At 32.5% G+C, this 58,669-nt stretch overlaps 4 protein-coding genes and 1 long non-coding RNA gene across 5 annotated transcripts; 3 read left to right on the forward strand and 2 right to left on the reverse strand.

Moving 5' to 3' along the window:
* The first annotated feature begins 239 nt into the window (after nt 1–239).
* Nucleotides 240–2,559, forward strand: LOC134727423 (uncharacterized). Its single transcript, XM_063591804.1, has 3 exons — nt 240–751; nt 971–2,045; nt 2,443–2,559. Exons 1-3 carry the CDS (start codon nt 240–242, stop codon nt 2,557–2,559), a joined length of 1,704 nt encoding a protein of 567 aa, XP_063447874.1.
* A 9,406-nt stretch (nt 2,560–11,965) lies between these two features.
* On the reverse strand, nt 11,966–17,853 carry LOC134680662 (vitamin K epoxide reductase complex subunit 1-like protein 1). The gene is made up of 3 exons (XM_063539796.1): nt 17,557–17,853; nt 14,831–14,940; nt 11,966–13,787 (listed from the first exon to the last, which is right to left on the reverse strand). The coding sequence occupies exons 1-3, from the start codon at nt 17,748–17,750 to the stop codon at nt 13,561–13,563; spliced, it is 531 nt and encodes a 176-aa protein (XP_063395866.1). The 5' UTR covers nt 17,751–17,853; the 3' UTR covers nt 11,966–13,560.
* Nucleotides 17,854–17,958: 105 nt separating this feature from the next.
* On the forward strand, nt 17,959–34,948 carry LOC134727424 (glutathione S-transferase theta-1-like). Its single transcript, XM_063591805.1, has 6 exons — nt 17,959–18,161; nt 20,096–20,183; nt 21,501–21,654; nt 22,733–23,076; nt 31,784–31,937; nt 34,503–34,948. The coding sequence occupies exons 1-6, from the start codon at nt 18,050–18,052 to the stop codon at nt 34,845–34,847; spliced, it is 1,197 nt and encodes a 398-aa protein (XP_063447875.1). The 5' UTR covers nt 17,959–18,049; the 3' UTR covers nt 34,848–34,948.
* A 4,066-nt stretch (nt 34,949–39,014) lies between these two features.
* On the forward strand, nt 39,015–44,203 carry LOC134681710 (potassium channel toxin alpha-KTx-like). Its single transcript, XM_063541348.1, has 4 exons — nt 39,015–39,043; nt 40,439–40,500; nt 43,229–43,405; nt 44,126–44,203. The coding sequence occupies exons 2-4, from the start codon at nt 40,455–40,457 to the stop codon at nt 44,128–44,130; spliced, it is 228 nt and encodes a 75-aa protein (XP_063397418.1). The 5' UTR covers nt 39,015–39,043; nt 40,439–40,454; the 3' UTR covers nt 44,131–44,203.
* A 5,717-nt stretch (nt 44,204–49,920) lies between these two features.
* On the reverse strand, nt 49,921–53,644 carry LOC134681711 (uncharacterized). Its single transcript, XR_010100670.1, has 4 exons — nt 53,621–53,644; nt 52,904–52,967; nt 50,497–50,673; nt 49,921–49,963 (listed from the first exon to the last, which is right to left on the reverse strand). It is a non-coding gene; the product is annotated as an uncharacterized LOC134681711 (long non-coding RNA).
* Between the last annotated feature and the right edge of the window lie 5,025 nt (nt 53,645–58,669).

Genomic DNA, 58,669 nt, shown 5'->3' on the forward strand with positions numbered 1-58,669 from the left:
TTCTAGTGATACCCCTCCTAGCAAAAGACAGCGACAGGGACCGTCTCCTGGCCCACCGCACACAGATGATTCACCAAATTCTGGCAGATAGGGGAATGGTGCAAGAGGACAACCTCAAAAGAAATCGAAAAATTATAAATATTTGTTTCTTAAATGTTTGTGGACTTAAGAAAAGACTATTGTCTCCCGATTTCATTGACATTTTGCTTGAACATGATATCTGTATTTTTGTTGAAACGATGTTAACTGATTTAGATAATTTAAACTTACCAGACGATTATATTTATGTCACAAAAAATAGAAAAAAATTTAAAAAAGCATCAGGTGGAATAGTTGTTATTTATAGAAAGAGTTTAGAAAAAGAGTTGAATTTCTATAATACTGAGAGTCAATTTGTTTTATGGTTTAAACTTTCGAAATCAATTTTGTCACTTAATTCAGATGTAATTTTTGGTTGTGTTTATGTACCACCTGAAAACTCTAAGTATTCTACTATAGAAGCTTTTGAAGAATTGGAAAATGAATTGAATATCCTTACAAACACTGAAAATTTTTATATTGCCCTAGTTGGCGATTTTAACTCAAAAACTGGGTCTTTACCCGATTATATTATACCTGATGAGTCAGTTGTTAGTATGTTTGATTTAGATTGTGATGCTGATATATTAGATTATTTGTATGATTATGAGAATCTGACTCGAAACAAAATCACCTTACAAAGAGTGTCTCAGTGTACATGTCGACCTAATAGGTATGGTCATAGACTGTTAGAGTTGTGCAGAAAAAATAATTTATATATTGCAAATTCAAGAGTTGGATCAGATAAAGATATTGGGGAGAAAACATGTAACGATTCAAGTGTTGTTGATTATTTAATTATTTCATCAATGCTCTTCCCTTTGATTGTTTATTTTGAAATTGCTGACTTCATACCGTTATATTCTGATTGTCATTCTTTTATAAATTTTAGACTTCAGGCCACATTTAGTAAATCAGATTCAATTGTTATCAACAATAGAAATGATAAAACTTTTGTCAGGTGGAAAAGTGAACAGAAATCTGAATACGTTGATCGAATTCACAATGATCCCAAAGGTATTTTGACCACTGTTATGAATAAACTGGACAAATTGTCCGTAAATAATGATGCAACTCAAAATGATATAAACAATATAGTTTTAGATATCAGCAAAAATTTTAAAGATGCGGCAGCAGAAACGTTTGGGAAAGTAAATAAACATAAACATTTTTACAAACATGAAAATTCAAAACCTTGGTTTAATAGAAAATGCTCGATGAGTAGAAACAAATTTCATAAAGCTCGAAAGAGATATAGTTTTTTGAAAAATGCTGAAAACAGAAGTAAAATGAGACAAGCTAGTAAAGAACATAAAGTAACATTAAATAAATCTTTTGCAAACTATCAACAGAGAGCTGCTGATGAGTTGCGTAACATCTCTAAAAAGGATACAAAAGCTCTATGGAAAATCCTTAATAATCTAAATGATAGTAAAAAAAAAGATAACAATGACGATATATCTCTAAAAGCATTGTATGATCATTTTAAAATATTAAATGAAACTGTTGAGACAGAAAATGATTTCGAACAAGATTTGGAATTTGATACTCTACCAGACGATGTTGAGTTATTTTTAAACTGTCCAGTAACAGAAGATGAAATTAAAAAAGTTGTTTCAAACTTAAAAAATGGCAAAGCTTCAGGTAGTGATGAAATTTTAAATGAGTATATAAAGAATACAATTGACGATTTAATGCCAATTTATGTTAAGCTATTCAATTTGATTTTAGATACTGGAATTGTTCCAGACAGTTGGTCTAATGGAATCATGATTACTATATTTAAAAATAAAGGATCAAGATCTGATCCCGAAATGTACAGAGGAATCACTTTGAATTCATGCTTTAGTAAAACTTTTTCTGCCATGTTGAATTACAGGTTAAATAATTATGCAGATCACGTAGACCTGATTTCAAAGGCACAAGCAGGTTTTCGTAGAGGATTCTCTACTGTTGACAATATATTTGTATTGTATTCTTTAATTACTATATATTTTTCATTTGGTAAGAAGCTATTTTGCACTTTTATAGACTTTAAAAGCGCTTTTGACACTGTATGGAGGTCAGGATTGTGGCAAAAAATGCAAAAATCAAACATTAAAGGTAAATTATTTAATGTGATCTATAATATGTATCAAAATATAAAAACATGTGTCAAGAAAGGAAATGAATTTTCCGAATTTTTTATATCTCATACAGGAGTAAAACAAGGTGAAAATCTATCACCTTTTTTATTTTCTTTGTTTCTAAATGATTTAGAAAGTTATTTTGTGGAAAATAATATAGAAAGTCTAACTAATATTTCAAAGCTGTGCTTGGAATCATTAGAAATGTATGTTAAATTGTTTATTATACTGTACGCAGATGATACTGCGCTATTGTCTGAAAGTGCAGAAGGATTACAAAAAACCCTTGTATGTTTTGAAGAATATTGTAAAAAATGGAAGCTTAAGATTAACACAAGCAAAACCAAAGCAGTGATTTTTAGTAAAAGGAAAGTAAAAAGAAATCAGAATTTTATGATATATGGTGAAAAAATTGAAATAGTTGATTCCTACTGCTACCTTGGTGTACTTTTCAATTACAACGGTAGCTTTTGTACAGCACGAAAAAGACTTCTTGTTCAAGCACAGAAGTCTTTGTATGCTCTATACCGAAAAATAAAAAATATATGTATTCCCGTCGATTTGCAGCTAAAACTTTTTGACTCATTGGTTAGTCCTGTTTTATTATATGCTTCAGAGGTATGGGGATTTGAAAATAAAGAAAGCATTGAGAAAATACACCTTCAATTTTGCAAAAACATTTTGAAATTAAGAAGCAGTACACCAAATTATATGGTGTATGGGGAACTCGGAAGATTCCCTTTGGAAACCATTATTAAACGTAAAATGGTGTTGTTTTGGAATAACTTGGTATCGGAAAATAACAAGTTATCTTCCATTATGTATAAATTAATGCTCAAATTACATTTTCAAAACCCCACAAAATTTAAATGGATTACGTACGTTAAATCCATATTTGATGAAAATGGAATTAGTTTTATTTGGCAAAATCAACTTCCATTGGATAAACTGGGATTAAAGAACATTATTTCACAAAAACTGAATGATCAATTCATCCAACATTGGTTTTCACAAATGAATAACTCTTCAAGAGGTGCATTTTATTCATTTTATAAAGAGGAATTTCGTTTGGAAACCTATTTGATAAAGTTGAAGCTGTGTGACAGGATTTATATGGCAAAACTCAGATGTTCAAATTTAAAAATTCCTGTAGAAACGGGAAGATGGTCCGGAATTCCAAAAAATGCACGAATTTGTCATCTTTGTGGAAATGGAATAGGGGATGAATTTCATTATCTTTTTAAATGTCAAAAACAGGAAATAAAACTGCTTAGAAATAAATATATTCCACAATATTATACTGCAAATCCAACGGAGTACAAATTGAAACAGCTTTTAACATTTTGTCATGTAGAACTTTACAAAAACTTAGCAATATTTTTAAAAATTCTTACACGATACTTGTGATTTATGTTGGTTTTTAGTTGAAAGTTATGGTAGTTTGTAAATTGACATTTGCTATATTCTCTCATGTATGTAGCATTATTATGTTTAGTGTGAATGTATTGAGTATAAACATGTGTATACGTGTATATATGATGTCCTCTTGTACACCTATGTGTCTGAGGTTTATTAATAAAGTATTGTCTATTGTCTATTGACATATCTTGCACTCAATGGCCGGCAATGTTGTCTAAATTTTTTTGTCAGTGACAAAAAAAAAAAAAAAAAAAGAGTCACTGAGGCCAGGGCTGGACTACGTGCATATGTTATCCCGTAAAAAATGTTGTGCAAAAACTTAAGGATTTTGCATAAATATAGTTATTACATATTGTTGATATAAAGATAGAGTGCTTGTTTTCTCAAACACTTCGAATTCAACACGGTCGTCCGCGTAAAGCATTCTCGATCATACAAAAATACCCCCCAAAATCGGGACCATTTGCCAAAATTATAAATTAATATTTAAGAGGCTGTGATATGAATCATTGAGCTAAGGTTGGAAAGTGATTTTTTTTTATTTTCATAAAAATGATGATTAATGCTCAGATGAAACAAGAATAACACATAAATAAAGTTTTTTTTCAATTTTTATCAAATTTGATGGTTTCCATAGCAACTAAATACAATACACTTTATACGGACTAAAAATGCAATAATTTTAACAAACTATACAACTTTTTCAGCTTTGAAAAGAACAAAAAGCTGAAGCATATGTTATCTTATAAGTTATCATTGCTTAATCATTTATTTTATAAATAAAATACCCCAAAAAATTAAGTGAACAATTATTTTTTCTGTTGCTATGGTTACATAAATCTTACAACTTTTTGATAATAATAATAAATGCGAAAAACACCATTTTTCCTATGCCAATTAAAAAAATCGCAACAGTTAATTTGAAGTTCTTTCTTATTCCCTGTTCATTTATAGTATAATAATTTATTTTAATAAAAAAAAATGGGTGGCAAATGATTCAATTTTTTTTAGCATTGGTGAAAATTTAGAAAAAAAAAAAAAAATCTTATTTTCCAGAAAAGACTTAAAAATGCCGGTGTTTTATTATACCACGAGAATTAACATATATATAAACAACACTTAATATGTTTCACACATAATCAGATTCAAAATATCAATATTTTGAAGAAAAATGCTGCATAGCAACCAAATAAAGGCCATAGCAACCTATTTTATTATTCCTTTTTATTCAAGTTTTGAGAACAGAATATCTTTTTTATGATTAAAGATGGGTATATGATTGTTTACCAATGTCAATTATTGCTGGCTGTACCTTATTTATTAGACATTTTTTTAAAAGTGCTAAAAAGGTTAAAAAAAATCTTTGAGCGATAAAATTTAATACAAAGTAAGAAGAATTTTGAATTTTGCAACACAAAGCTAAGCCAGATCATTTATATTTCTATCATTCTAACCAAGACAACTTTGATATAGGTTAATAAATCAAATTGTATTGACAACCTTATATGACAAATTAGAAAAGTGAAGATTTTTCAGCTAACAACAGTTGTAATAATTTACTGAAAGACAAACACATTCTCAGAATCCCATTTCTCCATTCCAGAACATAACCATTGTGAGAAACATATGTATGTTTCATGCAAGATGCAAGCCATGCTTACCCTTCCTGAGCACCATAGATGCCTAACTTTAACTTTGAACTTAAAAAGTCAATGAACCATGTCTGAAGGTGTCTGGTCATATAGTTTTATGGATACTACAGTATATATGTAGAATCACTGGATAGTTTAGGGATTATATATAATCACTAAAATTTTCAGGGATTATGTATAATCACTAGAAAAAACGTCAGGGATTCTACATAATAACTGAAATGAAGAAATAGCTTTATTTATAAAGAAAATGAATAAAATTGAAATTATTTATTCTATAAAATCACATAAAAACATCATTTTAAAGTAACAAATTGTAAAATGTTAAGCACAATATATCAAAATGATAACCCATTTTTTTTTCAAAATGTGAGGCACACCTCATGTAAACTTGAAACACAATATATCAAAATAATATGCTTTACATCTGTTTTTACCACAATATCCTCCTTTTAGAAAACCTTTTCCTGCACATATCGAATCAAATTTTAACGACATGCCTAAGTGAAATAAAGTGTTCAGTATAACATCTGAAGGTACCTCCCCCCAACAAAAGATGAGAATTTGCAACCTTGAACTGGTTAGAGCAAGAAAGATACCATGTTTTGTAGTCAGGCGAACTTCTTTTTCAGACTTTTAAAAACAATCGTCATTATGTTTTTAGGGTTTCCCTTTTCTGTTTTACCATGTGGAATCAGTGATATTGTTTGCCTTAAATTAGAGGAGAATAAAGGCTTTTTCCCCTGGAGAAGAATCCCAATTTGAAAAAAAATGGCTAAAAATTATTCTCACAAAGACAACTTTTTTTCCCAAACAGTGCAGTTTCAATAGTTACTGAGTTTTCTTGGCTTCAGGTGGTATGGGTGTCTTTCTCCATCTTGGATTGTAAAAAACAGAGAAACAAAGGTCCAGATTTTTCATTAAGTTAGCAAAATTTGATGCAGGAATGCAGATATATTATTTGAATTTTCATTGAGAAGAACCAATTTATCAGAATATAACTTTTTTATATTTTTTTAGCAAATGTTAATTATTTTTGGTTGTTTTTATTTTTTTTTAAATTGGCATTTTTGGTGCATTTTCTGAAGGACTCTACATGGAATTTTCCTATTTTGTATGTTAGCCAGAAAAACGTACGGTGACCCTATCTTTTCTTTCGATATTCTCAAAAAAGTATCTGAAAGCTATCTTTTCCTGAAGTATTTTACAATTCTATCATTTTGTTTAGTTTCTAGTGTTTTTTCCCCTGTATAATCCATACAAAAGGTGTAATTTTGTCCCGTCCTGTAGCTTGAGAAAATGCGTGGTGACCTATAATTTTTATTATTTTTTTCAGCATGTATAAATAGATACTACGTTTTGGGAAAGTATGAACAAATTCTATCATTTTTATTTTAGACTCCCATACCACCTTAAATGACTATATGTGCACATTTGAGGGTCTATTTATGTATCATCACTGACAAAATGAGGTCTTATTTTAAAGCAGGGACTCGTGAAAATGGGTCTGTAAATTGAAGTTTCAGTCAAATTCATGGTTTATTTTAAATTTCCCAATTTGATGAACATGACGCATATTTTCCCAATAAAAAAGGGAAGAGGTAGTTTTGAAAAAAGCCTACAATTTCACTGGGAATTGCTATGAGAATGTTACACCAAATGCAAGCTTCCTTTGAAATTTGTTTCTATGTATCAATCCTAAGTTCTGCCTGTATTTCCTACATTTAGATGCCTAAGTTCTCACAGTTTGCATGTCTTGTTCATTTTAACAACAACAAAAAAAACACAAATGTTCCATATTCTTCTTCACCATTTGCTTTACATGTATCACAGATAACATGCTTTGTGGATTTAAAAATAGAGCATAAATAAGCCTGTTATTTTTCTTGTTTGAATTGGTGTTGTTCATTGTTGAAGGCCATACAGTGACTTAAAAATGTTAAATTATGTGTCTTGTTGGTCTCTTGTTGACAGTTGTCTCATTGGCAATAACACCACATATTCTTTTTACCTGAATATTCATTTGACACTGGCTTTTAATAAACAAACAATACATGTAAAGCTATTGCTATAAAGGGAATGTTGATATTACATTGTATTAATTTTGAAGTCTTAAACTTTATCTCGAAACTCTGTGTTGGTGATATCACTGTGTTTAAAATCAAAATTAGTTCATCTGGCAAGGAATTAATGAAAGAAAAAAATATAATTTGTCTATATTAATTTTTTTATCAAACAAAGGATCATTAAATTATTCATAATCCCTGAAATCATATTAGGGAATTTGTAGAATAATTATTAAAATGTTCAGTGATTATGTAAAATCACTGGTCATTTTCAGGGATTATATATAATTACTAATGATTTTAGTGATTCTACATATTCCCTGAAAAATCAGGGATTCTACATAATCCCTGATTATACAAATTCACTGTAACATATATACATGTCAATGGTCATTCAACTACATACCAAACATGATTGACTTGACAAAATAGGTTTTCTTACAATATAATCTTATCATAAACTTAAACCATGGAAATAATTCAGTCAGTAAGCCATTACTGAGAGTTTTTTAACATAAAATTAACATAGAATATTTATGATGTACCTTATCAAAAGACATGAATTCATAACAATGAATACATTTACACTATAAGCAAGATTTGAATTGCAGCAGATCAAGTTTACGAGCTTATTCCATCTACGCCAGTGACTTACAACCTTACGACTTTTCACAGTGCGCCAGAGGGTTGCATCCTGTTCTGCAAATCATGTTTTGCTTATTGAATGAATAATCCCCCAAAAGTTAAAGACACCAAAATAATAATGATGGAAAGACAGAGAGGGATCTAACAATAAATGTCATCTTTTTTATCTTATAATAATACAGAAATATTTAAAAACAGGCTATTTTCTATATACCAATTGGAACTCAAAAGAGTTTAAGAAAGACAATTAAACAGAAATACCATAATTGAGCATAGACTACAAATTGAATAATATAACAAAGTTAGTGGTAAAGTTAGTTCCTGGCCAACACTTGTAACTCTTCCAATGTCTCTGCAGCTATTCCAGCTTCCATATCTTCTTCATCATAAGAATTGCATGCTGTTTTTCTCTTCTCTAAAACAAGTCTACTAAAATATGAAGCAATCTGAGTAGCTGATAAAAATTCATCTTTGGAAAAAAAATCTTTTTCCAAGGCTGCTTTTAGCACTTCTCATTTCTAGGGAAACTTCTTCTGGGTCACACTTGTGTCCAGTTCTTTCTCCCTTTGAAAATTTTTCCTTCAAGAAAGGAATTTGTGTTGTCATGAATTTTTTTACAGTTCGTCTTTGTTTTAGACCCCATCCTTCACACAATTTGCAGGAATTTTCACGTTCTGTAGTTTCGTGGCAACAGCTAGGTAAAACAACCAATTTCTGTTCAATTTTACTAGCATATTGTATCTTAGCCTTATCAATTAAAGATGAAACCATTGGTTTTATTCTATGAGAACCAACATCCAAATGTCTGGCCAAATTACCATACTAGCTAAACGTTGATAGACAATTTGGTTCTGAACAGGTAAACAGGTTGCTCCCAATATCATCAACCTCTTCCTCAATATCAACATCTGATTGATCTACTGCAATATTTGATGCTTCATTTCTGCATTCTTGAACTATAACACCTTGCCTGGCTGTTCTGGATGGAATTGAAGTAAGGTGGCCAACAAAAGCTTCTACGACTGTAATATTACTGCAACTCAACAACTGCAGCTTTAGTGATGCATTGGTAAGAAACTTTCCTTCTCCTATGCCATACTGTCTGAACACCCTTATACCTGTTTGTTGGTAGGCAAAGTTGTTCAGGGTTGTAATGTTATTAATTTGAGATTTGATCTCTTTCTTGTTACAGCTCCCTGGAGGTAGTGCAACAACCACAGCTACATTTTTTAAACTGCATACTTGAAGTACTTTCTTAAAATTAACTGTGCATTTGTATTCAGATATCGCAGATCAAATTTATTCGTTCATTGTGTAATCATACGTTTTTTGATTGAGTTAAGTCTGCCAATTGATATTTTATCTTATGTTTTTCTATGTTGTGATGTTATGCTATTGTTTCAGAAAAAGGGAGAAGGTTTGGATCCATTAAAACGTTTAATCCCGCTGCAAATGTTTGCACCTGTCCTAAGTCAGGAATCTGATGTACAGTAGTTGTCGTTTGTTTATGTAATATATACGTGTTTCTCGTTTCTCGTTTTGTTTATATAGATTAGACCGTTGGTTTTCCCGTTTGAATGGTTTTACACTAGTAATTTCGGGGCCCTTTATAGCTTGTTGTTCGGTGTGAGCCAAGGCTCCGTGTTGAAGGCCGTACTTTAACCTATAATGGTTTACTTTTTAAATTGTTATTTGGATGGAGAGTTGTCTCATTGGCACTCACACCACATCTTCCTATATCTATGTAACATTTTTGATGCAACATAAAGCATTAGGACTAATTCGACTTATGGCCTAACGTCAAGCTACATTAGGCCTTTGAATACATATATTTTGGAATTATATAATTCATGGTTTTCTCAGATTGTTTATGAAGTCCTTATATTAATTAAATCAATTAGTTTAAACATATTTATTTATAGTGGATTGGGAAACAAGTTTTGCAACTTATATTAATCCCTCTCCACTTTACGGATGCGAGTGCTGCCTTGTAGCGGCATATTAGCCTACTCTTTTTCGAAATCTACAAGGGTGTCTTTAACGTGCAAGAGATGTGGCTCTCTCTTAACACGGGTCAGCCATTTATCGTCCCCGTCCGACGGACTATCATCGTTTCCTCAAGACCATAATCGCAAATGGTGTCAAGGGAGAGCCGAAAATTGAGTTCCTGAAATTTTCATCCCAAACGGGAATCGAACCAGGAACCTTTGTGTTAGTAGTCCGATGCACTAACCACTACACCACGGCTCTCAATTGGAAGTGTACTGATCTATATAGTACATGCACATGATTTATTTACGAGTCAAGTTTAAACTAGTAGCTTTCAGTAACTGCAGGTTCTCTTGGATCGGTACTTTATGTCCCTATTTTTTTTTTTGTGTTATGTGTCGATCTTATCTATAAATTAAGCCTTTTCAACTGTTTTTTTAATTTGTTCTTATGTAGTGTTGTTTCACTATTGTTCCGGGGAAACAGACCAAGTAGTGTTGAGTATGTTCGAAAACATATTTACAGCCGATTTCATTGAGTGTGTAGCTAAAGGTAATATATTTGGCTACCATGCTTGTTAGCTAAACTATGAAGTCATTATTATGTTAGGTATACTACCCTCCTTCCGAAGTAGCCTATTCCAACAGACAGATAGATTAGTTATCTGCTGGACTAGTCTACTCTTAAAGAAGTGTAGTTTACCTGACACAACAATTACTTCACGGTTCAGCTAACAAGCAAGCTAACCAACGATATTACATGTACCATTGGCTTCACACTCAATGAAATCGGCTGTAATGCCGACACATATTTTATGTGCCGGTCACAAGTCATGAGACATTAATTCAGTGGTTCTTGCTGGTTGCTGTCTATCGTATTTATTTTCTCGTTTAATGTGTTAAACATTTGGTTATGGTTGGCACTCTTTATTAGGTGTTTGGTTTTGCTAATTATCAATAGTAGATAATTTAATTTGATCTTCTACAGTTGCTTACATCTATACGTCATTTGGTCTCAAGTGGATAGTTGTCTCATTGTCATTCATACCGCATCCTAGTTTAAAATTCACTCTTAATGAAGGACGAAATGTTGCCTGTACCATATTTTTAAATTAAAAACTTCTTTCGATTTATGTATGAACATGGGTGTTTTAGTTCTCAAAAATTGTGGTTTTTACAACTTTTGAATGTAAATATAATTGTACACCTCACATTTTTTAGATAGATATATATATAATATATAGGAAGATGTTGTATGAGAGCCAATGAGAAAACTCTCCATCCATATCAGAATTTATAAAGTAAACCATTCTAGGTCGACGTCAATGTACGGTCTACATTTAACGAACTATCTTCTAAATAAAACTCAGATGATGATGCAAAACAAGAAATTATCACATGGACAAACATGCGTAGTTACTACATGTAGTATACATCGAATCCTTAGCTTGAAATTGAATGTCTTTATTGTTTTGAGTATTATCAAAGACGTGCACTCCTTAAATGAACGAGTACATGGTTGTAACACAAGTTCAATACTCTTCAAATTTTGTCTGTAAATAAAACACTGAAAGTAAATCCTTGTGTTTGTAATCAACACTGAACTTTCATTTGAAATCTTGCGTTCTTCGTTTATTTATTGAAAATTATGTTAAACCTCACATGTGCATTCATCGTACATTTGCATTTATTTTTTTATTTATAAGATAGACAGATTTTTCTCTATTCAACTTACCTTTCTACTTAATTTGTAAACAGCTTTTGCGGAATGTGCTTTGCTCAATGTTGAAGGCCGAACGATGACCTATGATTGTTAATTTCTGTGCCATTTGGTCTCTTGTGCAACAAGAGAGAACACTCTTTAAGCATGAGATTAATTGTCTCAGCTGTTCTTTTCCCTATTCTCTCGTGTCTATGTACAATTTAGTAAAATCTCAATGACGAATGTAGGGAAACCAACAGAGTCAGCATAAAAAACTTTCAAGAAAATATAAAATATCAAAATATGCATTTATTACAATATCGAATACAATTTGAGAAACAACTAGTGCAGACACATACATTCTAAGGGCACAATCATTTAACCCCGAGTAGGGGGTCTATGTTTTATTCCCAGTAATAAATTATTTTGCTCGAAGCGCTATTTTTTTGAAGCTATCAACCAAATAATTGTTTTCTTCAAAATTTAACACTATAATGTATTGGGGATTGGGGAAATAAGGATTACGAATATGTTTTTCATCTACTTGCCCACAATATTTTTTTCGTCAAATATGAGATCAGAATATTGTTTAGGAACGAAACATAATCCCCTCTTGAAGTTAAATGGTCTTTCCCTAATTCACTGACTCACAATTGGCTTTCAATTTGCTTACAATATAAAAAATATACTGTTAATATACATACTAAAGTGTTACTTTACTTATAACATTTTTTGTACAAGAGATTGACATCAAATTTCGATTGTCACAATTATGCTAATTACCTGAATGTACTGAATGATTAATAAGGTCCTCTATAATTGATTCATAGTTCTTCGAATTTGCTCCCATTTACCGTGCCATTAACAGATATTTTCGGGATTATCGACCCATTTTCAGTGAGAGAGATCATCAATTTCATATATCGTATTCCGCAATATCACGTCTCCGCTAGCTAAGCGTTACGATCCTACGATCCACTCCCGTTCACGGGATTGGGTCGTAACCCTTGGCTAGCGAAGATGTGACATCAAGGAATACGAACAAAGACTAAGAATAAGAAGTGTGTGTTCGATTAGTGTGACATATCGTTCTGTAAAAAGACGACCAACACGAGTAAATATCGTAATCACGTGTTATTTGCGTAATCCATATGTTATATTTGTCACTGGACCTGCTGTAGTCATTTTACAACCTATTATAGTCTATTCTGTCCGCTGTTTGGCTGTGTGGAATGTAACAATAAGCTGCCACACCCGATTGGAATGTCCTGGCAAGAATAACGACTTTTTAATATAAAACTCTGGATTAAATGGAATTGGTTGAATACATTGAGTTTATTTATTACCTTATATTCTTGTATACTATTAATATTTATTTTCACAAGTTAAAAGACTAAGTACTGACGTTAAATCTACACTTTTATTGTTCATTTAAATTTGAAATTACATAGGACGGAACAAATTCTTAAAGTGCTATTTTCTTATAAAAACCCGTATTTTAATCCAAAAAGAAAATAACATAAAGTTTTAATAAACATTATGTTAGATCCTGTTAGGACTACATGAAAAAAAACCTTTTGATTAGATGAGAAAAATATATGGCACTATATTAAAAACAACGATGCTACGTTAACTTAATAGTAAACCACTTGTTAACATTATCATTTGTTAAGCCAAGAGATATAAAATGATATAGAGTGACATATATATGCTTTTGTATTTTAGTTAGTATACTAAGCTAAGCCTTCCATATTCGTTTCTACAAATAAGTTCAAAATAACCAGACTTTTTGTATGATAATCTCAAACTGTAAGACACTTTGGCATTTGAAGCAATGAGACAATGAGGCGAGACACCTTGAATCGAGTATTTTGTCCTTTTCTATCACTTTTGCTTTTTACTTTTGGCAATATTGACAATATTTACAATCTTATAATATCTTTGATAACAGCAGTATAAAATTACAGCGTTGACTATATAAGTAGAAACACACACCACACACACATCATCTAGTATATATACTATTATATACGCCAGGTAGGCGGAGCCAAAGTTCGCCACAATACTTGTTCCTAAAGCTAAGCTTGCTAGACTGCCGGATACCGTCATTGCTGAAATAAACAAAATAAAAGTATTTTATGGGCAACATACCCTGAGGCAAAACATGTTCTTAAATCGTACATTTTAATATTAGTATTGTGTTCAACTAATTCGTATCGTACGTTATGAACTAGTTTTGCACATGGTAAGTTATACGTCTATTGTGTTATAACATAAACGCTAATCATTTGTATGCAACAGATGCGCATTTCAACAATAAATGTCTCTTCAGTGTTAATCGAGGCCAACATATCTGAAAATATTAAGCTTATCTTGATACGATATTCCCGGGACTGTGTTTCTAGCTATCATGATTTCCTTGATAGAGGGTTGCTGCTCACAAGGAAGCTATATAACCAAGAGTTCAAAATGGTAAAGACGAAATCATCCCTTTGTAAATTTTACGGACGCCATCATGAGTCGTTTGGCCGTTATGGAAATCCTGTTTCGCAGATGATTTCGGATATGTTCCTTATGTCGTGACTAAAATCCCTTTTTCACGATACGACTATCAGAACTAATCTATTTACCGGGTTTGTAATAATAAACATGAGCAATACGACGGTTGTCACATGTGGAGAAGGATCTGCTTACTCTACCGGAGCACATGAGATCACCCCAAGTTTTTGGTGGTGTTCGTGTTGTTTAGTCCTTAGTTTTCTATGCAGTGTCTTGTGTACTTTTATGTGTCTGTTTGTCCTTTATCTTTTTCAGTCATGGCAGTGTCGGTTTATTTTCGATCTATGAGTATGACTGTCTCTCTGGTATCTTTCGCCCCTCTTTTATCAAAAGGAGGAAGAGCGTTAAAGAAAAATAGACATAAAGTAGAGCAAAATCAGGGCAAGGAATCAGAGCTCTGCATGAGTGAAACATGTTCTTTAATTTTAAATAATTTCCAAAATTTTGTAACAGCAAACTTAAATAACACAAAATCCGTATTGTCATGCTAGTTCCGAAGTACTGGCTACTGGGCTTGTGATACCCTCGACTCCATCAAGTACTTAAAACAAAATATCTTTGCGCAAATCGAAAATCTTATTAATTAAAGACATACCACATATTATTTGAAGGATGTAGAACATCATACCAAAAATACTATTTGGTTGATTTAGTACACTTGTTTTTCCGACGATGTACTCCAATAATCCAAAACCTTTTCCGTACCTGAAGATAATAAACAAAAATTCAATCCTCAACATTTTACCGCACATCTTGATAATATAAATAATGGTGTAAACACTATTTTTAATTAATTTATATCTTTATATTTTATAGTTGAAAAAAATCAACTGACTATGTTCTCGTACTGCGTGGATATACATTTAAAATGTGTTCGAAGTTTATATACAGTCAGTCCATCGTCATCATCATTTTAAGATAACCAAGATGCGTAATATTTCGTGAATGTGTGACAAAGTTTCATCTGTAAAAAAAACTTAAACCACAGACTTAGCCTAAATTTGACGATACGGTGCCATCGACTAAGTTGACAAGGCGAATTCAAAATACCGGTAAAGTTTGATCTAATTTCAGATTGGAATGAAACAATGAGGCATGAACTCAGAAACAAAATATCGATTGTAGTATTCATATTAAACAAGTATCATGATTGCATCACACATCAGTTTTTAAATGACTCCTGATTAAACGAAATGTTAAAGCAGTGTCTGCATAAGGTTTTGTGACAATGATTTCGGAAATTATAATATAAACCTAGGTAATTGACACTTAGTTCTAGATCAGTAGACAAATGTAAATCGGTGGTCTCGTAGTCGTCAGTTCGAACACTGGCCGAGTCAAACCAAATACTGTACAGTTTGTTTTGCTGCTACTCCAGTAAGCAGAAGGCAAACTAAGGAGTAAGAGCAAAGACTGGTCGTCTCTGAGTCAGAATAATGTGTCCGGGTAGGGTGACATGTCTTCTTGTGGACTGTTTCTTTGTTAACTAGCACGTTAAAAATTCAACACAGCATGTCAATCTAATACTAAGCAGTATATATATATATTCATATCGCACTAGCATAGCATTATCCTCAATCTGAATTCAGTTTGCCAGTAGACGTTAAATAGCCAACCAGCCATCTATCCATCCACAGAAGAAATTCAGTTTGCCAGTAGATGTTTAATAGCCAACCACCCATGGCCATCTATCCATCCACAGAAGAATCCTTCTTAGAATACAACTGTCTGTTTACAAAAATATAACAGATACATCTGGTTAGGCCAAAAAAAATTAATACATGTGTTTCAGCTAAACCTACCCTTAGCCTAGTTTTTAGTGCCTACCCTAACACTTTTTATGTCATTTTGGAACAAGCACTGGATAAAGACAAACTGATTCCCTTGTAGTAACCAGCTAAAAAATGTGTGTTAAATAAAACGATATTGCCTACCTACCTATCCTCAACAACAAAAAATCAGCACATTAGTTGAAACACATATTTAAGTGACATTCTTAATAAAAAAAATATATTTTTTTATAGTAACAAACTCCATAAAAATATGATGTTCAAGTGAACATGTGGCTACTTCCTTTTTAAACACCTAACTTCGTTCTCAAGCTTTTCATGATATTCATTTTAATGCTTCCTACCGTAAAATCAATCTTGTACATATTTGAATTTTGTGAAAAAAAATTAATTACCATGTATATTTTCATACACTTACAGTTGTATAGATACTTATTATTATTGTAAGACATTTTTTTTCATAATTATTTTAATAAAGTTACAAATTGTCAGAGAAGACAAAACAATGAAGTCTAAAAGAAATATAAAACGTTTGTTACTAGATAAAAAATTACAACAATTATAATTGTAAATATTTGAAAAAATAAAATTAAAGGTGACTTTTGCCATTGTGTCACGACATTTACCATAACAATGGAACTTTAAAAGTACTGAACAGGCTTTTATTTCTACATTTCAATAGTACATGTATGCGGCAACCCTCAGAACTTTGTTAAAGGAAACGATAAATGATCATATAACAAATTCGATAATTCTTTTGTAACCGGAGAGCACTAATTTCATTACAAAATTGCTTGGATCCACCGGGACTCGAACCCGGGACCTCTGTATTACAAGGCAGCGCGCTAACCGACTGAGCTAAAGAAGTACTTCCTTAGCTCAAACGCTTACGGCTGACTAAGTATCTACTAAGTTTCTAAGGGAAGCAACCCCGTCACACTTCCCCCACCTCAAGCGTCATTATACTCTATAATGATGATATTTTCATCTTTTTTATATTTATATTTTAACCTGGCTAGGTAATTCTTCTAACCGTGGGTTATTCTTGTTGGGCGCCAATGTAACCGGAGAGCACTAATTTCATTACAAAATTGCTTGGATCCACCGGGACTCGAACCCGGGACCTCTGTATTACAAGGCAGCGCGCTAACCGACTGAGCTAAAGAAGTACTTCCTTAGCTCAAACGCTTACGGCTGACTAAGTATCTACTAAGTTTCTAAGGGAAGCAACCCCGTCACACTTTTATCATTTCACTGAAGTGTATTAGACCACTGTTTCCCTGCAATAAATAACCTTTGAAAATGATATACTCGCGATGAACGGTTTATTGGTGAATTTAGAGTTATTCCCCTTCAATATAGCCAAGAATTTAAAAAAGACGTTCTTTTACCAGGAAACGACTTTAAAATTATACCAAACTAGGAAATACATAGTTTGAGACCAGTATTGTAAAATAGAAGGAATTTTTTTGTATATACTTTGTAATCTATTCAATATTTGTAAAACTTATAAACGCTGACGTGTACTTACTTTGATGTAAACACTTTAGAACAGCTCATTTTAGGATTTATGTCACACCATGCTTTAAAACTTGAGTCTCCCTCTGCGTGAATTTCAACATAAAGTGCGTACACGGACAATAGCATTCCAACTGTGCAGAATATAAGCAAGACATTGCCAAATAAACGTGCAGATTTACGTAGCTGAGTTGCTTCGTTTGCCATTGTTTATATTGACGCTTATGTCAATGAAAACATTATTTTTTATAATCAAACAACATTTACATATAATAGCTATATTAATAAATATGAATTAATTCACTTTAATCTGAACCTTTAAAAAATCTAAAAGATAGTTTTTATGTTGAATATAAATGCTTTTTATCTGGCTTATTTGCAATGATAAAATCGATCTACACAAAGGTCAATAAATATCACGTGTGACGTCCTACATTTTGACTTTTTTTGTCGACCTTACAAATAGTCTAAACATTTCCTCCGTTGTGTCAGAGCTTGTGTTAATCATGGTTATTAGATATTTCTACGATTTGATGTCCCAGCCATCGAGAGCAGTTTACATTTTTCTGAAAATTAACAAAATTCCATTCGAACCAAAAGCAGTTGCTCTAAGAAAAGGTATGTATGACATGTATGGCATATTTGTATTATTTAAAGTTTCATGTTAGTACCGTATGTATTCTATAATTTATGTCGAACGGGTAACTTTATCAAGGACTCAAACGCCTTTTGCTGGACGGCTCAGTCACGCGAGATCAGTTGGTACCGCCAGTCATAGATGCAACGTTAACACCCATGGGTATTACATATATATGGTACCGTAAACATGTTTATAATAATTTATGTCGAACGGGTAACTTATGATCAAGGACTCCTCGATCATTTCATTTGCATTTTTTTTTAATTATCACACGCCTTTTACTGGACGGCTCAGTCACGCGAGATCAGTTGAAAGGTATGGAAAAATCATATTATTAAAAAGAAATAAAGTGAAGGGATACCTATGGTGAACTTTGACGTGGTTGTCATTATATAGATGTGTGTCTTTTTTATACTGATGCATGAATTTTATTAAATTTTTAATATTTATTTTGCATTTTTCTATGATCTTGCCAACAGAGACGTATTGTTTTAAATGTCTTGATGTGTATACGTAGAGCTGCATGTTGCCAGTTGTACTTGTGACTTAGAAACTTAAGGGCATACGATACAGTTACAGGGGAGGTAATGACGTTGCTAACGTAAAATGTTATTTTCGCGACGTCAAACGGTGACATATCGGGAAAAGATGCATTTTTCGACTGATTTTTATCATTCAAACTGATTTAATTTGAAAACGAGTTCATGGACCCCTATTTTTCAAAACAGCAATTTGTTTCATTTTGCAGGGAGATTATGTGACCCAAATTTTATAAAACTGTAAATAGAGGATTTTTTTTTATTTTGATAAACATGCAGCAAAAAATGACGTATTTTTCTCAATTCATGAACATTTGATAAATATGAGTTATTTCTGAATGAAAAATGCATAATTTATTTAGAATACTTATAAAATACAGAAATTACCGATTATTTAACAAAAAACAATTTGTGTTTATCTTTTATAACAAAAAAGTTATGTCTTTCTTTCGAAAAAGAAATTACGTCCACAAATCTGAATTTTGAGCAAATATACAAAATTTCGACCTCATTTTACTCAAAAAGTAGCACATGAAGGTATATTTTTTATTACATATTTGATTTAAACAGGTAAAAAATAGCCTACATGCAAATTTTCACGAACTTGTAAATACAGGATCAAAACTGTATCGTATGCCCTTAATACAGTAACCATTGGCGGATCCAGGGGTATCCGGGGGGTTGGAACCCCCTTTTTTGGACGATCAATGCATTTGAATGGGAGCATGTACATATAGTTGGAATCCCCCCTTTTACTCTGGGTTGGGAACCCCCCTTTTTAAAATGGCTGGATCCGCCCCTGGTAACAGTACTAGTAGTATAATGTTGGTCACAAATTGTATACAAGCGTTTTAAAGGAAAGACTATGTATATATGTGAATATTATAATGATTAAATTAGGTATACATTTGTAAGTGGTTTAGATGATGAAATAGACAGATTTTTTCTTATAGTTTTTGGATTCATGCAATGCGCCTTTTTATTGGGTAGCAACATAGAAAAAGTATCAGCAATTCATTATCATACCAAAGTCAAACATGATAACGTAGCCTATTCTATAGTGATGTTTCATTATTTGAACTAACTGATAAAGAATTTCAATATATAGGTTTTACAAGGAAAGAAACTTTATATATAATATTTGAATAGCACTAAAGATTAAGTCCGACGCTGTTTGATTGAATTAATCGATGCACTTTTTTCTATAAGTACAATGACTTGTAATTGTTTACATCAACACCCTTTGATTTTTTTGATAGCACAATTCTATGTGTTGATACTAGTGAGTATCTTAAATGATAGATTCATAATGTACATTTTAATTTACTCTGGATTTTAACGCCAACATAAATCCGCCAATTTTTTTTTTATAGGAGAGCATTATTCGGACGAATACAAGAAAGTTAACCCTTTCAGCTTAGTGCCTGTTCTCGATGATAATGGATTTATTTTAACAGAAAGGTAAACATTGTGATCAATAGACCAAATCAAGGGTCAGATACTATCTAGAGGTTCTCATACGGTTTTCAAAAATCTTCTGGTTAGTTTTTTTTGTGTTTTTTTTATGCCCCACCTACGATAGTTTTTTTTTATGCCCCACCTACGATAGTAGAGGGGCATTATGTTTTCTGGTCTGTGGGTCCGTTCGCTCGTTCGTCCGTCCGTTCGTTCGTCATTTCGTTCGTCCTTTCGTTCGTCTCTCCGTTCGTCCGTCTGTTCGTCCGTCCGTTTGTCCCGCTTCAGGTTAAAGTTTTTGGTCAAGGTAGTTTTTGATGAAGTTGAATTCCAATCACATGTTCCTTATTGTATGAGCTTTCTTATTTTAATGCCAAATCAGTGATTTTCCCATTTTCACGGTCCATGGATCATAGAAAATGATAGTAATTAAATGCCCTCAATATTAATAGTTTTATAGTAGGGCGAACAGACTCTATGGGCGAACGAACTCGACCGAACGGACCTAAGGCGAACGGTCCCGATACCTCCGTGTACTATGAACACATTCTTTCGATCTATATATATATTTTTCCCAATATTTAGTAGATTTTTCTTTCTGGAAATGGTTGACATACACTGATACGAACCACACAAAGTAAATGTTTTACTAATTATAGTTTTATTTTACCGTATTTGTTAGACTATAAATATCTATTTCAATCACTAACATCAGAAGCTATCAAGAAAACAAGAAAATACCGGAAATTTGAACCATCTTTAACAGAAAGTACTGAAACATACATAGTAGACTTGCGTGCATTGACAAACTTTCTTATCCTTTGATGAGGAATAAAAAATGACCAATCAATCTATTATTTCAGAAATTGACCATTTTAGTAGAACTAATGTATGAAAAGTTGGCCCTACCTCTTTGACTGATATTAAACATATCTGTCCAAGTATATACAAAATTGATTCATATTAACATTTATTCGTTTCAATTGACATTAAGTTGCGTCCAGGATTTGATTGACCACTTTCAGCTCTATTGGCATCTGCATGGCGGCCAGTTTGTATTGGGAGCGTGAGTGTCCTTCGTTATAAAAACTGACAACCCTTGTTACTTTAGATTGAAGTTCTAACTAATATTAATTTTATAAAAAAAAAACAGGACGGGCATAATGGTTTTATTAGGTTAAGATTCTTGAAACTTTTTAATATATATTTGATATATGGTTTCGGAGAAGTTGCTGATACAAAAATGAAACTTAAACAAACATTTGGGGAGGTTATTATTCTACCTTTTCATACTGAGGAATAATGAAAACTTGAATTTTTCAGTGTTGCCATTTTGAAATATTTGGTAGCAAAGTATAACTTACCAGAGCACTGGTATCCTAGAACGAACTTACAAGCCCAAGCAAGAGTAGACGAATATATGAACTGGCAACATTGGAATACCAGGCTGAAGTCAGCATATCTCTTCAGGAATCTGGTAATTTTCTTAATTTTTGGATACATATTTATCTAATTTGATGAGTTCGAAAACTTTAAAATATCCTTCACCAGAAAACAGACAGAAGGATGCGAAATCAAAAGATTAGTAATTTTTTTTATATTGAGGTCACTATATGGTTTTCAATAATCCATCTGTGTCTATACCATATGTCATCTCCCGAGTAAGTACATGTTTTATTAAAGACACTACTACTATTGCAGTCGTCTTCTTCATCTGCCCTACGATGACTGTATGAATTATTAATCTCGTTAGTAGTGGTCGATTACGGGAAGTATGCGGTTGAGACACTATGATCAGAGAATTTCCACCAATTTCCGTAACAAGACTACCAAGTGTAGCCACTGACGAGGTTTCATACTTGGAAAAAAAGTAGAAAATTAAACTTCAAGACAAATTCAGAAATAAATATTTCAAGCTACATGTAGTAGTATAATTATCTGTATTTTGGACAATAAAAACAACAAAAAACATTCCTAAAACACTCAAGAATGCTGACAATTACCGATAGCAAGCGCCAAACACCTAGATTGGTTTATATGTAGAAATCTTGCTCGCCTACACTCTAAAATCGACCTCTCTATTGTCGTGTAGATTTTATACAATCCACAGATATTAAAGGAAAACCTCAAAATTACAAAAATGCAATGCGTTTGCAAGAAGAGTATACTTTTATGTTATAGGGGGAGGGTTGATATCTCACAAAACATGTTTAACGCCTCAGCATTTTTGCACCTGTCTCAAGTCAGGAGCCTCTTGCCTTGGTTGGTCTTGGTTTTTTTTAAATTTTAAATCATTTATATGTTTGGTGTGATGTCCTATTTCATTTAACTAGTACATATTTTGTTAAGAGTCTAGCTGAAGGCTGTGTTGCTGACCCATTGGTGGTCTGCTCGTTGGTCGGGTTGTTGTTAATTTAATTCATTCCCCATTTCCATTCTCAATATGATGTAACACATATGTGTTACTTCCAGTAGTGCTGATATGATCAAATCGCCGTTTCAGAATATAAGTAAACAAAAGAACATATAAATGATGACTGAACTTATCTTTCCAGTTGATTGAACCAAAAGCTTTGAGTAGACCAGTTGATTGGGATAAAGTAGAACAATTTAGAACAGAAGTAAGGAAAACTGTAAAATTCTTAGAAAATGTTTGGCTGAAAGATCAACCTTTCCTTTGCGGACAAGAAATTTCTGTAGCTGATATCCTTGGAATCTGTGAATTAATACAGCTGTATGCTGTCAATGAAGAGTATTTGTATGAAGAGAATTCTGTAGTCAAAGCATGGATGGATCGAGTTAAAGAGAGGCTACAGCCTCACTTTGACGAAGCTCACAAACTGACATACAGGACACGTGAAATGTACCCAATGATCAAAGAGCAACTAGCCAAACTGTAACTTGTACTGATCATTGTACGGCATGGCCTTTCATTCAGACTTTTTGTATAATAGTATATATGGTGCATACAGATTTTATTTAATAAAACACTCGTATTATTGAATTGTTCTTTACAGGTTTTTTTTAGCATGTATTTTGTAAGAATAGTATCTAAAGATTTTGATAACTTAAGCTGTATTTTATGCAGAGAAATACTGTGACAGCCTCCTTCAATGATTACTTGTGAAAAACGGCGTTCAACAAAGTCATAGAAAACTATCATCGTCTGTCAAATGCAATAATACTATAAAACGCAGATGCAATAAAATCTGAAGCAATAATTCGAAAATATATTGTGTCACTCATTTTTCATTGTTTTGATTTCTGATAAAAGACTATGTTTTATGCAGCTATATTTACAATTATTAATATTGTTTACACTCAATAACTTTTTCATCTTTCTTAAACATTAAAAGGTGTCTGTCTAAGTTTCATATCATTCAATTAAGGTTTGGAAGATTAAAAAGGTTAGAGGTTCCTGACTTGAGACATGCACAAACATGCGGTTATGTTATACATGTTTTGTGTGGTCTCAATCGTTGTTCCCCTAAAAATCTAGCCAATGTGGAATAAACAAACACAACAATGCGCACAGTAAACCTCAGTTTGAAAGTAATAAAAACGACAATGATCAACATAGATTAAAAAAGAACTACTAACAGTTATTGTGCTATGGTAAATTTTTATATCTTTGTCTTTCATGTTTGCTTATAAGTTTTGTCTACAAGCATTTTGGATTATCACTATAATTTCTAACATTTGTCCCTATATTGTTTGTTTTGTTCGCACATCAGTCTCAATATGATGGAATTTCATTCGACTGTCATAAAAGTGAGAGGTTAAGCTAAATATAAAGCCAGGTTTAATCCACCATTTTCTACCTAAGTCAGGAATATGACAGTTAGTATCCATCTTTTAATGTGTTTGAGCTTTCGATTTTGCCATTTGATGAAGGACTTTTCGTTTTAGATTGTCCACGGAGTTCGGTATTTTTGTTATTTTACCTTTTCGTGATTATCAGATATACCAGTTGTAGACCCCATGTGTGTCTTAGGTGTGTTTTTCAATCATTGAACATCTACACCGTTTACATTCTGTTTTGTCAATGACGACAGAAGATATGGTTAGTCTGTTGTTGTCCTTTTAGGTCATATATCTCCTAATTTGTTTTCTTATTTTTGCATCTTTGGCATTCAGACTTTAGGTTTAAGTGTTCATATGATGGTAAATATTGAGTAGCGCTTCGGACGCACTAAATGTATTAAGAATGACGAAATCATTTCATTTATTCGTTAAGTAACACATTTTATCATTCCTCCCTTATATATTGAAAGTTATGACAAACTCTAAACTATAAAAGGGTCCAGGAATAAAGTTTACTTTCGACATAAATATTATTTAGATCTCATAAACATGTTTAACCCCGCCGCATTTTTGCGCCTGTCCGAAGTCAGGAGCCTCTGGCATTTGTTAGTCTTGTATTATTTTAATTTTAGTTTCTTGTGTACAATTTTGAAATTAGTATGGCGTTCATTATCACTGAACTAGTATATATATTTGTTTAGGGGCAAGCTGAAGGACGCCTCCGGGTGCGGGAATTTATCGCTACATTGAATACCTGTTGGCGACCTTCTGCTGTTTTTTTTTTTCTATGGTCGGGTTGTTGTCTCTTTGACACATTCCCCATTTTCATTCTCAATTTTATTAATGCCTTGTATCAATTTAATTTTGAAATATTCAGGTGGATGATTTTTATGCCCCACCTACGTTAGTAGAGGGGCATTATGTTTTCTGGTCTGTGGCTCCGTTTGTTCGTTCGTTCGTTCGTCTGCAGGTTAAAGTTTTTGGTCAAGGTAGTTTTTGATGAAGCTGAAATCCAATCAACTAGAAACTTAGAACACTTGTTGCTTATGATATGATCTTTCTAATTTTAAAGCCAAATTAGACTTTCGACCCCAATTTCACGGTCAACTGAACATAGAAAATGAAAATGGGAGTTTCAGGTTAAAGTTTTTGGTCAAGGTAGTTTTTGATGAAGCTGAAGTCCAATCAACTTGAAACTTAGTACACTTGCTGCTTATGATATGATCTTTCTAAGATTTTTACCCCATTTCACGGTCCATTGAACATGGAAAATGATAGCGCGAGTGGGGCATCCGTGTACTTAGGTCACATTCTTGTTTTTTATGTGTTTTGTTTAGTAATAATCACAATTTAAATGTAAATATAGATCCTAGTATGTATATATACAAGGTCATAGCCAGTAGCTAGGCTTCTCTTATAAACAATTGTGCCGCTAACATTATTAACACCTGTTATTCATTACTGTTTTGTTTATAGAATAGTTTATATACAAATTCGGAGTTCATTGACAGAATAAAATATCTGTTACATCATGCTAATAGAAAAGGGACGATACTTCCAAAAATACTTATTAAAAATGTTGCAGTCAGAATCACACTTACGATATTCTGAACAGATAAAGATTGATTAAATGGTATTTCACGCCATTATTTACCATTGATATGGTTATATTTATAAATTAGCTGTTTACAAAATTTTGAATTTTTGAAATGCTAAGGCTTTTCTACCTCAGCCATAGATTACCTAAGCTGTATTTGGCAAAACTTTTAGGAATTTTGGTACGTACTGCTCTTCAACTTCGTACTTTATTTGGCCCTTTTTAACTTCGATTCGAGCGTCACTAATTAGTCTTTTGTAGACGAAACGCGCGTCTGGCGTTTATACAAAATTAGTCCTGGTATTTATGACGAGTTTATTTACACCATTGTGCTATTTTTTGTGGTCAGTATTTGACTGTCGGAGGTAGCAAGCGTGCACAAAGAAAACCACAGACCTTTCGTAGGGAAACTTACAAGCCTTGTCAATCAAGATTGGAGTCGGAGTGCAGAGTTAAAACTCACATCCTCAGTGTTTACTGGCTTATAATACAGAAAATAGACTACTTTGACCACTCGGCAACTGCGGCCCCAACATATAAAGACCTCATGTACTGCCATCAAAATTATATTTATCAGCCCTGTAATAAAAATGACCTGCAGGCAGGAATATGGTACTTAAAGCCATATCAGTATCATAAACACACAAACATACCTGAACTATTTCTTAATACTATGTTGACCCAATTTCAATAATACTGATTTATTTGAAAATCTCATTTTCTGTATCCCATACCGAGGAAGCTTAAGTTATTAAAATATGTAGTAATAGCTTGGTGCTTTACTTTATAAATCTAAATAACGAAGTTTCTTAAAACAGAAATCGACAAAAACTTAAGCCAAGGACACTAGAAACTTGCATATAACAAAAGTTAAATGAGGTGGTTTGGGAGGGTTAAATATCAAAATACGCTTGCAAACACATAATATATATATCCAAGCCAAAGTATAAAATACTTGGTTAGGTTTTGAAAAGCTGCATAGATCTTCGTCGTACGGCCTTCAACAAAGATAAAAACCTAAACAATTCGCTATACAATGTAAAATGCATCTATATAGACTCCTATATGATTTTGAATACCCATGGTATCATTCGCTTCTCTTTTGTGTTATTGGCATTAGTGCTTGAAAGCGGAAAATGTATTCGTTGTCAAATGTGTCAACATATATGTATCTTTTCAAATCATTTTTTATAATAAAATCAAATTTATTCCACGTTTATTACAGTAATTTAAAAACAATCTCCATATAAGAAATTAAATAGCGGATATTAAAAAAAACAATTAATATTATTTAGCAGCTGTCATAACTGGAAAGATATATAAGGGAACTCAAATACGATGAAATTCATCCATTGCATTTAGAAGAACACATTTGTAGGAAACAAGTAAGTAAATTATTATTGTTATAGAAGGAGGGATCTTTGCCTTAAAAAAATGTTGATTTCCATTCCATATGACGATAAACATCTCTCATTCAGAGAAACATGTTGGTTTTATAAATGATGAAACATGTTATTTTTGGGCCGTAAACATTTTGTTACAATAACTTTCTCCCCTTTCGTAAAAACTCACCAAAACATCATACAAAAGCGTCGCAGAGTTATGTTTGTGTCTGTCGTTGGTGAAATATCTTCATTGTTGTTCTGCGGTTTGCATGTTGTGTCGACTATTATATTATTTGTTTGTGCGTTTCTCTGTGATGAATGTTCTGATGTGTGTTTATTCTGTATTTCTGTCGCGTAGTGTCGTCATTTTAAGGAATTATTTTTAACATTATCAGCAACCGTTTGGCTTACCATTTTACCAGGTTCAAACCAGGTTCAAACCAACTATTTTTTTCCTGAAAATGTCCTGTACTAAGCCAGGAATATAACCGTTATCAAATAATTCGTCTATGCATTTTTGCGTTTGTTTTTGTTGTACTACAGTGGTTCTGTTCTTCCTTTTTTCCCCTTTAATTTGATGTGTTTCTCTTGATTGTAGTTTGTAACACATTTATTTTCTCTCAGTTGATTTGAGACTTTTAAACACAGTATACTACTGTTGCCTTTATTCATGTCAGTGACAAAACAACACTAGAAGTTAAAACGTCATGTAATGGTCGTTGTCATTAGACAAGATTCTATTTGTCCAGCTCTAATAGTTATCAAGACGCGCGTTTCTTTTTCATAAGACTCACCAGTGATGCTCTTATCAAAATATTTATAAAGCCAAACAAGTACAAAGTTGAAGTGAATTGAGGATCCAAAATCCAAAAAATTATGCCAAATACGGCTAAGGTAACATATGCCTGGGATAAGAAAATCCTTAGTTTTCTCGATAATTTCTAAGTTTTGTAGACAGGAAATTCATTAAAATGAACACATTATTGATATTTATTTCAAAACCGAAGTATTGACTACTGGGCTGGTGATACCCTCGGGGACGAAACTTCCACCAGCAGTGGCGTCGACCCAGTGGTATAAATAGTTATCTAAGATACCAGGATTATATTTTAGCTTATTCGCTTCGATATGAGGATGTTAGGAATACAGAGAAAATCGGATGTTGTTCAACAAAATTTGAAACCCTAATTGATGATCATATTTGTAGACAACCACTAAACACGCTCCATATTTTATACGTCATGAGGTGGGGTTGAAATATTGTTCTGGCACCAACTTTTTATATTTCCAAAAACTGAAAATCCTAAAACAACTTCGAAAGCAAATTGAAAACTTATGTTTTTATTTTACTGTTTACTCAGCAGTTTCCCTTTTTTTCAGACTTTTAAGAATCAAAATGAAGTACGCAGTGATTGCATTAATCGTAGTTCTTGGTGTTTTGAGTAAGTATGATTTTAAAAATACTGAAGCGACCACCATTCAATTCTGTCATTTTTGTCTTACAAAACTCTGTGATACAGACTTGTTTTAGGAGAACTTCAATTTTGTGATTACAAAATTCATTTTTGTGATGACAAAATTCCTTTTGGTAGACAAAATTCATTTTTGTAGACAAAATTCATTTTTGTAGACAAAATTCATTTTTGTAGACAAAATTCATTTTTGTAGACAAAATTCATTTTTGTAATGACAAAAGTCAATTTAGTCAAAAAGGTATGCAAATATAAGCTTATTTGCATACAAAATGGACTTTTGTTACCTGATATGGAAATTAAAACACAAAAGTCAATTGTGTGAGACAAGATTCAACTTGTGAGACAACATTGACTTTTGTCAGACAAAATTCAATTTTGTCAATTTTGTTCAATTTTGTACAATTTTGTACAATTTTGTCTTACAAAAGTCAATTTTGTCTCACAAACGTCATTTTTGAAAAAGAAGAATAATAAAGTATAACAACTATTCTATTTTACCCCTCATTACATAAAACCAATATTTCGTCTTTCAACTTTGAGTAAATTCATAACGAAAAATCAAATTATCGGCCTGGACATGAACACCTTCTTTTTATCTAACGCTATAGTTGCTGTTAAAATGAACTCACCTATAGTAATAGGTGTGTCTTTATAAAAGTCTACATGCAAGTTATTAACATAGTCAAATAACATTGTTTGTACTTTAGATTTGTAATGTTTTAACAGTTATCTCCGAAAGTACTACTGCAGATGATGTGTCGGCGTTTAAAACCGAAAGTTATTGCAATAAAAATGTTGCAAACTGTCCAAGTAACAAAGCTGATAAAAACTGCAATAAATGTTGTCGCCAAGCCGGATGTCAACGTGGTGACTGTGGACAGAAAAAGTGCAAATGCTCCAAATGTAAGTCTATTTTCAGTATCTATGTAACCATTCTGAAAATACCTCAAAATTATTACCAAGCAAGGTACAACAAATTTGTATAAGCCCAACTTTTTCATTTTATTATATTTTTTGCGTATGTAAAGGGTATAAAAATATCAGATTTTTAAAGAATAGATAGTCGTTAAAAGCTTTCCAAAATATTTTATATATGGATAACAATGTGACTGTTACACCATTTTAACGTCACGTTTAAATCCTTTATTTTGGAAAAGGATAAAAAAAACGAATTTTGGTTATTGTGTATAAAGGCGCAAAACTCAAAAAGAAAATAACCCTATATAAAGAAGCATGTTTTCTTAAACTTACATAAAACTTGTGTTTTTGCTTGCGCTTGTTAACTATTTGTAAAAAGAGTGACATCATAAAAACGGATATTGTTGTGTATAAAATCCGTTTTTTTTTTCTCTCTAATGAAACAATGTGCACAAAATACGTCATCATGGTTACGTTTTTATGTTATATGTTGACCTTTGTATTGTAAGTAGCTTATATGTGTTTAATGAAGCACTTTAATAATCCTGAAATGGGTTTGAAATTAGCCTCAAATAATTGCCAACTTAATTATCGAAAATCTGAAGAAAAATATATTTTTGAGAGAGATATTGCATTGTTATGAGAATGTGATAAAAAAAAGTGTGTAACTTCTTAAAAGATTTTCTTTGTATTCCAGGTTGACCGGTTTGAAGCAGTATCAGCCTGAAACTTTGGATGCAGATTTGATTTCAAATAAAAATATTCAGTGTTATCATTGTTTCTTCTGCAAATCTTTGACAAGGTGTTGATATGGTAAAATTGAGATACGGGGTATACGTCAATGTGACAGCAACCTAACGAAATATATTAACAAACAAAAACGGAATGGTATGAAAGTTTCATCTGTTAAGGGCAAACATTATTGAAAGTATCTGACTGTCAAATTCAGCACTATAGACACTTTTGTAGATCTGGTCTGAACATTGTTGCTGTGTCTCTTTATAGTTTTTATTTTTTTTCTAACACATTAAAAAGGTACGAATATCCATTTGATGGCACTGATGCAGATGTTCAATTCAATGTTAATTTATTGCTAGCGTTTGTCCTGTAAAATATTATAGCGGCATAGGATTTGCATAAAATGACATTATCAAAGGGTGATAACTCTCATAAGGAGTCAATGACGATTTTGTCTCAGTCGACACATTTTGAAGATCTCTTCTTGATGATCAGTTTTGGTCTTTAGAATTTCTCTTTTATCTTTTATAAGATGACAAGAAAAACACCACAAAAGAACGAAATTTAAAGGCAATGATTTTTTAACGGTGTCTCCCGATGATTTTGTTTTCGTTGACTTAGATGTTGTCTTGTCATCATTTTTGGTCTTCTTACATTTGTTCTATATCTATCATATTTATGCCTAGATTTCTCAAAATGAGTACACATCTTCATCAAATGGTTATATCTCCCATAGTGCTCCATGGGCAATTACTGTCATCTAGACACCAACTTAATGCAGTTTACTTAACATGCAAATTATTAAAAATAGCCAAAGACGGGTTTTTTGTTATGTAGAGGTTCTCTTTATCTACAATAGTTGTGAAGCTTTGAAGTACAAAAATAATTAAAAAAAAAATGAAAAGGTAACTCTCTTCATATAATGATTCAACTGGCAATAAAGTCAATAGTGATCGGTTTGTAGATCTAGTTGGACTGAACAGTTTTTCTTTTTGTAATGCTTTATACAATATGCTATTATTGAAGGGCAGTAACGGTTGTTGTCTAGCGTTAACAATTTCGGCCATGTTTAACAAACTATCAGCTCTATTGGCATGGCATGGCGGACATTTTGTATTGGAAGCGTTAGTGCCCTTAGAGAACCGCTGACATTCGTTATAAAAACTGTCAATCCTAGTCACTTTAGATTGAAGTCCAAACTATAAATAATGATTTATATAAACAAAAACAGGACGGGCACAATGATTTAGGTTAAGATTCTTGAAACTTTTTTATATATTTGAAAAAGGGTTTCGGAGAAGTTGCTGATACAAAAAAAAGAAACTGACAGGTTAGGTGGTATCTAACACTACAGGGAGATAACTCTGTAAAATCGGCTAAACGTTTTAATTACGTTGCGTTGTTAAGGGAATATTAAGCTTCTCAACATGCTCAATGATCAAAATAAGTGTTTGTCACACTGCTATATGAATAGTGTAATTTTTCTGTTAAGTTTGTTGGTTCAAATTTTTTGATTTTTTTATATTTTTGTCAAAGGATCAAAGTAAATACTTTGCCAAAAATTTATAAAAATTAAACGAGCAAAATAAATTTGAGTGAAGGTGTTGGGTACCATCTTAAACAAACATTTGGGGAGGTTACTATTCTACTTTGTCATACTGTTGAATAATGAAAACTTGAATTTTTCAGTGTTGCCATTTTGAAATATTTGGTTGCAAAGAATAACTTACCAGAGCACTGGTATCCTAGAACGAACTTACAAGCCCAAGCAAGAGTAGACGAGTATATGAACTGGCAACATTGGAATACCAGGCTGAAGTCAGCATATCTCTTCGGGAATCTGGTAATTTTACTAATTGTTGGATACATATATCTAATTTGATGAATAGTAGCATTTTTTAATGGAGGTCACTATAAGGTTTTCAAGCAACAATCCACCTGTGTCTATACCATATGTCAACCCCCGAGTAAATACATTGTACATGTTTTATTAAAGTTTTTCTAATTTTATTTTCTTGTGTACAATTTGGAAATTAGTATGGCGTTCATTATCACTGAACTAGTATATATTTGTTTAGGGGCCAGCTGAAGGACGCCTCCGGGTGCGGGAATTTCTCGCTACATTGAAGACCTTTTGGTGACCTTCTGCTTCTATTTTTCTATGGTCGGGTTGTTGTCTCTTTGACACATTCCCCATTTCCATTCTCAATTTTATTTAGTAAAAGCACTTCTTAAATTGCGGTCGTCATATTCATCTGGCCTACGATTACTGTATGAATTCTTATAACCTCGTTAGAAGTGGTCGATTACGGGAAGTATGCGGTTGAGACACTATGATCAGAGAATTTCCACCAATTTCCGTAACAAGACTACCAAGTGTAGATCAGTGTAGCCACTGACGAGGTTTCATACTTGGAAAAAAAGTCCAAGGCAAATCCGAAAAAAATATTTCAAGCTACATGTAGTAGTATACTTATCTGTGTTTTAGACCCCAAAAAAACAACGTAAAACATTCCTGAAACACCCCAAAATGCTGACATTATTACCGATAGCAAGCGTCAAACACCTAAATTGGTTTATACAGAAATTTTTCTTGCCTACACTCCTAATATCGACATCTGTACTGCCGTGTTCATTTTATACAATCTACAGATATTCAAGGAAAACCTCAAAATTACAAAAATGCAATGAGTTCGCAAGAAGAGTATACCTATAAGTTATAGGGGGAGGGTTGATATCTCTCAAAACATGTTTAACGCCTCAGCATTTTTCCACCTGTCTCAGGAGCCTCTTGCCTTTTTTTGGTCTTATATTTTTTTTTTTAATTTAAGGTTTATGTGCCCTTCTGTAGCCATTTTTGTACGAACTTTTCAAACTTCAATTGTATCAAAACTACAGATAAAATGAATAATTGAGATATTCCATTTTGTACATATTCCAAGGTGAAACTTGATGCAAAGCATTATTTTTTACTGTTCCATTACATTTAATAGAAAAATAGGACTTTTTCTATCAAATGCAATGAAACATTAAACAATAATTGAGGTTTAAAAAATTAGTACAAAAATGGCTACAGAAGGGTACATAAACCTTAATTCATTTATATGTTTTGGAGTTTGGTGTGACGTCCTATTTCATTTAACTAGTACACATTTTGTTAAGGGACTAGCTGAAGGTATTCAATGTGAGATTTCTCGCTGTGTTGCTGACCCATTGGTAGTCTGCTCTTTGTTCGGGTTGTTGTCCATTTGACACATTATCCATTTCCAATGAGTTCGCAAGAAGAGTATACCTATAAGTTATAGGGGGAGGGTTGATATCTCTCAAAACATGTTTAACGCCTCAGCATTTTTCCACCTGTCTCAAGTCAGGAGCCTCTTGCCTTTTTTTGGTCTTATATTTTTTTTTTAATTTAAGGTTTATGTGCCCTTCTGTAGCCATTTTTGTACGAACTTTTCAAACTTCAATTGTATCAAAACTACAGATAAAATGAATAATTGAGATATTCCATTTTGTACATATTCCAAGGTGAAACTTGATGCAAAGCATTATTTTTTACTGTTCCATTACATTTAATAGAAAAATAGGACTTTGTGGCAAATAAATCAAGATTTTGATAAAAAAAAATCAACAGCCTTTATCCTTGTACTCTCATATTTGGCAATTTGATGACTGCTATATATAGGATTATTGCATGCAGTGCTAGCATTAACTTCCTTAAAACAAGTTTATAAATGTCGTTATTGGTTAAAACAAATATAGATATGACCAAAATCAAGTACACCTTTTAGGGTGCGCTCGACTTAAGTGACTCAGCACGAGGTGTTTTGGAATTTACAGGTTGCTTACAACTTTTTGTAAAAAATAAACACTAGCAAATCATAGAAAATCAAGTGAGTAATCTATGTTTCAAATTTTATAACAAAAATCTCTGTATTAAAGGCTGTGGATTTTCTACAAAAATCTTGATTTATTTGCCACAAAGTCCTCTTTTTCTATCAAATGCAATGAAACATTAAACAATAATTGAGGTTTAAAAAATTAGTACAAAAATGGCTACAGAAGGGTACATAAACCTTAATTCATTTATATGTTTTGGAGTTTGGTGTGACGTCCTATTTCATATGACTAGTACACATGTTGTTAAGACACTAGCTGAAGGCCCCCAATGTCAGATTTCTCGCTGTGTTGCTGACCCATTGGTGGTCTACTCGTTGGTCGGGTTGTTGTTCATTTGACACATTCCCCATTTCCACTTTCAATATGATATAAGACATAAGTGTCACTTCCAGTGGTGCTGATATGATCAAATGTCACTTCCAGTGGTGCTGATATGATCAAATCGCTGTTTCAGAATATTAGTAAACAATAGAACATATAAATAATAACTGGAACTTTATCTTTCCAGTTGATTGAACCAAAAGCTTTGAGTAGACCAGTTGATTGGGATAAAGTAGAACAATTTAGAACAGAAGTAAGGAAAACTGTAAAATTCTTAGAAAATGTTTGGCTGAAAGATCAACCTTTCCTTTGCGGACAAGAAATTTCTGTAGCTGATATCCTTGGAATCTGTGAATTAATACAGCTGTATGCTGTCAATGAAGAGTATTTGTATGAAGAGAATTCTGTAGTCAAAGCATGGATGGATCGAGTCAAGGAGAGGCTACAGCCTCACTTTGACGAAGCTCACAAACTGACATACAGGACACGTGAAATGTACCCAATGATCAAAGAGCAACTAGCCAAACTGTAACTTTTGTACTGAGCATGGTACGGTCTTCCATTCGTTCTTTTGTATAATAGTATATTTGGTGCATGAAGATTTTATTAAATAAAAAGACTTGTTTTATTGAATTGTTCTTTACAGTTTTTATGAGCATGTATTTTGTAAGAATAGTATCTATATATTTTGATAACTTAAGCTGTATTTTATGCAAAGAAATACTGTGACAGCCTCCTTCAATGATTACTTGTGACAAACGGCGAACAACAAAGTCCTAGAAAACTATCATCTTCTGTCTAATTCAATAATACTATAGAACTCAGATGCAATAAAATCTAAAGCAATAATTTGAAAATATATTGTGTCACTCATTTTCCATGGTTTTGTTTTCTGATAATAGACTATGTTTCATGCAGCTATATTTACAATTATTAATATTGTTTACACTCAATAACTTTTTCATCTTTCTTAAACATTAAAAGGTGTCTGTCTAAGTTTCATATCATTCAATTAAGGTTTGGAAGATTAAAAAGGTTAGAGGTTCCTGACTTGAGACATGCACAAACATGCGGTTATGTTATACATGTTTTGTGTGGTCTCAATCGTTGTTCCCCTATAAATCTAGCCAATGTGGAATAAACAGACGTACAACAATGCGCACAGTAAACCTCAGTTTGAAAGTAAGAAAAGGTACTAAGAGAAACTAATAAAAACGACAATGATCAACATAGATTAAAAAAGAACTACTAACAGTTATTGTGCTATGGTAAATTTTTATATCTTTGTCTTTCATGTTTGCTAATAAGTTTTGTCTAGAAGCATTTTGGATTTTCACTTTAATTTCTAACATTTGTACCTATATTGTTTGTTTTGTCCACACATCAGTATCAATATAATGGAATTTTATTCGACTGTCATAAAAGTGAGAGGTTAGGCTAAATATAAAGCCAGGTTTAATCCACCATTTTCTACTTAAGTCAGAAATATGACAGTTAATATCTATTCTTTTAATGTGTTTGAGCTTTTAATTTTGCTATTTGAACAGGGACTTTTGATTTTGGATTGTCCACGGAGTCTGGTATTTTTGTTATTTTACTTTTTGCTTATTATCAGATATACCAGCTTTAGACCCCATGTGTGTCTTAAGTGTCTTGTGTGACGTATTAAATTTTCTGACGTCAGACACTCTAATCAATGAATGTGTTTGTAGATAGATGTTTTTGTGTTCTGTTAAATTGTTCCTTTTAAAATTGTTACACGAGGATGACTGCTGTACCCATATTTTGACTATTTTATTTATTGTGTCTATTTAGATAACGCATCATCGTAAATATAACGGAATTTGATGAGACTGTTATCAAAGTGAGAGGGTTAGCGCTATACAACCAGGTTTAACCCACCATTTTCTACATTTAAAAATGCCTGTACCAAGTCAGGAATATGTCATTATTTGTCCATTCGTTTTTGATGCGTTTTGTTATTTGATTTTGCCATGTGATTATGGACTTTTCGAATTGATTTTTCTGTAAGTTCAGTATTTTTGTGATTTTACTTTTCATTCATTGAACATCTACACCGTTTACATTCTGTTTTTTTCTAATGACGAAAGACGATATGGTTATTCTGTTGTTGTCCCTTTGGTCATATATCTCCTATTTTAAATATCAAGTAGCGCTTCGGACGCACTCAATGTATTAAGGGTGACGAAAGCATTTCATTTATTCATTAAGTAACACATTTTATCGTTCCTATCTTATATATTGAAAACTATGACAAACTCATAACTATAAAAGTATACATCAGACTCGGACTTCTCTTGAATTGAATTTTAAATATACGTATTGTTATGCGTTTACTTTTCTACATTGGCTAGAGGTATAGGGGGAGGGTTGAGATCTCATAAACATGTTTAACACCGCCGCATTTTTGCGCCTGTCCCAAGTGAGGAGCCTCTGGTCTTTGTTAGTCTTGTATTATTTAAATTTTAGTTTCTTGTGTACTATTTGGAAATTAGTATGGCGTTCATTATCACTGAACTAGTATATATTTGTTTAGGGGCCATCTGAAGGACGCCTCCGGGTGCGGGAATTTCTCGTTACATTGAAGACCTGTTGGTGACCTTCTGCTGTTGTTTTTTCTATGGTCGGGTTGTTGTCTGTTTGATACATTCCCCATTTCCATTCTCAATTTTATTTGTAAAATAATATCATGAATAAGGGTGCATCTATTTTCCATATAGTCGGCAATATTTCTCATGCTCTTATGATGTTTTTTTTTGTCGTTTCATTTTTGATGTAAGTCAGTATTTATGCATCCCACTATCGGGTTTTGACATTGGACCTGTCTGGTAGAGGTGGTTTCCAGAGTGCAAACACGAAGGAAAAAAGTGTCTATAGTGTTGTTGTCATGGTGTTTACTCTTGATGTTTACATCTTACTTAATTTGTACTTTAACGTTAAAGTATATACTATATACGCTATTTATCATCAACTACAAAAACTTTATCAGCGTCTTTGTCAATAAACTATTAAAACTACAAACACCTTGTATTGGCGTCTTTGTCAAAGTACTATCAACTGCAACACCTTTTTCTTTGACAGCTTTAATAGCCGATTTCTGTCAATTCTGTCAATATGACGAAACTATAAAAAAAAACTTGATTGAAGTGGGAGGTTAAGCTAACTATCAAACCAGGTTCATCCCACTATTTCTTCGGGAAATGCTTGTACTAAGTCGGGAATACGACAGTAGTTTTTCGTTCGACACTCATTTACCTTGGAAATCGTTTATTATTTTTGTTTTTTTAGTAATAAGCACAATCTAAAATGTCAATAGATGCTATGTATATATACAAGGTCATAGCCAGTAGCTAGGCTTCTCTTATTAACAATTGTGCCGCTAACATTATTAACACCTGTTATTCATTACTGTTTTGTTGATAGAATAGTTTATATACAAATTCAAAGTTCATTGTCAGAATAAAATATATCTGTTACATCATGCTAATAGAAAAGGGACGCTATTTCCAAAAAAAAATATTGCAGTGAGAATCAAACTTACTATATTCTAAACAGATAAAGATTGATTAAATAGTATTTCACGCCATTGTTTACACCACTGTGCTATTTCGTTGTTGTCAGTTTTTGATTGTTGGAGGAAGCAATCGTACACAAAAAAAAACCAGACCTTTCATAGGAAACTTAAAAGCCTTGTCAATTAAGATTGAAGTCGAGTGCAAAGTTCAAACTCACATCCTAAGTGTTTACTGGCTTATAACACAGAAGTTAGACTTCTTTGACCACTCGGCCACCGCGGCCCCAACATTTAAAGACCTGATGTACTGCCATCAAAATTATATTGATCAGCACTGTAATAAAACATGAACATGCAGGCATGTTTATGGTACTTAAAGCCATATCAATATGATAAACACACAAACATACCTGAACTACGATTATTTCTTAATACTATGTTGACCCAATGAATGCATAACATTATGTTGTCCCGATTACAATAATACTGAGACATTTGAAAATCTCATTTTCTGTATCCCATACCGTGGAAGCTTAAGACATTAAAATATATAGTAATAGTTTGATGCTTTACTTTATAAATCTAAATAAATAAGTTTCTTAAAACAGAAATCGACAAAAAACTTAAGCCAAGGACACTACAAACTTGCATAAAACAAAAGTTATATGAGATGGTTTGGGAGGGTTAAATATAAAAATTTGCATGCAAAATACTCTTGCAAACACATTTTATAGTTATCAAAGCATAAATATGAAAATACTTGCAATGGTTAGGTTTTGAAAAGCTGCATAGATCTTCCTCGTACGGATTTCAACAAATATTAAAACCTAAACAATTCGCTATAAAAAGCCTCTTTATAGACTCTTATATGAGTTTGAAATTTACCCACTGGTATCATTCGCTTCTCTTGTATTTTATTGACATAAGTGCTTGAAAACGGAAAATGTATTCGTTGTAAAATTGGTCAACATATATGAATCATTTCAAATTATTTTTTGATAATACAATCAAATTTATTCAACGTTTATTACAGTAATCTAAATAAAATCTCCATATAGGAAATTAAATAGCGGATATTAAAAAAGGCAATTAATATTCTTTAGCAGCTGTCATAACTGTAAAGATATATAAGGGTGCTCAAATACGATGACATTAATCCATTGCATTTAGTAGAACACATTTGTAGTAAACAAGTAAGTAGAGTTTTATTGCAATAGAAGGAGGGATCTTTGCCTAAAAAAATTTAATTTCCATTCCGTATAACGATAAATTCTCTCATTCAGAGTTACATGTTTTTTTTATGAATGATCAAACATGTTATTTTGGGACTGTGAAAATTTTGTTACAATAACTTTCTCCTCTTCCGTAAAATCTCACCAAAACATCATACAAAAGAGTCGTATGCTTGTGTCTGTCGTTGGTGAATATATTTGGTTTTGTTCTGCGGTTCGCATGTTGTGTCGACTATTATATTATTTGTTTGTGCGTTTCTCTGTGATGAATGTTCCTATGTGTGTTTATTCTGTATTTCTGTCGCGTAGTGTTGTCAAATTTTAGCGATTATTTTTAACATTATCAGCAACCGTCAGGTTTGGTTAACCATTTTACCAGGTACAAACCAACAATTTTTTTCTGAAAATGTCCTGTACCAAGTCAGGAATATAGCCATTATCAAATAGTTCGTTTTTATGCATTTTAGCGTTTGTTTTTGTTGTACTACAGTGTTTCTGTTCTTCCTTTTTTACTTTAATTTGATGTATTTCCCTAGATTGTAGTTTTTAACACAATTTGTTTTCTCTCAGTCGATTGGAGACTTTTGAAAACAGTATAATACTGTTGCCTTTATCCATGTCATTGAAAGAACAACACTAGAAGTTAATACGTCATGTGACGGTCGTTGTCATTAGACAAGATTCTATTTGGCCAGCTCTAAAAAGCTCTCAAAAGTACCAGGATTATAATTTAGTACGCCAGACGCGCGATTCGTCTTCATAAGACTCACCAGTGATGCTCTTATCAAAATATTTATAAAGCCAAACAAGTACAAAGTTGAAGAGCATTGAGGATCCAAAGTTAAAAACAAATGTGCCAAATACGGCTAAGGTAATCTATGCCTGGGATAAGAAAATCCTTAGTTTTCTCGATGATTTCTAAGTTTTGTTAACAGGAAATTTATAAAAATGACCACATTAATGATATTTATGTCAAAACAGAAGTATTGACTACTGGGCTAGTGATATCCTCGGGGACGAAACTTCCACAAGCAGTGGCGTCGACCAAGTAATATAAATAGTTATCAAAGATACCTGGATTATAATTTAGCTAATTCGCTTCGATATTAGGAAGTCAGGAATACAGAGAACATCAAATGTCGTTCAACAAAATTTGAAACCCTAATTGATGATAATGTTTATAGACAACCACTGAACACACTCCACATTTTATACGTCATGAGGTGGGGTTAAAATATTGTTCCGGCAATTTCCAAAAACTGAATACCCAAAACCCTAAAACAACTTAGACAACAAAACGAATACTTATGTTTTTATTCTACTGTTTACTCAGCAGTGTCTCTTGTGTTTTTTCAGACTTTTTAGAATCAACATGAAGTACGCAGTGATTGCATTAATCGTAGTTCTTGGTGTTTTGAGTAAGTATGGTTAAATACTGAAGCGACCACAAAAATATTAACACATTTATATCCCACTCCACCTTCGTAAATATATAACAACAAAACACATCTTTGTTCCTCGATCAAATTGTTACGTAGATTTTAACTTCTTGTAAATTGTGTTCAATTCATTTATGCGTTCTACCACCATTGATTTCCCTCTATTAGTCTTTGTTATATTGGCACTTTCAAAGAAAATGTTCAGAATTTATGTTTGTTTCAAATAAAGAAATACTTGGCATGAATAAAGTTTTATCCTGTCCAGTACTATATACAATACTGGCCCGTTGAAAAGGTGAATATCCAAAATTGTCAACACGAGAAGGTTATTTCATTGAGGGCGCAGCCCGAAGTGAAACAACTTTTAAGGGTTGACAATTTTGGATATTCATCGATTCTAAGGGGCCACAATTGTTTTATTATACCGAACTAACAGTGGAAGGCCTTTTGAACACTTACTTTATTTTGTACATAACAAATACAAGATTACGTTTGAAAATAGCTCAGGAAAATACATTAGTCATGTTTGTGTTCAAAAACTTGGATGTTCAAAAAAGGTAGAATCTTTTTGTAAAATATTAATGGCCCTGAAAAGGACCGTTTATAAGAAATATCATCGGCTGCTGGTCTTCCATTCATTTCCAAAGCCTTATTTCCTCGTCTCTCGATGGGCTGTCAGTGTAACGTGAACGCTGCCATCTTGTTTATTTACGTTTGTTGAGTCATTTTCATGAAAGGTAACTGAAGTGCAAATCTAGACACTAAAAAGGTTATTCGCCGGTGAATAATAGGGTTATTCACCGCTGGTGTAAATTTTAAGGGTTATTCGTCCTCCCTTGCAATTAAATGAAAATCAACCGAATTATTCCATGCCACGTGATAAGTTGTTATGCAATAGAATTGTTTGTAATATATGTAAGGTATAATAATAGTACATATTGCACATGTTTCATTGCATTTAAGAAGTTAACAAATCAAATTTTCAACCATTTTTTCCTATGTGCAAGCTTTAGTAACCATGCATGTAACCTCAAGTTTCCAAAATATTCTATTTAAACACCAAATCAAAAAATAATGGTACCAAGATATATATATATATATGAAAAAGATGTTTACTGCAAAGAAATTTAGGATAAATTTCCAACAACTGTTAAATTCAAGGACATTATTTTTTCGACGCCTTTTATGTTTCACCTTTATATGTTGAAAAACTTTACGACAAAAGAGATGGTTTCAGCTTTCCAATTGTGAACTTTTCATTTCTAAGTAGCAACATTCCGGCAGCACCTGCATACGGGGTACATATCTCCCAATAGTCCATTTGCCAATTACCGATTTGATTCTGTTATTACACACTTTTTATACAAATTACTTCCATTTGTCAATAATAGACTGGTTCCATACCGGACAAAATTAGCTTTTGCCAATGCAAAGTATGATGAATTGAAAGTGATGTATCGGGGGTTTTACTAATTTTTCATAAAAAATAATTTCTGAAGTCAAAAGTATTTAGATTTACAACACATTCATATAATTAAAAGATTTGAAAACCTTAGAGATTACTCACATTACGCAAAGGTAAATTTGCTCGTTCTGCTAACTCTCCATTATAAATAAAAATTAATGTCCCTCATAAAGGGATCTCTAATTACAGGGTAAATAACGGGAATTGGCAAATAGTCTATTGATACGGTATTCCCGTGCTTGCATTTCCTATCATGATTTTCTTGATAGAGGGTTGCTGCTCAAAAGGAAGCTATTAAACCAAGAGTTCCAAATGGTGAAGTTTAAATCATCCTTTCGTAAATGTTACGGACGCCATCACGAGTTGGTTGACCGTTATGGCATAACCTTTTCACAAATGATTTCGGATATGTTCCTTACGTCGTAAATACATTCCCCTTCCCTTTCATGAATGTGAACTACCGAATTAGACTACTAGTATTTACCGGATTTGTTATAACATAAGCAAAGACGATGGGTGCCACATGTGGAGCAGGATCTGCGTACCGTTCCAGAGCACCTGATATCAAACCCTAGTTTTTGGTAGGGTTCGCGATGCTTATTCTTTAGTTTTCTATGTTGTGTCATATGTTCTATTGTTTGTATGTTTGTCTTTTTCATTTTTGGCTAGGCGTTGTCAGTTTATTTTCGATTTAAGAGTTTGACTGTCCCTCTGGTACCTTTCGTCTCTCCTTTTTATCGGGAATACTATAAGTACAATTTTTCTTGATGTGTTTATTTTCGCAAATTTCGCGACATTCTTTTATCTAAGAATCAATTAATGCATAGATTTGTTGACCAATTCAACATTTCATTCGTAGTAATATTGCCATTTTGTATCGAGAATTAGCCGGGAATTAACTGTAAAAATTTGACGGTGCTGTCCATATAGAAATGATAACAAATCCATGGCTTGCATGATTTTTTTCTATTAGAATAAGACGAATAAAAAAGTATAACAACTATTCTCTTTAACCTCTCATTACATAAGACCAACCTTTGTTCTTTCAACATTGAGTAAATTCATAACGAAAAGTAAGATTATCGGCCTGGACATGAAAACCTTCGTTTTATATAACGCTATAGTTGCTGCTAAAATAAACTCTGCTATAATAGTAGGTGTGTCTTTGTAAAATCTACATGCAAGTTATTAACATAGTCACATAACATTGTTGGTACTTTATATTTGTAATGTTTTTAACAGTTGTCTCCGAAAGTACTACTGCAGATGATGTGTCGGCGTTTAAAACCGAAAATTATTGCAATAAAAATGTAGCAAACTGTCCAAGTAACAAAGCTGATAAAAACTGCAATACATGTTGTCGTCAAGCAGGATGTCAACGTGGTGACTGTGGACAGAAAAAGTGCAAATGCACCAAATGTAAGTCTATTTTCAGTTTCTATGTAACCATTCTGAAAAATAAAACAAAATCATAACTAGGCAAGGTACAAAAATTTATATAAGCCCAACTTTTTCATTTTATTATATTTTTTGCGTATCTAAAGGGTCTAAAAATATTTTATAAGAACATATAGTCGTTAAAAGCTTTCCAAAATAATTTATATCTGGATAACAATGTGACTGTTACACCATTTTAACGTCACGTTTAAATCCTTTATTTTGGAAAAGGATAAAAAAAAAAAAAAAAAAAAAAAAAAAAAAAAAAAAACGGATTTTGGTTATTGTGTATAAAGGCGCAAAACACAAAAAGAAAATAACCCTTTATAAAGAAGTATGTTTTTTTTTAAACTTACATAAAACTTGTGTTTTGCTTTCGAGTGTAAACTATTTGTAAAAACGGATATTGTTGTGTTTAAAATCCGTTTTTTTTTCTCTAATGAAACAATGTGCACAAAGTACGTCATCATGGTTACGTTTTTTTGTTATATGTTGACCTTGGTATTGTGAGTAGCTTATATATGTTTAATGAAGCACTTTATTAATCCTGAAATGGTTTTGAAATTAGTCTCAAATAACTGCCAACTTAATTATCGAAAATCTGAAGAAAAAAATGTGTTTGAGAGAGATCTTGCATTGTTATGAGAATGTGATAAAATAAAAAAGTGTGTTACTTCTTAAATGATTTTCTTTGTATTCCAGGTTGACCTGTTTAAAGCAGTATCAGCCTGAAACTTTGGATGCAGATTTGATTTCCAATTAAAACATTCATTGTTATCACTGTTTCTTCTGCAAATCTTTGACAAGGTGTTGATATGGTAAAATTGAGATACAGGGTATACGTCAATGTGACAGCAACCTAACAATATATAATATAAAAAGCCAGAATGGTATGAAAGTTTCATCTGTTAAGGGCAAAAATTATTGAAAGTACCTGACTTAAAATTTCAGCACTATTAACCCTTTTGTAGATCTGGTCTGAACATTGTTGCTGTGTCTCTTTATCGTTTTTATTTTCTTCCAACACATTAAAAGGGTACGAATAGCCATTTGACAGCACTGGTGCAGATAAGGAGTCAATTGAAAATTCTTTCAATGTTAATTTATTGCTAGCGTTTGTCCTGTAAATTATTATATCGGCTATAGGATTTGCATAATATGACATTACTTGGTAAAATCATTATCAAAGGGTAATAACTCTCATAAAGAGTCGATGGCGATTTTGTCTCAGTTGACACTTTTGAAGATCGCTTCTTGATGATCAGTTTTGGTCTTTAGAGTTTCTCTTTTATCTATTATAAGATAACAAGAAGAAAAAAACACAAAAGAACGACATTTAAAGGCAATGACTCTTTAACGGTGTTTTCCAATGATTTTGTTTGCGTTGACTTAGATGTTGTCTTGCCATCACTTTCGGTCTTCTTACATTTGTTCTATATCTATCATATTAATGGCTGGATTGCTCAAAATGAGTACACATCTTCATCAAATGGTAATATCTGCCAAAGGTGTCCATGGACAATTACTGTCATCTAGACAACAACTTAATGCAGTTTACTAAACATGTAAATTGATAAAAATAGTCAAAGACTGAATATTTTGGCATATATGTTTTTGTTATGTAGAGTTTCTCTTTATCTACAATAGTTGTGAAGCTTTGAAGCACAAAAATAATTAAAAAAAAATGAAAAGGTAACTTTCGTCATTTAATGATTCAACTGGCAATAGCGTCAATAATGATCGGTTTGTAGATCTGGTCGGGCTGATCAGTTTTGCTTTTTCTATTGCTTTATACCATATGCCATAATTGAGTAGAAATCATTATTCAAGGGCACTAACGGTTGTAGTCTAGCATTAATAACTTCGGCCATGTTTAACAAATTTTATAACTCGTTCTTTTCGCATTTTAGAATTTCTCTCTATCTCTTATAGTTTTCAAGATAATAGACAAACATTAAAATTATGGGTAAACATTGTCATTTAAGGACAATTACTCCAATAAGGATTCTTCGGACAGAAGTTAGATGTCATCAGGCTGACCAATTTTGTTATAACTGACTCAGTACTTTGATGTACGCGTTAACGGACGACTTACGCTCACACTGGTGAAAAAAGAAATCTATATTATAAAAATATGTATTTCCAATGATAGTTAACATTATAAAGTCTACTGACTACGTTTTCATGAAGATTACATTAGGCTTGTATATAAGTATAATGTTTTCCTTGAGGATAAAGACAAAGAAATGCAATTTCTTCTCCAAAATATACATTATAAATGGTCAGCGAATCGATACCTTAGTATTCTTGAAAAAAAATCATGTGATCTCTAACATGAAAAATCCCATTACTTCCATCCATATATAAAGTGGCAATTTCCGGTGTAAATGTATTGTGTTCAATATCTTTATCATGAGATATTGTAATACAGTCGATTTCCACATGATTTGCAATATTCGGGCAACCTTATGGTAGCATAAAAATGTTGGGTTTATCTCCAGTATAGAAAATGTATCTTTAAGCTTTGGTAGGATAATTAATATTTCCTGTGGTTATCAACTCAGTAATCATTAAAACAAAGATGAAATAAAACTGAGTATGCTACCAGAGTGCATTTTGAATTTATTTTCATCAGGAACGCTAAAAGGAATAGTTATCAAAGGTACCAGAATTATAATTTAGTACGCCAGACGCGTGTTTCGTCTACATAAGACTCATCAGTGACGCTCATATCCAAATATTTATAAAGCCAAACAAGTATAAAGTTGAAGAGCATTGAGGATTCAAAATTCCTAAAAGTTGTGCCAAATAAAACAGTTGAAGGCCGATGAAATCACATGAAGAATGATATGACTAAAAGTGACTTGATAGGTTCCGTTATATTTTTGAAACTGTGTTAGCAACACAAACAGACACAATCGGATAACATCACAATGATAAGAAGATATATAGCAAAGATAGCAAAATACCTAAATGGATTAAATCAACCAAAGATACAATCAAATCTAACAAAGATGCTAACATAACACATTGTTTAAGGACCATTAGCTAGAAGATATGAACAAAAATCATTAAATTTATGATTATTTTTGTTCAAAAATTAAAAGAAAGTGACATAGTTAAACAAAATCCATTTCACTTGTTAGTTTAGTTTAGTTTTGTCAAACTGAGCCAAGAAACATCGCCAATGCATTCCTCACTTGCAAGTAAATAATAAGGCCTCATTGAATCCGTATTCATGTCATTTTCAATTTAATCCATTAGCTAGAGATTGGTTACAGATGTTTTTGTCGTGTTAAGCCATTTAAAGGAAAAGAATGTCAAGAGAAAAAGTAAATCAAATCTGAACCATTTAGTTGACTAATTCGATGCACAAAAATCATTCTTATACAGGTAAAAACGTTGATTTACATATTGTTAAACCCATAACATCGCTGATGATCGAATTCTTCATTTGCAAGTGAAAACTTCGCCCTGATTGATTCCATATTCATATGATCTTCAATTAAACGCATTAGCTAAGTGTTTATTTCATATTTATTTGTCATGTTTAGCCATTGAAAGGAAAAGAATGTCATCACTGAAAGTGAAACAAAGATGGACCATGTCGTTGAATGATTCGATCCATAAAAAAAATCATTCTTACACATAAAGATTAACTTATTTTTTAACCTATAGCACGAAATCAAACAGACCTTAAAAAAATTCCGATATATATTTATATTTTTGTTTAAGTTTATACGGATTATGTGATCGTCGGCAGTCTTCGGATGTCATATCGATGGTTAATTAGATAGCGTTATAACAAAAATATATATGGTCTTGTCAATGCATTGTTACCTGTATATTTCAGACTAATTGTAATTGGACTTTTAAGAAAGTTAAAATCTAAAATGAGAAAAAAGTATAATCACAAAAATACTGAAATCCGAGGAAAATTAAAAACGGAAAGTCCCTAATCAAATGGAAAAAATCAAAAGCTCAAACACACCAAACAAACAGATAACAACTTCTTCCTGACTTGGTACAGGCATTTTCTGTATATGTAGAAAATGGTGGATTAAATCTGGTTTAAAGATAGCTAAACCTCTCACTTGTATGACAGTCGCATCAAATTACATAATCTTGACAATGATGTGTGAACAAAACAAACATATATAATAGGTAGAAATGACAAATAAGGGATACAGCAGTCAGCACTGTGTTATAATCATAATCACTACAAAAACAAACAAATAATAGAATATGAATCAATTCAGTTAACAAAAATTTCACAGCTAATGCCCCATTGATGTAATTTAATACAGCACAAAAACCTCACTTTCCCGAAAAAGTACGTATTAAGTGAAATTTGAATACCAGGATCAACCAACTGAATATAACACAATAAAAATTGCATTCAAATCCCATGTGAATCCACAAACAGCAGCTAATATCTTGAAAGCCGGATGTTCAAATACCGAGCAACGTTAAAAATCATACAACCAAAAGACCTGAAGAAGAGTTAAAATCTTGAAAGCCGGATGCACAAATACCGAGCAACGTTAAAAATCGTACGAGGGACCTGAAGATTAGTTAAAAGGCAAATACAATATCATATCATGTATAAGACAGTTGCTTTTTCCGTTTGAATGATTTTACACTAGTAATTTTTTGGCCCTTTATATCTTACTGTTTGGTACGAGCGGGAAGTGGGGTAAAGCTTTAAACTGCTTAAACTTGGCAGAAACATAATAAACATTTGTATGCTAACATAAGTTTGCCCGAAATTTGCAAATCCAGTGAGAACTGTGGTAAATTTCTATAAAGTTTCTCACGATTCATTTATTGAACACACTACTTGAACACCGGACAATGCCAGATTACATATGGATACAATATTGTGATTTTTCATGTTAGAGAACACATTCACCTTTGAAGAATACAAAGGTCTCAAGAGTACATTTATTATATACATTTTGGAGAAGAACTCGCATTTTCATATTTGTCTACGATGAAGACATGAAACTGACATACCATTCGTATGTGGTCTTTGTAAAACCGTAGTCAGTAGACTTTACAATGATAACAGTCATTTTCATTTAAACTTGAGAAAATTTGAAAACCCATCGGTGGCCTTCGACTGTTTCATGCTCTTTAGGCGGGTTGTTGTCTCTTTGACATATTTACCATTTCGATTCCCATTTTTGAACTATATATTTAATCAGATATATATAGTTTGCCTTATTAAAAACTATTTTGACCATTACAAGTCATTGTTTATCAAAAGTCAATTGTGAGCTTTTCCCATCATTTGGCAATATCGTCTTTTACAAACATATTCGCCTCTGTAATCAGGTTAATAAATAAGTTGATTAAAAAAGTCTTATCCACAACCATAATTGGGGGTATGTGGTTTAGAGTATATGTCCGATGGTACTGCTTGTCAATCAAAATACACAACATATCCAACAATAATGAAAGGAAATAAGTGTTATTGTCTGTCGGTTGCTTTTGGAAACTGCTAAAGATAAGGAAAATATATTGCAGTGACGGAAAAGAATGTCGAAAATACTGTCCGATTTTCACACACACTCTTCTCGCCCCCAAAAAAATACACTTTCTGAAGACTCTTTTTAGGATAAATTGCCCATAAAATTACGATTTTTACTAATCGTTTTAATATTTGCCTATTATCATGAAAATTTAAAGAAATAGAGAGAAACGAATTGCATCAAAATCTAGAAAGAAGTACTAAAAACCAAAGAAACAAGAATGATCAGTAAGACAAGATCTACAAATCAACCAAACATGCCTGAAGTCGTCAGTTTAGCAGTTATTGGTATTTTGATGATGATCTTTACCCGTTTCTGACATATAATTTAAACACAAAAGTATATAATGAAACATTGTAAACAGCGAAAATGATGTACTTAAAAAGCTCCACAAATAGGTCGCCAGTGAAGAAATTGTCGGTTGTCTCACAATAGAATTTTGCGCCGTCAAATGACGATTTGTGTTCTTTTAAAAGTGTTAGGCTTACAGCACGTAAGAAAGAGAAACTGTAAAAAGCAAAAAATGTTCAACAACACTAGATCTACAAATAGGTCAATAAAGCTGAAACTGTGAGTCAATTTCTATATTTCTCTTAACGGATGAAAATTTTGTACATTTTTTATCTTTTGTCTTGACGTGTCGTTAGGTTACTGTCAAATTGACGTTTACCTTGCATCTCATTTTCCAAATACAGTACGAAGTTGAGGACAAAAAAATCCTAGAAGTTTTGCCAAATACAGCTAATGTTCTCTATTCCTGAGGTAGAAAAGCCTTAGTATTTCGAAAATTCTACGTTTTGTTAACAGTTAATTTATAATAATGAACACATCAATGATCAATCAAGTCAACACAAAAGTGCTGACTACTGAGCTGGTGATACCCTCGGGGAATTAAAACTCCATGCTGAGGACTTCTAGCAGAAACAATGATAACAATGAATGTTTTTATTTGAAATCAAACTTCTGCATCCAAAGTTCAGGCTGATACTGCTTTAAACGGATCAACCTGGAAAAGAATTAACTTCAAAGTTATACTCACTTTTAATATCACATTCATACAACTATGCAAGCTAATTTTTTTAAAAGCATTTTCTTTTTCTTCAATTTTCTAACAAATTACAATGATAAGAAAGAAAAGATTTAATATTATTTACTGAACAATTGAGGCTTAATACATGCTTCAGGAAAATAGAATAACTAGTCACTATACATTGATGAATATATAATATAATATGTAAAAATTAATCATGGCAACGGAATATTGTCAGCATTGTTTTTATTTAGAAAACAAATGAATTTAAAAGTAATAAAAGTAATAAAATGTGGTTTCAATGTGTGTCTCTTTTTTAATATCAATAATATATTCTGTACATATATGTACACAATAAGCATGATCAGTTTATTTTTCTGTCCTTTTTCCCATAAAAAGGGTATAACCCTAACAATATAATTTTATATCAGTCATATTGATTACAAATACAATACACTTTTTTTCATTCTTAGAATGGTAACAGAAGTTACATAAAATGATAGACTTACATTTGGTGCATTTGCACTTTTTCTGTCCACAGTCACCACGTTGACATCCTGCTTGACGACAACATTTATTGCAGTTTTTATCAGCTTTGTTACTTGGACAGTTTGCAACATTTTTATTGCAATAGTTTTCGGTTTTAAACGCCGACACATCATCTGCTGTAATTCTTTCGGAGGTAACTGTTAAAAACATTACAAATTTAAAGTACCAACAATGTTAAGAGACATAGTTAATTACTTGCATATAGATTTTTTTTTATAAAAACACGCTTACTACAAGTGAGTTTATTTTAACAGCAAATATTACATTGTTTAAAACGAAGTTTTGTAATGTCCAGGCCGATAAGGTGACGACAACATTTATTGCAGTTTTTATCAGCTTTGTTACTTGGACAGTTTGCAACATTTTTATTGCAATAGTTTTCGGTTTTAAACGCCGACTTTTCGTTATGGATTTTGCTCAATGCCGAAGGTCAAAAGCTGACCTACAGTTGCTTACAAAGTTCTCAAATGTACCATAATGTTAATTTAGTACACCAGACGCGCATTTCGTCTACACAAGACTCATTAGTGACGCTCATATCAATCGTTATCAAAGGTACCAGGATTATAATTTAATACGCCAGACGCGCGTTTCGTCTACATAACACTCATCAGTGAGGCTCAGATCAAAACAGTTATAAAGTCAAACAAATACAAAGTTGAAGAGCAGTGAGGACCCAAAATTCCAAAAAGGTGTGCCAAATACGGCTAAGGTAATCTACTCCTGGGGATAAGAAAATCCTTATTTTTTCGAAAAATTCAAAGTTTTGTAAACAGGAAATTTATAAAATGACCATATAATTGATATTCATGTCAACACCAAAGTGCTGACTACAAGGCTGGTGATAACCTCGAGGACGAAACGTCCACCAGCAGTGGCATCGACCCAGTTGTGTAAATCTTTATCAAAGGTACCAAGATTATAATTAAATACGCCAGACGCGCGTTTTGTCTACATAAGACTCATCAGTGACGCTCAGATCAAAATATTATAAAGCCAAACAAGTACAAAGTTGAAGAGCATTAAGGATCCATATTCCCAAAAGTTGTGCCAAATACGGCTAAGGTTGATAAGAAAAACCTTAGTTTTTCGAAAAAATTCCAAGTTGCTTAAATCAGTTTGAACTCTGTTTAATACTTTTCTCCTCTTTTATCTATCATTGCCAATTCCGACCTTTTGATATTGACTTATTTATAAAAATAACAGTTTGCTACATTTTTATTGCAGTAGCTTTCTTTTTTCTTGCCGATTGACGAATAAACTTCTCCACAGCGGCAGTCATCCTTTCGGAGATAACTATTAAAAAAACCTTACAAAGTTAAAGTACTAACAATGATAAAAGACTAAGCTGGTGTTACCCCAAGGGACTGATACTTGACAACTAGTTTACACATTTACAAGGTAATTGTGTGTTGGGTGGCGATTGTGTTAGTTCATCCGTATGTCAATTCTCACTATCAGCAAATACTTTTTAATAAAAACTAGCAAGGACATTTGAATAACAAAAACTTTACGTGCCGTCCATGATCCATGAGATTTTGCGATTGCATAATTACAAAGAAACGTAGGTATTTTGTAACCGCTTATTGTAATTCGATTTATGAGTTTGACTGTCCCTCTGGTATCTTTCGTCCCTCTTTTATCTCATTAATCAGTAACTAAAATTCATTGCCATTTGATAGCTTTGTTTTTTAATTGGATACACTTCTGTAAATATAGACAATGCAATTTCCCCAAGGAACTCTTTTTATGGCTTAAACTGTACTGCTTTAACAATGAAGTTTAATACAGAAAATATAAATCCAGGAATGAAAAGTACTACTTTTGCTTTTGCAAATGTCATATTATTAGGCTCTTCGGAATATTGTCAACATTTATATGCCTCCAACTTCTATAAATTCAAATCATACTAATATTATGTACTACCCCTTCCTTTAGATTGAGTTTACAGAGAATTCAAAACCAGTAGCATAACAACATAAACAAAAACCTTCCAAAAGGAGGCATGGTTTGTGAATCAAATGTATTTACAAAGTGCAACCTTTTATCCTAATAAATATTTGTCTAATAACAGATAAAACACGTCTTTTTTTTTATACCTTATTTGTACTAGGAAACCATAAAAACATCCACTGGTCTCGATTTTCGTCTTGTTTTTCAAGCACATACGATCTGACTTACACTTTCCGACAATGTACATATCTTGTATATATAAAGTAAATTTGCGAAGCTGGTTTTTTTATTTGAATTTATTTTTTGTGTGTGTTTCTAATAGCAAAAACATACTATATATAATCATACGAAGGCGAAGTTCAGTCTAGATTTGTTCAAATTTTTGTAGTCGCTTCAGTATTTAATTATACTTACTCAAGACACCGAGAATTACGATCAATGCAATCACTGCGTACTTCATCTTTGAATTCTAAAAGATCTGAAAAACCAGAGAATCTACTAAGTAAATACGGAAATAAAAATATTTATTTATAGTTTTGGTGGAATTTGGATTTTCCGTTTTAAAAAAAAGAGTGAATGTGTAGTTTTGTTTGTTTTAAGGCGTGTTTTTATTAATGAAAAAAGAAATATCACAAAAAAATCAAATTCGAAGAAAAATCAAAACGGAAAGTCCCTAATCAATTTGCAAAATCAAAAGCTCAAAACCATCAAACGAATGGACAACAACTGTCAAATTCCTGACTTGGTACAGGCATGTTCTTATGTAGAAAATGGTGGATTAAACCTTGTGTTATAGCTAGCTAAACATTTTACTACATTTCATTGTTACGGTTAAGTGCATGATAATGGAAACTTGTCTCATTTGGACGACTGTGAGATCACCTCTAGATGTGTATTGACTTGTTTGGTTGCTCCCTTACTGACACTAACCCTGCATTTCGTTTGTGATAATTTATTTAATTTTTAAGCAAAATGAGAAATATCTAACACGATTTCACACCTTTAATATCATGTTTTGTCATTTGTAGAAAAAAAACCAATTTGTCGTTAAAATGATACTAATCAAATAAATAAAAATTCAAAGAGAATAAAAGAAAATTCCGCTTCATGTAACAATAATACTCTACTTACTTGTTAATGGCAAATATGTTCTTTTAATAGCAATGGATGATTTTCATCGTATTGACATTCCTTATATATCTTTCCAGTTATAACAGCTGCTAGAGAATATCAATTGCCTTTTTTCAATAACCGTTATCTATATTCCTACAGGGAGTTTTTTGCAAATTACTTTGACAAACGCTGAATTAATTTGGTTTAATTATAAAACAGACTTATTTATTTAGGGGCCAGTTGAAGGACGCCTCCGGGTGCGAAAATTTATCGCTGCATTGAAGACCTATTGGTGACCTTCGGCTGTTATATGGTCGGGTTGTTGTTGACACATTCCACATTTCCATTCTCAATGTTATTAAAATAATTCTAAAGTGTTGACACATTTCACAATGTATTACTTTATCAGGGACTAATATCGATAAATAAAGAGCACATAAAGAGATCTTTTTTAAAGCAAACTGTTTTGGATTTCTCATTGTTGAAGGCCGTATGATTACCTATCCACTTATTTGTTTATAAAGCCATGTCAAATTTTGTTAAACACACGAATGTTGCATGCATACCTTGGTAGGTTTACCCTTTTCAAGCTATCTGATAGGACTTCGGTTTATAGGAGTTGGTGTTGCCAGTAGGTTTCTATTTGAGCGATCTGTTTTCTAAAACTCTTTGATTTATATTTTTAAAGTATATTTATACTTTGATTTACCATTACTTAATAACTTACGCTTACTTCAAATTTAGACAGCGACAACACATTGATTGAAACCATAGTTGTCAAAACTTAATGTATCAATCAGAGCATGGACACAATGAGAAAATGTTGAACTAGATGAGTTTATTCAATTTGGTGGTTGATACAAAGTGTATTCCACAGGTTGAAAATCGTAGTCAAAGTCCGAAATTAGTCTGTATTTAGAGACAAATGGCTGTGTAATGTCTGTAGTTCTTCTCGACAAATATGTTGTGGTTCCTGTGGACAAAGCTTCAAACAATGTTGTTTTGTCTTTATGTCTTTTAAAAATATTATTAATACGAATGTCTTATCACTGAATTAACAATAAATGAACACTAGGGCAATCTAAAGGACAAAATCGTAACCATTGATTCGGATAAGATTTAGTAATCCACAAATTCTTTCATCGTCTCATGGAATATTTCAATTTACAATAAATTTGAGGACTTACCTTGTTTGCATTGGATCAAATCCTTCAAATTTTCCAACCCTTTTATCACATTCTACATATAAAACTAAAAGATCTTCAAAAGTAATCTGCAATACATTTTTCCATAAGAGAGGAAAGAGTACATAAGGGACATTCAAAGTCATAAATCGAAAATAAACTGACAAGGCACAAATATTAGACAACAGGATCCACACCAAACACTGATGGTAATAGCAGGTGCTTCGGAATGGTAACCAGATCCGCCTTCATGTTTGGCACTTTTCGTATTACACGTGTAAGTACAAACCCTGTAATTGGTCCAAATACGGTAGGTCACATTCGGGAAAAGGGTTTGGGATTGTAGCAGAAATTGAAGTATACGTTACAAATGTATTATCTTGGGCTATAAATAGACATTTGGTAGCAATACACAGTTAAGGTATTGGTTTCGCATTTCGGCCGTCGTATGTTTTGCAAACATGAAAATTATTCTGCAATAAAATAGATTTTAATATAGAGGAAAAAAAGTATAGGCAAAAAATGGGTCTAAAGGAACATTAAGATTTTTATTTTCCATTATATGTTCCATCTTCTGTTTGACAGTCCGTATTTTCACATCCGTTTAGCCCACTGGTGGTTGTATTTTTTTCAACAAATATTCTAAGCTCGAACTTTTCAGTTCATATTTTTTTTAAATCAGGCGAAATGCAGATGATTTTGTTTGACCTCTTGATAGATAAATGACAATGGTTTAAGAAAAAGTATCACTCATGTGAAATTCGGCTTTTGACAAAATATTTGTGATTTTTGTGACATTTACATCTCTGTTTTTCAATATTTCGATACCATGGTAACACCAAAGAGAGATTATATTTTACCATTTAAAGTTGTTAAAATCTCATTCGTACTCATGCACATAAATGACACAAACAGTAAACCTATTTTGTTTGAAAGCATAGGAAAGATGATGGTTAAAATAATGAGTGTCATTTTTAAGTTTATTTTCTGACTGTAAATTGTTACATATACCTCGAATTTGATACCAACGGTCATCTCAGTACCAGAATCTATGACATGTAAGATGATATCAATTTTGAAATAATAAATATATTTATATGTTTGACTTAAATTGTACTTTATAAAGATAAAGTATGATTCATGCTGTTTTTCTGTTGACATGTAAATTACTTGCTTTACTATATCTAATTCTGTCAATAACCTTTCAATTTATATATATATCGTGTGGTCTAGCGGGACGGCTGCAGTGCAGGCGATTCGGTGTCACGATATCACAGTAGCATGGGTTCGAATCCCGGCGAGGGAAGAACCAAAAATTTGCGAAAGCAAATTTACAGATCTAACATTGTTGGGTTGATGTTTAGACGAGTTATATATATATATATATATATATACAACTCAACAATGTTAGATCTGTATATACATTATGTACACAGCCATGTATCACCATCATTGATGGCCATCCGATGGACACATCTGTTGTAGGGTTGTCACTGACTCAGACGTACTTATGTATATATATATATATATAAACGAGTCTAAATTGAAAACTACGTTCAAACGTATGAATGCGTTGGATAAAAAACCGCAATTTTTATACGTGTGCATGTCAAACAAATTTCGTTGTAGAAGGGTCTATAAACAGCACAAACAACATTTTCCAAAAGACCAAAAAAGTGAAAAAGTATATTTAAACAAAACGCATTTGACTAACAGGTCGAACAACTGATGTTCTTTAACCCTGCTGACTGCCATTGACGATTGCCAAATAAAATTGATCACAAGATGTAACAAAATGGATCTGAATATAAATTTAATACGTCACAGAAAAAAAAATTGTTAACTTGTGGCTACGATGTTGTGCCACAAACATTCGGTGTCAATATTTCTTTAGTACACCAGATCTAGATTTCGACAATATATGTCTCTTCAGTGATGTTAGGGATCGAAACGGTAATTGGAAGGCCATATAATTTACTCTCAATTTAAGATTGACTCTTGAATTTTAAGAGACAATATAGGATGAACGGATCATATAAACCGGAGGGAAAATATGATACATGCCCAAACAAAAAATATATAAACGAGTCTAAATTGAAAACTACGTTCAAACCTATGAATGCGTTGGATAAAAAACCGCAATTTTTATACGTGTGCATGTCAAACAAATTTCGTTGTAGAAGGGTCTATAAACAGCACAAACAACATTTTCCAAAAGACCAAAAAAGTGAAAAAGTATATTTAAACAAAACGCATTTGACTAACAGGTCGAACAACTGATGTTCTTTAACCCTGCTGACTGCCATTGACGATTGCCAAATAAAATTGATCACAAGATGTAACAAAATGGATCTGAATATAAATTTAATACGTCACAGAAAGAAAAAAAAATGTTAACTTGTGGCTACGATGTTGTGCCACAAACATTCGGTGTCAATATTTCTTTAGTACACCAGATCTAGATTTCGACAATATATGTCTCTTCAGTGATGTTAGGGATCGAAACGGTAATTGGAAGGCCATATAATTTACTCTCAATTTAAGATTGACTCTTGAATTTTAAGAGACAATATAGGATGAACGGATCATATAAACCGGAGGGAAAATATGATACATGCCCAAACAAAAAATATATAAACGAGTCTAAATTGAAAACTACGTTCAAACCTATGAATGCGTTGGATAAAAAACCGCAATTTTTATACGTGTGCATGTCAAACAAATTTCGTTGTAGAAGGGTCTATAAACAGCACAAACAACATTTTCCAAAAGACCAAAAAAGTGAAAAAGTATATTTAAACAAAACGCATTTGACTAACAGGTCGAACAACTGATGTTCTTTAACCCTGCTGACTGCCATTGACGATTGCCAAATAAAATTGATCACAAGATGTAACAAAATGGATCTGAATATAAATTTAATACGTCACAGAAAGAAAAAAAAATTGTTAACTTGTGGCTACGATGTTGTGCCACAAACATTCGGTGTCAATATTTCTTTAGTACACCAGATCTAGATTTCGACAATATATGTCTCTTCAGTGATGTTAGGGATCGAAACGGTAATTGGAAGGCCATATAATTTACCCGGTATATATATATATATATATACAACTCTTCTAAACATCAACCCAACAATGTTAGATCTGTAAATTTGCTTTCGCAAATTTTTGGTTCTTCCCTCGCCGGGATTCGAACCCATGCTACTGTGATATCGTGACACCAAATCGCCTGCACTGCAGCCGTCCCGCTAGACCACACGACCACCTGGGCTCTCAAAAAAAGAGCTTTCGGTGGCCATATGTTACCTTTCCACGTCAGTTTTAATCTAGCGGCGTACTACAGTACATGATATATAAGGCATGAAGATGTTATTGTTACAGATCAGCTAAATTATCTATAGTAAAGGATCCTACAAATTAATGTAAGATACAGTCACAGAAAATAATTATATTCATAAGTACGTCTGAGTCAGTGACAACCCTACAACAGATGTATCCATCGGATCGCCATCAATGATGGTGATACATGGCTGTGTACATAATGTATATACAACTCTTCTAAACATCAACCCAACAATGTTAGATCTGTAAATTTGCTTTCGCAAATTTTTGGTTCTTCCCTCGCCGGGATTCGAACCCATGCTACTGTGATATCGTGACACCAAATCGCCTGCACTGCAGCCGTCCCGCTAGACCACACGACCACCTGGGCTCTCAAAAAAAGAGCTTTCGGTGGCCATATGTTACCTTTCCACGTCAGTTTTAATCTAGCGGCGTACTACAGTACATGATATATAAGGCATGAAGATGTTATTGTTACAGATCAGCTAAATTATCTATAGTAAAGGATCCTACAAATTAATGTAAGATACAGTCACAGA

The sequence above is a fragment of the Mytilus trossulus genome, chromosome 8 (genome assembly GCF_036588685.1).
Source record: "Mytilus trossulus isolate FHL-02 chromosome 8, PNRI_Mtr1.1.1.hap1, whole genome shotgun sequence".
Classification (NCBI taxonomy): Eukaryota; Metazoa; Mollusca; class Bivalvia; order Mytilida; family Mytilidae; genus Mytilus; species Mytilus trossulus.

Coding starts and splice junctions, on each gene's coding strand:
- LOC134727423 (XM_063591804.1), top strand. CDS start 240: ATGTTAACTGATTTAGATAATTTAAACTTACCAGACGATTATATTTAT. Junction 752..970: donor TGTACATGTCGACCTAATAG/GTATGGTCATAG, acceptor TATAAATTTTAG/ACTTCAGGCCACATTTAGTA. Junction 2,046..2,442: donor CTACTGTTGACAATATATTT/GTATTGTATTCT, acceptor TACTGTACGCAG/ATGATACTGCGCTATTGTCT.
- LOC134681710 (XM_063541348.1), top strand. CDS start 40,455: ATGAAGTACGCAGTGATTGCATTAATCGTAGTTCTTGGTGTTTTGA. Junction 40,501..43,228: donor CGTAGTTCTTGGTGTTTTGA/GTAAGTATGGTT, acceptor TGTTTTTAACAG/TTGTCTCCGAAAGTACTACT.
- LOC134680662 (XM_063539796.1), bottom strand. CDS start 17,750: ATGGCAAACGAAGCAACTCAGCTACGTAAATCTGCACGTTTATTTGGC. Junction 14,941..17,556: donor TCTAAAGTGTTTACATCAAA/GTAAGTACACGT, acceptor TATTATCTTCAG/GTACGGAAAAGGTTTTGGAT. Junction 13,788..14,830: donor CATCCTTCAAATAATATGTG/GTATGTCTTTAA, acceptor TGTTTATTTCAG/CAATGACGGTATCCGGCAGT.
- LOC134727424 (XM_063591805.1), top strand. CDS start 18,050: ATGGTTATTAGATATTTCTACGATTTGATGTCCCAGCCATCGAGAGCA. Junction 20,184..21,500: donor GGATTTATTTTAACAGAAAG/GTAAACATTGTG, acceptor TGAATTTTTCAG/TGTTGCCATTTTGAAATATT. Junction 21,655..22,732: donor CATATCTCTTCAGGAATCTG/GTAATTTTCTTA, acceptor TTATCTTTCCAG/TTGATTGAACCAAAAGCTTT.